The sequence below is a fragment of the Syzygium oleosum genome, unplaced genomic scaffold (assembly GCF_021117445.2).
Source record: "Syzygium oleosum isolate NSW1041296 unplaced genomic scaffold, Sole_v2.1 Sole_v2.18, whole genome shotgun sequence".
Classification (NCBI taxonomy): domain Eukaryota; kingdom Viridiplantae; phylum Streptophyta; class Magnoliopsida; order Myrtales; family Myrtaceae; genus Syzygium; species Syzygium oleosum.
The window spans coordinates 2190808-2262567 of record NW_026607502.1 but is presented as its reverse complement, the minus strand read 5'-3'; the positions used below and the strand labels follow the sequence as shown (position 1 = coordinate 2262567).

Below are 71760 nucleotides of genomic sequence, written 5' to 3'. Positions count from 1 at the left end.
GGGACGTCGCAATATTTCGACCGGAGCAAGGGATGTCGCGTGTTCGTTGGGGTTCGGGGCGTGACAAATGTGAATTGACTAATATGCAGAGTTGGCACTTGGTTTAAGGCGAGGTAAGTATATTTGTGTGGATTCGATTGTGTTGGCTGTTAGATCGGATGTTAGACTCGTCTGGTACGCATTGGCTTAGGTAGGGTTTAGGTTTTCTGCTTATTGAGATTTATTCTCATTGCTGTAGTGCAAACAATTTCAGATCCGCAACCATGATTGATTTGGAGACGCCACCAGAGTACCTCGGGGATCGGGGATGGGTCAAGTTAGCTTGTCTTTTGAGTGCCCCTTTTGTAAAGGAGTTAAGCTCACCAACCACCGCCCCCTTTTGATGAATATGGTTTGAAGTGAGTGGCCTGGTTTGATATTGTGTATTTATGAATGCTGTAAGTTATGCTATGTATTGGTAATGCATTTATTGGTTTGTGTACGTACTACTCCTTCTTCATCGTTTACTGTCTGGGTTGCTTAAGATTTCGCTTCCGCTTGCATATGACGTTGGGTGTTTAGTTTGGGTCAGCGACGAGTCCTGGGATGTCGCGTTCGACACGACCATCGTAGGGGTGTCGCGAGCTCGTTAGGGTCCGGGTCGTGACACCCCAGTTGATTTGGTATCAGAGCAAGGTCAGCTCGGTCCAAGTTGGTCAAAGCCTAGAGTGATAAGGAGCGATGACTTTGGGGTAGCCAGTTAAGGAGACTCGTGTGCCATGCGTACCCCAGACTGTATGATTGTGGTTGATGAGTGATCTTATGCATTAATGTGTGAAGTGCAGGTGCGTCAGGACTTGAGGTAAGTGCACGAACCACGTTGGCTGTGATTGAATGTTATATGTGATTGGCTGCCTGCTTAGTGAATTATTGTTGTGATTCAGTGCCTAAGGCTTTAGACTGGTATAGTTGGCCTAGGTCTCTAATTCCTGAGTGGAATTATAGCAGGTAGGCGAGTGTGAGAACCTAGTGAGAATGAGCAGTCGAGGTAGAGGTCGAGGTCGAGGTCGAGGTCGAGGTCGTGTGGCCCCGCAAGCTAGAGTTACAGACGATCCCCGGGTGGATGGAATTCTGAGGGTACTGTAAGAAGTTGGGATTTTAATGGGTAGACAGACCGAAGAGCGGAATGCTATTGTCGCTGCTGCTGCTGAGGCCGCCGTAGCCGCTGCTAATGTGGCCAATGGAAACAATGGAAACAATGGGAACAACGGGAATGGTGGGCATCCTGCTTAGGGCCAAGTAAATGCAAATAGGCCGATGTCTAAGTCGGTTGAACAGTTCTTGAAGCTGAAGTCTCCGAGGTTCGATGGTAGAGGTGATACTGAGGCTGCACCTCGGTGGGTGGAAGAGCTAGAAAAAACTTTCGAGGTGCTGGGATGCACTGAAGAGGAAAAAGTAACCCTGGCAATCTACTAGCTTCAGGAAAATGCAAGCGATTGGTGGAGAGCCACCAGAGGTCAAGTGTTCCCCGCTGGTACTGCCCCGACTTGGACTGTTTTTACCGAGACCTTCAATGGCAAGTATTTCTCGGAAAGTGCCCGAGAGCAGAAGTTGGCTGAATTCATGAGACTTTGCCAGGATCAAATGTCGGTGGATCAATATGAAGTCAAGTTTGCAAGGCTGTCCAAGTTTGCCCCAAGAATGGTAGAGGACCCAGTGGACAAAGCCAGGAGGTTCCGAGACGAGTTGAAGCCGGACCTTCGCAGTCAAATGATATCACTGAACCTGAGGGGTTATCATGAGATATATGACCGAGCTCAGGCAATTGAGCGTGATATGATGGATAGGGCTGCCGTCTCTGGATTGCGGCAGACCCCGGCTTGGGACAACCGTCGTTTTAGAAAGAGACCTATGACGGGAAATAATCGTTTTGTCCCTCCCATTCAGAGAAATATCGAAAAGCCGAATCACTTTCAGAACGCCCCGTGTCGGTTATGTGGAGAGAAACATGGGAATGGACCTTGCCCAAATAGGGGCGGGGCGTGTTTTATATGTGGCGGAATGGGCCATCAGTTCAGGAAATGCCCCAATAATAGACAGGCTGGGTCGCCTACGCTGCTGCCACCGTTGCCCCGGAATGGAAATCAGTTCGGAGCTATCCAGCCGGCCTAAGGACGAGTATATGCAATGGCGAGAAGAGAAGCTGAGGACGCCCTTGGCGTGGTCACAGGTATGGTCTCTCTCTGTGATCATGCTGCATATGCTTTATTTGATCTGGGGGCGTCGCATTCGTTTATATCTGAGCAGTTCGTTAAATTGACTGGAATTGAGCCGAAACCGCTTGAAGTTATGCTGTGTGTGACTACTTCGTTGAATGATAAAGTGCTGATTGCGTTTGGATGCCCTGATTGTAAGATAGTGATTGGTGATAGGGAAGAAAGGATAGATTTAACGGTTTTAGCTATGTATGACTTTGATGTGATTGTTGGTATGAACTGGTTAGTTAAATAGAAAGCTGTAATAGATTGTAGTAACAAGGTGATCCAATTTAACCCGGTTGGACATCCTAAATTCGAGTTTGTGAGAAACCGAGAGGGAACCTCGATCCCTTAGATCTCGTCACTTGAGGTGACTAAGCTGTTAGATGAAGGGTGCCAAGGATTTCTGGTAACTGTAGTTGATTCGACGGCTGGAGAGCCGAGGCTAGAAGACATAGCCATAGTGCGCAATTTCCCCGATGTCTTTCCTCAGGAATTGCCGGAATTGCCACCTGATAGATAAGTGGAGTTCGTGGTTGAGTTGGCCCCAGGAACAGAACCGATCTCGAAAGCGCCCTATAGGATGTCGTTGTCAGAATTAAAGGAATTAAAGGTCCAAATGCAGGAGTTGTTAGATAAAGGCTTTATCCGCCCGAGTGCGTCTCCATGGGGAGCGCCAATGTTATTCGTGAAAAAGAAAGATGGGTCTTTGAGGTTGTGCATTGACTACGGATAGTTGAATCGGGTGACTATTAAGAATAAGTACCCACTACCAAGGATAGACGACCTGTTTGATCAGTTGTAAGGAGCATCGATATTTTTTAAGATCGATTTGAGGATGGGTTACCACCAATTGAGGATTAAGAAGGAGGATATACCAAAAACCCCATTTAGGACGAGGTATGGGCATTACGAGTTTACGGTGATGCCATTTGGATTGACTAATGCCCTTGCAGCCTTTATGGATTTAATGAATAGGGTATTCAAAGAATTTCTGGATCAGTTTGTAATCGTGTTCATAGATGATATCTTGGTATACTCAAAGAGTTCAGCCGAGCACGAGTTACATTTGGAAAAGGTTCTACGGACTTTAAGGGAATATGCACTCTACGCTAAGTTTAGTAAGTGCGAATTCTGGCTTCATCGAGTGGCGTTCTTAGGACATGTGGTATCCGGAGAAGGAATTGCAGTGAATCCGACGAAGATCGAATCCGTCACGAATTGGCCGAGACTGACAACAGTAATTGAGGTTTGGAGCTTCTTTGGTCTAGAAGTTATCACAGATGCTTCGTGGAAAGGTTTTCGGCATTAGCGATGCCGTTGACGCGGTTACTAAAGAAGGAGACGAGGTTTGAATGGACGGATAAGTGTGAAAGGAGTTTCCAAGAGTTAAAGCAAAGATTGACGACCGCGCCAGTGTTGACAATTCCGTCAGGTCCAGGAGGATATGAGATCTACAATGACGCGTCGCTAAGGGGACTGGGATGCGTGCTAATGCAACATGGAAGAGTGGTGGCATACGCATCGCAACAATTGAGACCACATGTGCTGAACTACCCGATGCACGACTTGGAATTGGCTGCGATTATCTTCGCTCTTAAGATTTAAAGACACTACTTGTGTAGGGACAAATTTTAGATTTATAAGGACCATCAAAGTTTAAGGTACTTATTCTCCCAAAAGGAATTGAACATAAGACAGCGCCGTTGGATGGAACTCCTTAAGGACTATGACTGCGAGATTATGTATCATCCCGGAAAAGCTAATAAAGTAGCGGATGCACTAAGCCGGAAATCGAGCATCGCGCATATGATGGTCAAGGAATGGACTCTGTTGGAGGGAGTTCGGGATTCGGAGTTTAAGTTTGAAGTGAGTCATGTCTCAAGTCTACTTGCCGCACTGAGGATTAAACCGGAAATCAAGACTAAGATTAAGGCTTTACAATCGACGGACCCAGAGATTTAGAAGATTCTGAAAATGGATGTCGCAAAAAGAAAATCGAACTTTCAAGTACCCGAGGATGGGATTCTGAGGTTCCGTGGACGGTTGTGTGTGCCCGGTGATGCATAACTGAAGGAGGAGATTTTGTCAGAAGTTCACTGTAGCAATTACAGTATTCACCCGGGTAGCACGAAAATGTATCAGAACTTATGACAGCATTATTGGTGGAACGGCATGAAAGTGGATGTAGCCAAACACGTGACTAGGTGTTTAACATGCCAACAAGTGAAGGCGCAATATTGCAAACCCTGTGGAATGTTACAGCCATTGGAAATCCTTGAGTGGAAGTGGGAACACGTCACTATGAATTTTGTAATGGGATTACCGATGAGCCAGAGGGGTCATGATTCAATTTGGGTGGTAGTCGACCGATTGACAAAGTCAGCATATTTTCTGCCGGTGCGAAAGGACTTCGCCTTGGAAAGGTATGCTGAGATATATGTGCGATAAATAGTCCATCTTCACGGAGTGCTAGTGACGATTACTTCAGACCGTGACCCTAAGTTTACTGCCGCTTTTTGGAAAAGGCTTCATACGGCATTAGGAACGAAGTTACAGTTTAGCACGGCCTATCATCCCCAAATGGATGGCCAGTTTGAAAGGATGATTCAAACTTTGGAAGATATGCTGCGAGCATGTATATTGAATTTTAAGGGTAGTTGGGAGGAACAGTTGCACCTGGTCGAGTTTGCCTACAATAATAGTTATCAACAGAGTATCAAAATGACACCATTTGAAGCGTTGTATGGCAGAGCTTGCAGAACGCCGGTTTGTTGGGATGAAGTTGGTGAGAGGAGCATCACGGGTCCAGAGTTAGTTCAGCAGTCAGTCGAAACAGTTAATGTGATTCGGGATAGGCTTAAGACCGCTCAGAGCATCCAAAAGAATTATGCAGATCGGAGACGTAGGCCTTTGGAATTTCAAGTGGAGGACCACGTTTTCCTCAAGGTATCGCCGATGAGAGGATTGCCACTATTTGGCAAGAAAGGGAAGTTGAGCCTGAGGTACATGGGTCCATTCGAGGTCTTAGAGAGAATTGGTACCTTGGCCTATCATCTCGCACTATCGTTGAATTTGTCCCAAGTTCACAATGTGTTCCACGTGTATATGTTAAGGAAATACGAACTAGATCTGACCCACGTGCTTAATTATGAAGAAATAGATGTGGATGATAGAGTATCGTACGTGGAAAGGTCAGAAAGGATTGAGGACAGAATGGAACGAGTATTGCGGAACAAGACAATTCCAATGGTCAAGGTAATTTGGGAGCATCATAGAACCGAAGGTGCGACATGGGATAGCGAAGAGTTGATGCGACATCAATACCTCCATTTGTTCGAATAGTTGGGTTGGATCGTAAATTTCGAAGATAAAGTTTTTGTAAGGGAGGAAGAGTTGTGACATTTCAAATTTCGACCCATTTTTGGGATTTATAAAGCGTGTATTTCGTCAGTGTGCTTATAGTAAAATCTTGCCCGGAACTGATCACTCTTGGGTTATTTTTTAAAATTAGAGATTTCACTAGAATCGTACTCGATCGAATTTAACCGTTATTTAGAGCTCGAACTTTGGTGTCAAATTTCTTGGAGTTTCGTGATGAATTTAATTGGATGGTGTCAATATTATTGTGGCCATCGTCGATATTGCCCGGAATTGGTGAAAAGTGAAATTTGGATTGGGTGCGGATTTGGACTAGTAGATCTCCCTCATAGTATGTTTTAGTTAGTGTTTTTCTTGGCCCTTTTTCCTAATTTATAATTAGGGTTTTTTGTGGCCGTTGGATCAAGCTCGCGAGATCGATTGTGGACCATTGGATTGCACTCAAGTGTAATGTTTGACTGTTTCTCTCTCTCTCTCTCTCTCTCTCTCTCTCTCTCTCCTCTGCCGCGCCTCTGCCCCATGCACGTCTCCTCCCCCCCTCACGCTCACGTCCCATCCTCTCTATCTCTTCCTCTTTCCGCTCTCCTTCTTCTTCTTCTTCTTCTTCTTCCCCTTCTTCTTCTCGGCCGAGCTTCTGCTTTCTGCTTCTGGCTGCTCATTGCCCGACCGCCGCTCACCCAGCCACAGCTTGCCGTCGCCCCTGCTGCTCCGGCGACAACGCGGCTGCCTCTACTTCGCCCCCTGTTCTGGCCGAGCCTATCGTCGTCGCCAGCTCGCCGTCGCCATCCGATCGTTGCCCCAGCTCGCCGGCCGAGCTCGCTTGGTCACTGTCCCGGCCGTGCCTAGTGCTGCCCAATCGTCGCCCGCTCGCCTGCTCGCTCGCCCGGCCACGCACCAGCTACTCGCCGGCCGTGTCACCCGTCGCGCCCAGCCACTCGCTCGTGGCCTAGCTGCTCGCCCAGCTGCCCGGTCGCTCACCCAGTCGCTTACCCGCTCGCCCGGCTGTGGTCGAGGGCCGTGCCGAACGCTGTGCCGAGCGCAGTACCAAGGGCTTTGCCGGCCGCTATGCCCGTGTCGCGCCGAGCCCGACGCCGCTCTGACCAACCTTTTGCTGGCTTTTAATTGGTCCCCCTTGGCTTTGGACTTAGGTAAGTGACTCCCTAAACCTTATCTAGTACATTGGATATTAATAAACTTGTTTAGGGGTTATTAGGGTTGGTTTAGTGGTTAATGGATATGGCTAAATTGTGGTTTGAACATGGCTGATTTGTAGAATGATTTGTGGTGATTTGGAGGCCAATTAGTGGCTGTTCTTGGCTGATTGAATTGCTGGGATTATGGATTAATGTTGTGGAGCCTATGGTTGGAAAGTGCATGGAAATGTGATGTGTTGGTGATTGTGTGCGTGGCCGGTTCATTGTGGCACTTGGGAGTGAATTTGGGTGCTAAGTATGGTTGGTTTGCGTGAGTAGTGGGTTGAGTTGATTCAATGATCTTGAAGCTTGACTATGGCGTGAAAATTGATTGAATTAAGTGGCGTGTGTGTTTGCTTGACCAAGCCCAGATCGATGGGAGGGCTGCCAACCTGTAGGGTATTGACTCGGGTTATGAAAAAGGACCTGTGAGGTGTTGACCTGTGTCGTGAGAAAGGTCCTGAAGCGTGTTGACATGGGATAAAGCCCGGATTGATCGGAGGGCTGCCAGCCTGGAGCGTGTTGACGCGGGTGGCAAGAAAGGACTTGTGGGGTATTGACCCGGGCCGTGAGAAAGTTGGATGGATGCGCACGTGTAATGTACTTGATTGAATTGGGTGAACGTACGTGTGTATGGTGCTCGAGTGATTGTGATATGTACATGAGATGTTATTGCATTAATGTGAATTGACTAATATGCAGAGTTGGCACTTGGTTTAAGGCGAGGTAAGTATATTTGTGTGGATTCGATTGTGTTGGCTGTTAGATCGCATTTAGACTCGTCTAGGTACGCATTGGCCTAGGTTGGGTTTAGGTTGTCTGCTTATTGAGATTTATTTTCATTGCTGTAGTGCAAACAATTTCAGATCCGCAACCGTGATTGATTTGGAGATGCCGCCAGAGTACCTCGGGGATCGGGGATGGGTCAAGTTACCTCGTCTTTTGAGTGCCCCTTTTGTAGAGGAGTTAAGCTCACTAACCACCGCCCCCTTTTGATGAATGTGGTTTGAAGTGAGTGGCTTGGGTTGATATTGTGTATTTATGAATGCTGTAAGTTATGCCATGCATTGGTAATGCATTTATTGGTTTGTGTAAGTACTAACCCTTTTTCATCGTTTACTGTCTGGGTTGTTTAAGATTTCGCTTCCGCTTGCATATGACGTTGGGTGTTTCGTTTGGGTCAGCGACAAGTCCTGGGACGTCGCGTTCGATATGACCGTTGTAGGGGTGTCGCGAGCCTGTTAGGGTCCGGAGCGTGACACGGCAAAAGCCGACGGATGTTTGCAAAGAGTTGAGCCGGTCTGACCACATAGTCTTGACATATTGAAGTTGTATGGACCACCTCCTCCACAACAAGCCCTTAGTGCCCCTCCATAGAAGCCTGCGTGAATGCACACGGACGTTTATGGCATGAAGAGGTTAATCTCCTGGTCGTCAATAACGTTGAAGTACAGCTTCATTTATTTCATGTTAAGACATTTTATACAAATGATGTTACTACATGTGTGGTCATGTCAATGACATGAACCAAAATGTCCTAATGTTCTCTATGTGATTTGTTATATACAAAGAAATACTACGGCTGTTCTTTTCAGAAAGGGCATGCATGGGAGTTTCAAATCGATGTATTTTTTCTTTCAGTTTTTGGGTTTTAGTTTTTTTTTTTTTAGCACCGGGTTTTAGTTTAGAAGCCAAAAGACAGGGCACTTGTTAAAGAGCTCCCATGGCATTACATGTAACCGATAAGGAATGTTTTCAATAATACGAAAAAAGTAATGCTTTTTTTCTGGATTGAAAATATATACGATAAAGAAAATTACAATATGTATTTTTTTTCATTTGGTTTCCTATTTAGTGCCTTGAACACTCATTAACAACTTTAGCATAGAAATGAAGCCGGAAATCAAGTACGTAGGTAAGCTGTCACCCACTTATTAACATCAGTACGATAATAAGCTCCACTATTAAAAATTAAAATGTGTAACTACGTTTGGTTGCTTCCACAATTAAGTGGTTCAGTTGATGTTAATCACTCCCTGCCTTGCAAATCAGCTACAATGGAACTCTGGCACTTTACTAACCTACATTGCCAAATGCCCATATTTGAAGAGATGTACGGTATAGATCTAAATGAGAAAGATTAATCAAGGACATGAAATTTCTCAAGGCGACAAATTGAATGGAGCAATAAACTTAGAGTAATTATGGCACGAGTGTATCAATTCGAGATATTTTGTGACATAAAAATTAGTTTGGGATAAATATGGCACTCTTGTACTAGTTATGGAGTGTTTGTGACCCAAAACACAAAAATTAGTTGGCAATAGGCACGTGTATACCAATTGGGGATATTTTGTGATGTTTTTTTTTTTAACAGAATCATCTTCATAATTATGAATCTCGATTGTTATTTGAAGATAAGTCTATAATTACTATATGAATGGTGATGGGTTGTAGAAAATAAAGTCGTACATACACGATTCATTACAAGATTGTTAGATTTAAGTAAACAAAATATGCGTTGACAATGACACATGAGAGGAAAAAAGATAGTTATAAAGAAGGCTCACCATAGAGTTTTGGAGTGCGATAGATAGACATGGAGGCACCATAATAATCAGTGTACGCAATTCTTGCATGTGGGTATTGTTCTCTCAAATTTTGCAATTCTTGCTTGAGGTACTTATTGTGATACTTGAATAAAGCATTATAAGCCTTGAGACACCCGGTTCTTCGGTCATAAGCGGATATATTAGCGCTTTGAAACAAAGTCAGACACGCGGAGATGCAACCTGTCGGCAACTGTCCCGGCACCACCAGATCCACAGCCCCTTCTTCTATCAGCATCTGTTATGGTCATGATGATTCAAGGATAAAAAGAAAAATAAAAAGGAAACTTGATAATAGTGAGAAATGCAATAAAAAAAAAAAGCAATCTCGAGACAAATCATATGGATCATTTTGTAGGTATACGTAAATCACTTTTGGGATCTGGTTCATGTACCACATGATCATACTTCTCTAATAGTCACCATGACCGTAGGTCAATGTTTATTGGTCACCATTTTGGCTATGTCAATGTTTCTTTGGGCTCAATTCCAAAAAAAAGCACGAACTTTAGGTCTTGTCCCAAATCTGACCCGAACTTTATTTTGTCTAAAAAAAAATCACAAACTTTCAACCGTGTCCCAAATCTGGCCCCCGTTAACTCTCCATCCACTCTCACCGTTAGTCATCCGACGTGGCTTTCCCACATCAGCAATTAAGGCACAAATGCACCATTACAGCAATAAAAGCAGATGTCCACCTCGGCTGCGCTTTCTCTTCTTCATCTCCTTCGCACGATTTTCTCTTTAGGGTTTTCTTTCTTCTTTCTTCTTTCTTCATCCGATACACGAGCGAGAGGCTTTGATTCGTCCGAAGATCTCGCACGCTCTCCCTCGCGCGCTCATCCTCTCACACGAAGTCGCTCGCTCTCACGCTCGGCCGTTTAGAGACTTGTTTCCGTCTGGAATTTTGAAGATCTCGCACACGTTCGGTCAAGATCAAACGAGCAAAATCTCGCGCACTTGGTCGCTCAGAGACATCAACTTGTCTGAAGAGCGAGCAAGCGAGCGAAGCGCTCGCTCGCTCGCTCATCCTCTCACACGGAGTCGCTCGCTCTCATGCTCGGCAGTTTAGAGACTTGTTTCCATCTGGAATTTTGAAGATTTCGCGCACAATTGGTCAAGATCAAGTGTGCAAAATCTCGCGCGCTTGGTAGCTCAGATACATCAACTCGTCTGAAGAGCAAGCGAGCGAAGATCTCGTGCGCTCGCTCGCTCGCTCATCCTCTCACATGGAGACGCTCACTCTTGCATGTACTCGCGCTTGTTCGCTCGAAGGATGCTCGCTTAAGGGTCGAAGAGGACAGAGTGTTGAAGTCATTAAACATAAGGTATTCTTCTTCTTCTTTCTCCCATGCATTTGGACATATTAAATTACGATCACCATGTGCTTAATGGTTTGTCTAGTAGTGATTTATCTCATAAAAACGAAGTCGGTGCTACATCCGAGTGTTTAGAGGAAGTGTTAAATTTAAGTCTTCCCTCTAGTGAGGTGAGATGATTCTCATGGGAAAATTCAGTAGCTTTAGTTCTATAGATAGGGCCATTAGATCAATTAACAAGCTGTTTACAATGTCAGAAGTTGAGTTGAAAGACTGCGTTCAAGCGAGATATTGAAAGCGTGTGCATCTTGTAGCTACATTCATTTTTAAAGAGACTTTTGAGTATAGAAAATGAATTCTTCTTCTTTTTCCTCCTAATCTATTGGAAGGCATTGAACTGAAGGATTAGTTCAGAAGGTTATGTATTTCAAATGTGTTCTCTAGCTATGGGTTGTCACGTGTTTAGATATTAGGAGCCAGAACTTATTTTTTCTTTATAGTTTCTGATCAATAAGCTGTTGTTTTGTGAAACTCTTTTCCTAATGTGAAGTGTGTCATAACTGCTTATTATGACATACAATTACTAAAGCTATTGTTGTCTTACTAGACATTTAATTAGTGCGATGAGTTCAACATTAAACTCCAAATGTCCAATTTTTTATTCTATTTTGTTTATAGGATTGGGCCGATTGGGTTCCAGGTCACCATCGTTTTGCTAGTGGAAAATTAAAGTATTGTCGATTGAATAAGTAACAATGGTGAGTTCATTCAATTGTTGGCCTTTTATTTTTAAATATTGTTTTTAGTTTCCAGTGTATGACTTAGTGTGTTTTTTCACAGAATGAAAGTGATAGTGATGATGGTTCATTAGACTTCTGTGATGATGAAATAAATATATCAGATGATGAAGAGATTAGAACAAGGAAGATGAGGAAAGATTTTAGGGAAGCAATAATTGAGGAGGTAGATGATGGTGGAGACCTAGCTGATGGTTCCATCGATATAAGAATGGAGGAGGAGTTTGGTGTTATTCCACATGAAGGTGGGGATGATGATGAAGATGCAATATCGGATGATGAACCTCTAAGTGGTCCCGATATTGATAATTTTGAAGAAGTTAGTGGCACAACTAGACGAATTGTTAATAGGTATGATCCTGTGTGTGACCATAACGAGAATGTGTTTAGTCTAGGTATGAGATTTGAATCTCGTGAACAGTTCAAGATAGCTGTGCAAAAATATGCGGTAATTAATGGATTTAACATTTTTGGCAAATGAGTCAAAAGAAAAGAATGGAAGCAAAGTGTGTGAGTGGTGTGGTTGGAGGTTGTATGGCGGTTGGGTTCAAAATGAGAAAACTTTTGTAATAAAAAGAGTTGGAAATCCACATAACTGCAATAGAAGCCTTACAAATAGGCAAGCCACTTCTACATGGCTTGCTCGTGAGTACATGCCTAAGATTAGAGCCAGACTCACTTATTCGGTTACCGAAATGCAAACAGATGCAAGAGAAAGATTTGCCTTGACCCTTGATAAAAAAAAATGTTACCGAGCCATATGGAGAGCTCTTAGTTGTATAAGGGGGCCGATAGGGAAGCAATATGATATACTAAGATCTTATTTGGAGGAGCTCAAGAGAGTTAGTAAAAATGGAAGATTTGAGATGGAGGTTAACACAGAAACCAAAGTATTTGAGAGGTTTTATGTGGGCTTTGATGAGTTGAAAATGGGCTTTTTAGCAGGATGTAGGCATGTGATAGGCTTGGATGGGTGCTTCCTTAAGACTGGATTGAAAGGTATGTTGTTATGTGCCGTTGGACGAGATGGAAATAATCAAATGTTTCCAATAGCTTGGGCAGTTATGGAAGTTGAGTTTGAGGCATCGTGGACTTGGTTTCTCGCTCGGTTATTTATTGACTTGAACGTGGACACGGGCGAAGGCTGGACTTTTATCGATGATCAACAAAAGGTAATATGTCACATTTGTCTTCATTGGCTATTACACTATATTGGTACAATCATTGTTGTGACCTGTTTGTTTTTTATTGGTTTAGTTTGGTTGTAGGGACTAATGAATGCAGGTTCATGGCTATCTCCACAAGCAGAGCATCGAAATTGTGCAAGACATATATATGCTAATTGGAAAAAATTACACAAAGGGGATGCTTTGAAGAATCTCTTCTGGAGGGCTGTGAGGTGTACATTTGAAGCTGATTTTGACCTGGTAATGGCAAATTTGAAGATGGAGTGTCCTAAAGGTTATGAAGACTTCATGAGGCAGGGCCCTAAGCACTTCTGCAGAGCTTTATTAAGACAGGTACCAAGTGTGATGCGGTTGAAAATAATTTAAGTGAGACCTTTAATGGATACATTTGCATACCGAGAGCAAAACCCATTCTGGAGATGCTTGAAGAAATACGAGCTATGTTGATGGAGAGAATGACAGAGAGAAGCCAGTTAATGGTTGATCAAATGGATCCAATTTGTCCAAGGATTAGAATGAAGTTGGAGAAGACTAAACTTGAGTCCAGGTATTGTTTTGCTAGAGCGTCTTTGGGAAATAAATTTGAGGTTGAAGGGGATGGCAATAGATTTGTGGTTGACTTGGCTGGGAAGACTTGTGCTTGTAGGGAATGGGATATCTCTGGTATACCATGTAGACATGCCATATGTTGCATTGCTTTCATGAAATTAGACATCAATGATTATGTTGATGATTGCTTTAAGAAAGAAGCTTATGAAAAATGTTATCAATTTCCCTTCCCGGTCATGAATGGAGAAAAAATGTGGCTCAAAGTCAATGGTGAGCCAATCAAACCCCCACCTTACAGAAGGAAAAGGGGTAGAGAGAAGAAAAATAGAATCAAGGATAAGGATGAGCGAAGTAGAGACGGTAAGAAATTGACGAAAGTTGGAGTTCAAATGCGATGTTCAAATTGTCGATAAGATTTTTGTTGGGTTATCACAAATGATATCATTGGTATTTCTTGTGTTTTTTCACATGTAGGCAAGAAGAGGAAGACCAAAGAAAACTGATGGGGCTAGTGGTGCGCAAGCTAGTTCACAAGCTAATAGATCATCTAATGGGGACTCCACTATCATTAGGAAGGAGAGAGCACAGGCTAGTGCTTTATCAGGCATAATTTTATTTTCATACCACATGTATATTGTGATTAATGTTTGATACTCATTTTGTTTCTTTAGGCAAGACAAGGATATGGACTTTTCATATCTGAAGCTACTGGGAATTCCTATTTAAGGGTAATCTATGTCTAATGTTTTATATGTGTGTCAAAAAGAAAAGCTAAGTTCGTATGTTTATTTTTTTCATTGCAGATGCCGGGTAGTGATAGAGTTATTGACTTTGGAGGTCCATCCATTTCCAAGGGACAAACAAGAGCAAGGAATGTTGTTGAAGTTTCACTAGGCCAATCTTCTACTAATATCTCAGAACCTCCATGTACTCAAGAATCTAGAATTGGTGGTTAACCGTGAAATTATGGACCCGAAAATGCTTGTGCAGTGCCTTCTACTAGATGTTGAGTTGTAGACTGAAAAGTGCTAGTTTTTGTTGTTTGTAAGTAGATTTGGCTATGCATTATGTGTTTGGGGATTTGGCGATGTCATTTTGTATATGTGATGTTTTGGCTATGCACTATGTGTTCGGCTGGTTTCGAAAGCTTGCCAAGAAATGAGGCAGAACTTGGAACGTTTGGATTTTGCAAATTTAGATTTTGTAACATGTAGGTAGCGTATATAGAAAGAGTTTATTTTCAGGAACTTGTAGAAGGTTATAGCATGATATTTTGGGATATATATTTTGTTCACAGGTAGATTCCATAAAAGATGGTGGCATTAAAGAGGAACTTCCTTTCACAAAACAGCAGCATTTGCTTTCATCCAAATCTGCATAATCCTTATCACTTTAAAATAAAAATGAAATGGGATAGCATTCGCCTTCCTGATCGTGACCCCAGAAAGAGAGAGAGAGAGAGAGAGAGAGAGAGAGATGGGTCATATAAAGTCTTGAGGTGGTGGATGCAGTTTCAAATTAGTGAACCAAGCTTTGTAAGACCAATGCCTATTGCCTACAATTACTCCATCCTTGTATGCCGACAATGCCAGCTTCTTTCTTAGTCATTTGATATTTCTAAACAAAAGGTGTTGTGTAATGCTAAAACGATTGATTTTCCTATGAAATTTCTATGTCTTAGCAAGACTCCGCGATACAAGGTTTTGATGCAAATGTAAAACAAGATTGTTTCTTTAGATCGGTCCGTTTTCAGGTAATTGACAATATCAAGTATCTGAAATGGTTCTATCCATGCATTTGTAACTCTGGCCTGAATTTTGGTTGATAGGGTCCGTTCTTGTATGCCTGCAAGTCACATGTCTTAGCCATGTACTGCATAAACTGTTGCAGATGGAACCACATTTGAGGAAAAAAAAAACTCAAACTCTTGCCGCGACTCTATCGTCTTCAAGTTCAGAACTTGTTGAAACCCAATTAATTTTTTTTCTCCTTTTCCCCTTTCTTTCGGTGCAAAACACAAGCCCAGTTTGCGAGACATACCTATTCGCTTCTAACTTAATAACATAATCCAATGACCAAAATGTCAAAGCAACAAAGGCAATAAAGAACCATCCAGGAGATTCAGAGCCCTTTATGCAAGAACAAACTCAAACAGAGACAACGATGCAACTCCTGCAGAAATGCTGTGATCCATTTAACCGACTTCGTTCAAGCTGTGACATATCTCGGCTCACCCCTCCACATAAGCCCAATAAACGAATATTATTCGCCAATGTAAAATGAATCACCTAGCATATTCTCCAAACTGTCAGGAACATAACCTAAATTAGAGAATTTACAAACATCCTAACCTGATCGAGGTGGCAGCTTTGTTACATTAAATGGGTCACTATTTCAATTTAAACACTTCTAAATCCTCTACTCTACTCAGACAATTAGCTTGATGCCAGTAATATGAGGCCTTGATCTGATGTTAGCAACAGCTCTTCCAAATCAGCAACCCAATAACAACCATTATGTTCACTTTGGTGCATCATTAGCAACTGGAGATACTGGTTCTTCCCGACATAAACATTATCAGATGGAAACTCCAGCAGCTGAGTTTAATCTAACACATCCTCTCTTTCAAATGAATGCATTAAGTCTATCACAAATAGGCTTCACATCTCTGTTCAACTGCAAGATGCACACGCTTTCAATATCTCGCTCCAACTTAGCTTCTGACATTGTGAACAGCTTGCCAATTGTTAATTGATCTAATGGCCCTATCTACGGAACTGAAGCTGCTGAATTATCTTTCATCACTGGAGGGAAGACTTAAATTTAACACTTCCTCCAAACACTCGGATGGAGCATCGTTCTGCGAGATAAATCAACTGACTTCAAATTCCATGAGATAAATCACTTCTAGACAAATTATCGAGCATATGGTGATCGTAATTTAATAAGTCCAAATGCATAGGAGGAGGAGGAAGAATAATACCTTCTGTTCAATGCCTTAAACACTCTGTGTCACGCCCCGACCCTCGAGCGCACTAACATCCCACCAAGGTCGTTATAAATGCGACGTCCCAGGATGCATCGCCGACCCAATCGAATTACTAATGATTAAACGCATGCGAAAGCGAATTAAAAACTCCCAATCATAACAACAGGGATAGTCGAGGAAAACACACCTCAATTCAAACAACATCATCAAGAATACATCGGGTTAATATATTACAAGAACACCACGCGGACCTTCCCGATTACAAACCGAAGTACGGGTTAACCTAGCTCCTCTATCTACGAGGATAACCTCAAAAAGTGTTCTCCCTCAAAAAGCCGGTTCCCAAGGAACGGTACGTGTACTCATATCGGATGACCCGAAAAGTGGTTAACAACAACGAATGAGATAAATCTCGCGAGTTCACGACCTAAGCCTCGACTAGGAGGTCAACTCATCTCGGATGTACCTAACACATGCAATACATCGATGGCGGAGACAACTCAATATAGAACATACAGGTACTTCACAACACAATCACAAGCAACCTTACCTTGCCACAGGCACATGCACACGCCCGTACATTATGATTCACCGTATGCCATAATAATGCAATAAGCATATAATACAATCGAATACGCATCAATTTTCTCAAGTACAATGCATTCACACGTGTCCCGATTATAAAGTGAAACCGCTCGGCCCGTCCCATACCGTGCCTAGCAATTTCATCTCATAATCAAGCGCAATGCCACCATAATCTTTCACGCGTATTCCACCATTACTACAGCCACACCAGGGGCTACGGCACAACCCGTGATATTCGCCTCAGGTTGGCAGTCTTCCGGTATATCCGGGCATCGTCCCGCCCCATCGGGCACGGCATCGTCTCACCCAACCACAATGACGGCATATCCCATAAATGGGTTCATTCCGAATCCGATTCGCGAATGACTACGTCTCCCCCGCTACCCATGACGGCCCAATTACCAAATTGGGGACACCCGTTAGGGCCACGGCCAAACCCTAGGTTGGCGGTCATCCGGTATACGGTTTTCCGATATAACCGGGCACGAAAGGAACCTTTAGGTGATCATGCACACATAGCAACACTCAGGTTCCATCATTATAATTTTCAATAGCCAATGCAAACATAATCCGTGCTAATACGTTGAAATATCCAACTTCTCCACATAAAAAAATGTACTAAAATATTCACACGTGATTATGCACATATCAATAAATTTCCAAACTTGGCATGCTTCTATATTCAAGTATACACAACATAATTCTCACATAAAACTTAACAAATAAACCCGACACCTCAGGGTTTATTAATTAAATACCCGACATGCTATACTCAAAATTAACCAAACAATTCAATTTGGCATACAAACCAATATATAAGGCAAATTCTAACTTAGGCATCACAATTTAAGCCTAAAATAAACACAATTTAATTTCGGAATTTCCACAAAAATATTAATAAAATAATAATATTTTTAATTCCGAAAATTAATAAAATATTATTATTTAATTTCCGAAAATTAATAAAATAATAATATAATTAATCCAATAGATTATCACTAATCCCTAATCAATTAGTACTAAGCACAATTAACTTAAACTAATCCGCTCTAATGAAGTTTAACCTACTAAGCAAGGGATTAGGGCGATAACTCACCCGTTTAAAATTCCGGAGACACCGGTGCGTCGGCGGCGAGGGGCTACGCTTGCACGGTCCGGAATCGACACGGAAAGACGACGACGACCCGGTCTCGGCCGGGCAGAGGCCACGTAACCAGGTTTGGCTTCGGTGAGGCGATTTGGCGACGAAAACGGCACGGACGGGTTGCGCACGGCGGCGGGAGTCACGGCGTGGCTGTTGGTTGCTCCACGGCGGCAACACGGCGGCAACACAACAGCAAGGGGGCAGTTCGTTTGCTCACCGAAGGAACAACAACAAAAAGAGAAAGGGGAAGTTGCCGTGGAAGAGGAAAAAGGAGAGAGAGAGAGGAATGGACGCGGGAGGGAGAAGAGAGGAACAAGAGAGATATTTCTCTTCTTTAATGCATGCCCTATAAGTCTTCATCATCATTCCCCCACATAAATGCCAAACCCCCAAAGTCTTCTTCATCATTTCTTTGGTTTCTTTGTCATAAATGCAAGAAGGGTATTTTGGTAATTTCACAAGGTATAAAAATACTTATACGCGTATACGAGCTAGAATTTCGTACGGGCTCGTATAACCGAATTTGGGCTCAAACGGATTATGAATGGGCTTGAAAATGCTAATGGGCTCAAACTTGGGCTTGAATTGCAATTGGGCCCGAAATTGGATTCAATGGGCTAAATTGGGCCACTTGGGTTTGCCTTGGGCCCATGTGGCCAATCACATTGGGCTTGAGGCCCAATGTGCCTTCGTCCGGCCCACTCCTCGTGGGCTCAAATTCTCGGCCCGTTAAATCCTTTTCCGAGAATGTCGAGCAAACCGATAAACGAGCAAATCAATGAGGCGGTGTCCAATAATTTAGTTTTGAAATCCTCGAAGATTCGACATCCAAATTCGGATTCTAATTCGTGGTAAAAATCAATCAATTGCGACTTTAGTATATCTCAAACTAACGGGCGGCTTTTAGAGTTACGCGATTCGACCCGTGGTTGATTCGGTATCAAACCACGTTTAAGTTTTCTCGAATCATGGATGATCTCGATTGTCATGTAATTGCGAGGGATCAATCGTCGAGTTCCAAAGTACGCGATCATCGGTCCAATGGGTTTAGGATCGTTCGCAATACATACAACGGTCAAACGGAATCACCCGCGATCCGATCATATACTATTGGCGAATCATTCTATAACCATCCCTTGATCGGTCTATAATGGCTCAAAATTGTCCCTCGTCAATCCTTATGGTCGAATTGTCAATCCCCGATCGAAGTTTTCGGTCGTGCGTATTTAATTCCTTAATGACCTTTCCCAATCGGTTAGTCTCTCATGAGTGATCAATTCGGAGCGAGAATTACTAATAGTGCATCGATTAAAATCATCATTTCATTACATTCCGAATATGGTCGAATTTGAGGATGTCACAACTCTTCCTTCTTAAAGAAATTTCGTCCTCGAAATTTACAAATAACCATACTATTAAAAAAGATGGGGGTGTTGATGCCTCATTACTTCTTCGCTTTCCCAAGTTGCTCCTTCCGTTCCGTGGTGTTGCCAAATCACCTTGACCAATGAAATCGTCTTGTTCCGTAGCACGTGTTCCTTTCTATCCTCAATCCGTACCGGTCTTTCCACATACGACACTTTATCGTCCACGTCTATGTCTTTGTAATTCAGCACGTGGGTCGGATCAGGTTCATACTTTCTCAACATCGATACGTGAAAGACGTCATGTACTTGAGACAGTTTCGGCGGTAAAGCTAGACGATAAGCTAAGATTCCAATCCTCTCCAAAATCTCAAACGGTCCAACATATCTTGGGCTTAGCTTTCCTTTCTTGCCGAATCGTGAAGTTCCTCGCATAGGTGACACTTTGAGGAAGACGTGATCACCTACTTGGAATTCCAAAGGTTTTCGTCGTTTGTCCGCGTAGCTTTTCGACGACTCGAGTTGTCTTAAGCCTTTCTCCATGACCTTAACTGCCTCAACCGATTGTTTGTACCAACTCGGACCCGTTATTCTCCTTTCTCCAACCTCATCCCAACATATCGGAGTTCCGCAGCTCTACCATACAACGCTTCAAATGGTGCCATTCTAATACTGTTGATAGCTATTGTTGTAAGCGAACTCAACGAGATGCGCTTGTTCCTCCCAACCGCCCTTGAAATCCAAAACACAAGCTCGCAAAGATATCCTCGAGAGTTTGAATCGTTCTCTCGGATTGACCATCCGTCTGCGGATGATAAGCTGTACTATACTGCAGCTTCGTTCCCATGGCAACTTGAAGACTTTTCCAAAATGTAGCGGTGAACTTGGGATCTCGATCCGAAGTAATCGTCACCGGTACTCCATGAAGGCGAACAATATGGCGTACATACAATTCCGCATATCTGTCCATGGTAAAGTCCTTTCGTACAGCAATGAAATGAGCAGACTTAGTCAGTCTATCCACTACGACCCAAATAGAGTCATTACCTCTCTGACTCCTTGGTAAACCCATCACGAAATCCATTGTGATGTGTTCCCATTTCCATTCTGGGATCTCAAGTGGTCGTAGCAGTCCACCTGGTTTGCAATGCTGCGCTTTCACTTGTTGGCACGTCAAGCACCTGGCTACGTGCTTGGCTACATCCACTTTCATGCCACTCCACCAATAGTGTTGACGTAGATTTTGATACATCTTGGTACTACCTGGATGAATGCTGTACTTGTTGCGATGTGCTTCTGATAGGATCTCATCTTTGAGTTCCATATTGTCGGGTACACACAGTCGTCCGCGAAACCTTAAAGTTCCATCCTCAGTCACCTGAAAATCAGGTTTTCTTTTATCTGCATCCCCTTGCAGAATCTTCTGAATTTCAGGATCCATTAACTGCAGCGCTTTAATCTTAGCCTGAACCTCTGGCTCGATTCTTAAGGTAGCCAACAGACTTGAAAGGTGACCAACTTCAAACTTGAACTCTGAATCTCGTACTCTCTCAAGTAGAGTCCATTCCTTAATCATCGTGTCGCTGGCGTACTTTCGACTAAGCGCATCCGCTACTTTGTTAGCCTTTCCCGGATGATACAGGATGTCGCAATCATAATCCTTGAGAAGTTCCATCCATCGGCGCTTGTCTCATATTCAATTCCTTTTGAGAAAATAAGTACTTCAAACTCGATGATCCGTGTAAATCAAACTTTTCACCGTATAAATAATGTCTCCAAATCTTTAGGGCAAAAATGATCGCCGCTAGCTCCAAGTCATGAGTCGGGTAGTTTAACTCATGTGGCCTTAACTCGGGACGCGTATGCAATTACTTTTCCATGTTGCATTAAAACGCATCCTAATCCTTTAAGTGACGCATCACTATAAATCTCATACCCTCCAGGACCGAATGGTATCGTCGACCGGAGCGGTAGTTAACTTGTGCTTGAGTTCTTGAAAACTCCTCTCACACTTATCCGTCCATTCGAACTTTGCTTCCTTCTTCGTAGATGTGTCATAGGAGTAGCGATCGCAGAGAACCTTTCTACGAATCGTCCGTAGTAGCCGGCCAAACCTAGAAAACTCCTAATCTCCGTTACCGTTGTCTGTCTCGGCCGCTTCATAACCGCCTCAATCTTTGTTGGATCCACAGAGATTCCTTCACCGAGATCACATGACCAAGAAAAGCTACTCGATCGAGCCGAACTCACACTTACTAAACTTGGCGTAAAGTGCGTGTTCTCTTAAGGTTAGTAAAATCATCCTTAAGTGTTGCTCGTGCTCCTCAGGGCTCTTCGAATACACCATGTCGTCAATGAATACTATGACAAATTGATCCAAATATGCTTTGAACACCCCTGTTCATTAAGTCCATAAAAGCAAAGGGGCATTAGTCAATCCAAACGGCATCACCGTAAACTCGTAATGACCGTACCGAGTCCGAAATGCTGTCTTCGGTATATCCTCCTTCTTAATTCTCAATTGATGATAGCCTGTCCTCAAGTCTATCTTGGAAAATACCGACGCCCCTTGCGGCGATCGAATAGGTCATCTATCCTTGGCAACGGATATTTGTTCTTGATGGTCACTCGATTCAACCGTCGATAGTCGATACACAAACGTAACGAACCATCTTTCTTCCTCACGAATAATACAGTGTGCTCCCCAAGGTGATGCACTAGGCGAATGAATCCTTTATCTAGCAACTCTTGCATCCGTACCTTCAATTCCTTCCGCCCGATAATGCCATTCTGTAAGGCGCTCTAGAAATTGGCTCGTCCCAGGAGCCAACTCGATTATAAATTCTATCTCTCTTTCAGTGGTAATCCCAGTAATTCATTCGAAAGACATCCGGAAAATCACGCACAACATGCTATGTCCTCCATTTTTGGTTCCTCAACCAATGAATTAACTACGGTCGCTAGATAACCTTGGCATCCATCATCCAATAGCCTAGTTACCTCAATCGACGAAATCAAAGGGATCGAGGTTCCTCCTCCGCTTCCCACAAACTCGTAATCGGTACGATTCAATGGATTTAACTCGAATTACCTTACGGTAACAATCCATTATAGCTCGTTGCTTAGTGAGCCAATTCATTCCGATTATGACATCAAAGTCATACATCGCTATGACCGGTAAATCTATCAATTCCTCTCTACCACAAATAACTATTTTACAGTCTAGACATCCTACTGTAACTAACATTTCCTCTTTTAGTGGAGTGGTAACATGAAGAACTACATCCAAAGGTTTCGGTTTAAGCCCCACTAATCTGACAAATTGTTCAGAGATGAATGAATGCGAAGCTCCCGGGTCAAATAGTGCATATGCAGCATAATCTTGAAGAGAGACCGTACCTGTGACCACACCAGGCGAATCTTCCGCCTCCTTTCTGGCCATAGCATATACTCTTCCTTGCGCCTGTGGCCGATTTAGGTGATTTTGCGAAGCATTGCTAGCTTGTTGCCCCACTTGGGTTTGTTGAGATGGCATCCTCCGACGGGGACAGCTTCTCGAATAATGGCCTTGTTGGCCGCAGCTTAAAGCACGTCACATCTTTGTCTTGTTTGGGCAAGGGCCGTTCCCATGCCTTTTCCCACAAAATCGACACGCGGCATTGGAGTTGTATGCCGGTTTCCCAACGCCACTCTTCTTGTTGGGTGGAATAGGATACCTTCCTCCAATCATCGGTCCCTTCCCGAATCGACGATTATCCCGATTAGGTACAAACCGCGATCCGATGCGGGCCGTACGTTCGCCATGTTCCTCTCAATCACCGAGCCCGTTCATACAGTTCATCATAATTCTTCAGGTTCAAGGGTACTAGTTAATCCTTGATTTCCGGTTTCAGACCATCTCGGAATCTCCTTGCTTTATCGATCGGTTCTTCGACTAATCTCGGGCATACTTTGACACTCGGCGAACCTCGCCTCGTACCGATCAACCGACGAGATGATTCGATGAAGTTGTTGGAACTCGCCCATCTTCCGCTCTCTTGCGCACCGAGAAGTATTTCCCGTTAAACGCTTCCACGAAGGCATTCCACCCTGGAACCGTACCTTCAGAAAGACTCTTCTTTGAGTGGCTTCCCACCAAGTGCTAGCGTTACCACTGCATGGTAAACCGCTAACGTCACCTTTTCTTCTTCGAACACCGAAGTAAGGCGAAACCTTTTCCAATTCTCTAACCCGAGAGTTGCCGCTTCCGGATCACCTACGCCGTGAGAACTTCGCGCTTTAGCTTCGTAAATTGTTCGACCAGCTTATGCATTGGTCGATCCCCAATCCCGATCCCGGCTAACGGGACATCATCAAAGGGTGCGGCGGCAGAACAGCAGGAGCTGCAGCTTGGTCCCGAGCTCGCGCCCTACCAAAGTCTCTAGGGCTTGCATAATCCTATCTAACCTCGGGATCCTCTTGAGCCCTTCCTCCAAGCACCAATTTGATTTAAAGTGCCCTTCTCCTAGGAATCCTTTGCTCAGATTGCTCATCTCGCAGATTCTCACGTAAACCTACTTTCCAATTCCAACAAGGAATTAGAAGTCATGAACAACCCGCTTCTAACAATAAAATCAAGTAATCAAGCACAGGCACAAGACGTTTTCCTAGCTAACTATCCCAAAACTCATCGCACCTTATCACTCTGGTATCGACCAAACTTGGATCGAGCTAACCATGCTCGATACCACTTAAACAGGGATGTCACGCCCGACCTCGAGCGCACTAACATCCCACCAAGGTCGTTATAAATGCGACGTCCCGATGCATCGCCGACCCAATCGAATTACTAATGATTAAACGCATGCGAAAGCGAATTAAAAACTCCCAATCATAACAACAGGGATAGTCAGAAAACACACCTCAATTCAAACAACATCATCAGCAATACATCGGGTTAATATATTACAAGAACACCACGCGGACCATCCCGATTACAACCAACAGTGCAGGGTTAACCTAGCTCCTCTATCTACGAGGATAACCTCAAAAAGTGTTCTCCCTCAAAAAGCCGCTTCCCAAGGAACGGCACGTGTACTCATATCGGATGACCCGAAAAGTGGTTAACAACAACGAATGAGATAAATCTCAGCGAGTTCACGACCTAAGCCTCGACTAGGAGGTCAACTCATCTCGGATGTACCTAACACATGCAATACATCGATGGCGAGACAACTCAATATAGAACATACAGGTACTTCACAACACAATCACAAGCAACCTTACCTTGCCACAGGCACATGCACACGCCCGTACATTATGATTCACCGTATGCCATAATAATGCAATAAGCATATAATACAATCGAAATACGCATCAATTTTCTCAAGTACAATGCATTCACACGTGTCCCGATTATAAAGTGAAACCGCTTCGGCCCGTCCCATACCGTGCCTAGCAATTTCATCTCATAATCAAGCGCAATGCCACCATAATCTTTCACGCGTATTCCAATTACTACGCCCACACGGGGCTACGGCACAACCCGTGATATTCGCCTCGGGTTGGCGCCTTCCGGTATATCCGGCATCGTCCCGCCCATCGGGCACGGCATCGTCTCACCCAACCACAATGACGGCATATCCCATAAATGGGTTCATTCCGAATCCGATTCGCGAATGACTACGTCTCCCCTGCTACCAGCGACGGCTTCCAATTACCAAATTGGGGACACCCGTTAGGGCCACGGCCAAACCCTAGGTTGGCGGTCATCCGGTATACGGTTTTCCGATATAACCAGGCACGAAAGGAACCTTTAGGTGATCATGCACACATAGCAACACTCAGGTTCCATCATTATAATTTTCAATAGCCAATGCAAACATAATCCGTGCTAATACGTTGAAATATCCAACTTCTCCACATAAAAAAATGTACTAAAATATTCACACGTGATTATGCACATATCAATAAATTTCCAAACTTGGCATGCTTCTATATTCAAGTATACACAACATAATTCTCACATAAAACTTAACAAATAAACCCGACACCTCAGGGTTTATTAATTAAATACCCGACATGCTATACTCAAAATTAACCAAACAATTCAATTTGGCATACAAACCAATATATAAGGCAAATTCTAACTTAGGCATCACAATTTAAGCCTAAAATAAACACAATTTAATTTCGGAATTTCCACAAAAATATTAATAAAATAATAATATTTTTAATTCCGAAAATTAATAAAATATTATTATTTAATTTCCGAAAATTAATAAAATAATAATATAATTAATCCAATAGATTATCACTAATCCCTAATCAATTAGTACTAAGCACAATTAACTTAAACTAATCCGCTCTAATGAAGTTTAACCTACTAAGCAAGGGATTAGGGCGATAACTCACCCGTTTAAAATTCCGGAGACACCGGTGCGTCGGCGGCGGCGAGGCTACGCTTTGCACGGTCCGGAATCGACACGGAAAGACGACGCGACCGGTCTCGGCTGGACAGCAGCCACGAACCGGTTTGGCTTCGGTGAGGCGATTTGGCGACGGAAAACGGCACGGACGGGTTGCGCACGGCGGCGGGGAGTCACGGCGTGGCTGTTGGTTGCTCCACGGCAAGAAACACAGAAGAACACAACAGCAAGGGGGCTGTTCTGTTTGCTCAGCCAAGGAACAACAACAAAAAGAGAAAAGGGAAGTTGCCGTGGAAGAGGAAAAAGGAGAGAGAGAGAGGAATGGACGCGGGAGGGAGAAGAGAGGGAACAAGAGAGATATTTCTCTTCTTTAATGCATGCCCTATAAGTCTTCATCATCATTCCCCCCACATAAATGCCAAACCCCCAAAGTCTTCTTCATCATTTCTTTGGTTTCTTTGTCATAAATGCAAGAAGGGTATTTTGGTAATTTCACAAGGTATAAAAATACTTATACGCGTATACGAGCTAGAATTTCGTACGGGCTCGTATAACCGAATTTGGGCTCAAACGGATTATGAATGGGCTTGAAAATGCTAATGGGCTCAAACTTGGGCTTGAATTGCAATTGGGCCTGAAATTGGATTCAATGGGCTAAATTGGGCCACTTGGGTTTGCCTTGGGCCCATGTGGCCGAATCACATTGGGCTTGAGGCCCAATGTGCCTTCGTCTGGCCCACTCCCTCGTGGGCTCAAATTCTCGGCCCGTTAAATCCTTTTCCGAGAATGTCGAGCAAACCGATAAACGAGCAAATCAATGAGGCGGTGTCCAATAATTTAGTTTTGAAATCCTCGAAGATTCGACATCCAAATTCGGATTCTAATTCGTGGTAAAAATCAATCAATTGCGACTTTAGTATATCTCAAACTAACGGGCGGCTTTTAGGAGTTACGCGACGACCCGTGGTTGATTCGGTATCAAACCACGTTTAAGTTTTCTCGAATCATGGATGATCTCGATTGTCATGTAATTGCGAGGGATCAATCGTCGGTTCAAAGTACGCGATCATCGGTCAATGGGTTTAGGATCGTTCGCAATACATACAACGGTCAAACGGAATCACCCGCGATCCGATTGTATGCTATTGGCGAATCATTCTATAACCATCCCTTGATCGGTCTATAATGGCTCAAAATTGTCCCTCGTCAATCCTTATGGTCGAATTGTCAATCCCTGATCGAGTTTTCAGGTCGTGCGTATTTAATTCCTTAACAGCCTTTCCCAATCGGTTAGTCTCTCATGAGTGATCAATTCAGAGTGAGAATTACTAATAGTGCATCGATTAAAATCATCATTTCATTACATTCCGAATATGGTCGAATTTGAGGATGTCACACTCTGTCCGCTTCGACCTTAAACGAGCATCCTTCGAGCGACTGAGAGTGAGTATGTCCGAGAGTGAGCGTCTCCATGTGAGAGGATAAGCGAGCGAGTGCTCACTCTTCAAACGAATTGATGTCTGAATTGATCATCACTCGAGCGCGCGCGAGATTTTGTTTGCTTGCTCTTCAGACGAATTGATGTCTTTGAGCGACCGCTCGCTTGCTCTTCAGACGAATTCACATATCTGAGCGACCAAACGGCCGAGCGTGAGAGTGAGCGACTTCGTGTGAGAGGATGAGCGCGCGAGATCTTCGCACGAATCGAAGCCTCTCGCTCGTGTATTGGATGAAGAAAGAAGAAAGAAGAAAGAAAACCCTAAAGAGAAAATCGTGCGAAGGAGATGAAGAAGAGAAAGCGCAGCCCATGTGCATATATGCTTTTATTGCTGCCATGGTGTATTTGTGCCTTAATTGCTGACGTGGATATTATTGCTGACATGGAAAAGCCACGTCGGATGACTAACGGTGAGAGTGGATGGAGAGTTAACGGGGGCCAGATTTGGGACACGGTTGAAAGTTGGTGATTTTTTTTTAGACAAAATAAAGTTCGGGCCAGATTTGGGACAAAACCTAAAGTTTGTGCTTTTTTTTGGAATTGGGCTTGTTTCTTTGTGACATCTTAGCTTCCTCTTGATCATTACTTTCAGGGTTTACATTTTGTACAGCTATTGAAAGAAGAAGTTTTTCCAAATAGCAGAGTGATAAAGGCATTTTCTTTTAATTTCTTATTTAACTTGCTCACAAAGTGACTCTTGATTTAATTGCAAGAATTGAATGTTAAGCTCATGACTACAAAAAGCGTTTAACCAATATGTGCTCATAGACAAAATGTAATGATTCAAAGCAGTCCTCAGATCTATCACGTGAACTTAGTGTTAAGCTCAGGCCAATGAAAACATTCTCCTTAGATCTTTATGTCAAAATGCGTGCCTGATATGGTGATGACAAAAGAAGCCCAAATAAGTGTCATTCCTCTATTGATAAACATAATTCTGATTGCTTTCGTATGGAATATATGTGAAAAATCGAAGTTTGTGCGACATACACTGATGGCTCGAGTGATTGCTCCAACAATTTGTGGTACCAAAGGACGTAGCTGTTCAATGGTTCGACCAAAGAGAAAGGGAAGGTTGTAGTCATTTTCACCTATCTCCCCCACCAGAAACAGAGACTTCTTAAAGTACTCATCGCATTCTGCACCCAAAAAACTAAAAACTTATAGCACAGCTCAAGGAGACAAGATAAAGTAAATTTTTATGTGATTTGATAAATTATAGCACATGTTTCATCAAAGTTATGCCAAGCATCAAGCAGCAGAAAGGGGTGACAGCCATTGCTAGCCCCTCATTTGGTCTGTCATTGATTTACATTTGGGGAAAATTACAAAAATAAGTTCTAAATCTATTGTATTTGTGTCAATTCAGTCTTAAACCTTTCAATTTGAGCCAATTTAGCCTAAACCTTTTGATGATTTGCAAATGTTGTTCTTCTGGCTAATTTTGGCCGGAAAATTGCTGACGTGGATGCCAGCCGTACTATTAAGGGTGAACAAAAGAACCAAATCGAACCGGCTAGTTTTGAGAAATTCCCGGTTTCTAAAATTTAGAACTGGTGAATATCGATCTGGTTCTAAGTGTGGACCCACCCACTTGGACTACCTGCCGGACCAATTTTTTTTTAATTCTTATTTTTCCAAATTTCCAAAACGCTAATTCCCATTCTCTCATTCTTCTCTACGTGGCAAAAATGTCATTCACATGGAAATTTTTTATAATTTTTAATAATTTTCTAAAATTTTTCTTTTTTTCTTTGTTTCTTTTTTTCCCATTTTCGTTTTTATTTTCTCTAATTTCCCTTCACCGGTCCACGGCCTCGATAATGGTGGCTAGCAATAAGCAAGGGCTGGGATGCCCTCGCCGACCCTCGCCAGATCTAGGTGAGGGGCCATGAGCCCTCGCCTAGTGGCCGACGAGGGTCTGTGAACCCTCACTCAGTGGTTGGCGAGGTTTGCGACACCCACACCTATGGTCAATAAGGGTCGTAGGCCTCATTTAAAACATCAAAAGAAAGAAAAGAAAAATGAAAAAAGAAAAAAAATCAGAAATAATATTTAAAAGATGCAAAAATTGTCCATGTCAACCCGGACGTGTCATATAAGACGACTAGTGTCCATATCAGCAATTCCTAACCAAAATTAGCTGGATAGACTATATTAACAAATTGTCAAAAAGATTAAGACTAAATTGGGTAAATTAACCAACCGAAAAAATTTTGGCTAAATTAAAAGGTTTAGGACTGAATTGGTACAAGTGCAATAGGTTTATAACCTTTTGGTAAATATCCCATTTACATCTCTATAAGTGTAAAATTTGAACTCTATAGATAGGTTTATTTATAGACAAGTGTGTACACACTTTTCATAGCTATCTCCTAACTATGTGTAGAATTGCTGAAGTCGACCGCCACTCGACATTGACCAGACCAAAAATGATGATGTGGAGTAAAATATTAAAAAACATGAAAAAAAATTAAGATCGATCTTAAAAATCAAGGAATCAGTAATGCCTCTACCCTTTTCCTTCAACAATAAAAGGTTGAGATTTACCATGTTTGGTGGTGCAGAGAGACGACTTCAAATTCTTGAACCGGCCAAGCTGAGCATTCAACGAGCCATTGGTCCACAACACAATATTCTGAGCAGAGAAGAAAGACGAGTTGATCGCTGTGGCACCAGCAACTGCGAAGTTCACTCCCTTACGGATACGGACAGGTGGACCTTTGGCTACTGCCAGATATGGTGGAAGATATGGCAGTCCAAATGCTTCAGCTGCATTCTCATATTTTGCGTTCATCGTGAGATTGAAATTACTTTATTAGTATTAGTAGCATTAAAATGTAGAGAAGATATTAGGAAGAAAGTATACAATACCTATGAAATCGATAATGAGACGTCCGTCTGAGCATCGACCGGTCGCATGGTGGAAGAATGTCTCACCGTAAGGGAGATTTTTTATGACCGGAAATGCGAGTGCCCCGGAAAGGAGTAAGTTTCCAGTGTCACTATGAGAGTCGCCGAAGTTGAAGATTGCATCATAGTGACCACGGCTCGACAAAACGGACTTTGAAGAGAGGCAGCAGAACAAGAAGAAGACTAGCATGTTCATGTCTTTGATGTCAGGCAATACTAGAAATTTTCAATGGGGGAAAGTCTGCGTAGGGTTGAACTTGAGCCTTTAGGTTATCTCATAGAGCAACCTCACTTTCCCAATACAGTTTTAGCGAGAAATGGCACCCTTTTATCAAATGGGTAAAGCCCTAAAATGGAATCCTATCACATGTTAGTACAGCTACTCTGCTTATTTCAGTAGCCAATCATAAGGACTATTTGCAACTTCGATGCGTTGAATCGCAAGTGTAATAATTTTCAGAAGTAGTAAAGTTGTTTTTTTTTTTTGGTGTAAATGTAAGTAGTATGTATAAGATGACATACAGAAGCTTAGGGGCATTCCCCAGCATTACAAATAGAACTAAGATTACAAAAAAATGGAGTGGGGGAGTCTCCATATAGTAGCCAAAGTTTCATTTGTTCGGGACGGTCTAAAAGATTTATAGTGCGAAGCTTGCCCTCTAACAAGTTTGCGAACTTTAGCCAAAATGATAAAGGCGTCATTTGACTTTTGTTGGAAGAGTCTACGATTACACTCCATCCAAATGCAGTATATGATCGCTAGGAAAGATACCTTCAGAAGTCTCGTCGCCAAGTCCTTACCTTTTGTAGCATTGATCATCCATTTAAGTTCATCATTCCATCCTTCTACAGAGCATCAAATTCCGTATTGTGCAAGAATAGTGCGCCAAATGCTTCCGGTCCAAGTGCACTGGAAGAATAGATGGTCTCTGCTTTCCAGACCAGACATACAAAAATTGCAATGAATATCTACTTCAGGCTTTCAACGTGATATGATTTCTGCTGTTTGTAGTCTATCTCTACAAACTAGCCAGCCGATGAAGTTATGCTTGCTAATACCTCCTTTCCAGATCAATTGGGACCATTCCACAGCCGGTCTCACATTTCTGGTTTCATCGTATACCTCTTGGCAACAATATCTTGGTCTAGATATGATTGAAGCTAAAGCCGGTCTTAGTTGAAGAATACAACACCAACTCCATGCCATAGAGCCCTTTATTTCAAGCTGCATAATCGAATTGCCTCTACACTTGGTACTATGGACCCATTTACTCCACAAGGAAGATGACGAACAATTTATGAGGTTCCAAAGCATACGGCCAAGCAAAACTTTGTTCCATAATTTTAGATGAGGCAACCCTAGACCTCCTTCCTTTTTTGGCGAACAAACAACTTCCCAAGAAACTTTGTGTGATCCGTGGCCTTCTGTATTTCCAACCCACAAAAAATGTCTAATCTTCTTTTCAATTTCATATATAGTTTGCTTTGGAAGTAAAAACATTTGCATCCAAAAGGTACAGATGGAAATAAGTACCGATTTCGTCAACTCGGAGACGACCAAATGTAGCTAATATGTTGCATGCCCCACCTTCTATTTTTTGAAGATTTTATCGTCGACTCTTACAATCAGTGTGTGTGAGTCTTCTTGTAATAAGCGGAACACCAAGGTATCTAATAGGGAGGTTACCTGTGGGGAAAGGTGTGTGATCCAATATAATTCCCTTTTCTTCCTCGGACAACCCAGAGAAAAAGATTTGGCATTTATCTGGATTGAAGTGCAGTCCTGAGAGAGCTGTAAATTCATCAAGTACATCAACAAGGCAAATGACTGAATTTACATCCCCGTGAGAAAAAAGAAACAGATCATCTACGAAGCATAAGTGAGTGATTTTTTCCGTTTTGCAGCGCCAATGATATTTGAAGGAGGATGCTGCAACTTTCTCAATTATGATCCTGTTGAGGATTTCCATAACCAAGACAAACAGATAAGAAGAGAGTGGGTCACCTTGTCTTAGTCCATTGGTACCAGCAAAGTAGCCAACTTGTTCGCCGTTGAGGTTTATCGAAAACCTCGGTGTAGTTATGCATTGAGCTATCGGATCAAACAAATGCTGAGGTATATTGATAGCCCTAAGAACACCAAGAACTGCTTCCCATTTTACCATATCAAAAGCTTTCATAAGGTCAATTTTTATTGCCACGCGTTTACCTTTATCGCCCTTATGGTAGTTATGAAGAAGGTCCTGGCAAAGCAGAATATTCTCTGATATCTGTCTACCCGAGATAAAAGCGGTTTGGTTGAGGCCAACAACCGAAGGGAGGAAATAGCTGAGTCTTTCCGCAAGTAGTTTCGATATGATCTTATATAGAACATTGCAGCATGAGATGGGCCTGAAATCCGTGAGGCAGGATGGATTTTGTACCTTCGGCACAAGGGATAACAGAGTAGAATTGATAGCTTTCAGCAGTCTTCTAGAGGAGAAGAAGTCCATGCTAGCATCCTCTATATCACGCCCTATGATGGGCCAGGCTTTTTTAAAGAATAAACTGTTGTATCCATCTGGACCCGGGGCTTTGAAATTATTTAGGCCTTTGAACACTTTAATGATCGCGGTACGTTGGAAGTCTGGTAAAATGATGGTGGTATTGACATCTTCAGGGAATATGGAAGCAAACCGTTCGTAAAGGAAATGAGTGTGCCTGGAGCTACCAAGTACGCGATGATAATAAGATACAATTGCATCCCTAAGAACTCCCTCATCTGTTATAACAGTGCCATCATCGAGTGAGAGCTGGTTAATTCTGTTCTGAGCACTTCTACGCATCATGGAGGCAAAGAAGATCCTGCTGTTGTTGTCCCCCTCCTTCAACCATAGATTTCTAGATTTTTGCTTTAGGAGGACTTCTTCATGTTTGCTATGGGTCAGTAGTTGCTCCAATTGTGCCTTTTCTTCATCCCGGGTGTTTATGTTGTACGGGTCCAATGCAAGATCTCGTTGTATTCGCTGTAGGTTCGCTCTAGCATCTTTGACCTTACGGCATAGGTCACCAAATTGAGATTTATTCAAGTGATTGAGTTTTTGTTTCAATGCTTTGAGCTTGTTCACCAGAATAAACATTTTGGATCGTCTAAAATCCAGTTGCCAGCCAGCGTAGACAATCGGTAGAAAATCAGGACTTTTAGTCCAGAAATTGAAGAATTTAAAAGAGGGCTTCCTTCTCCTATCAGTGGTGTTAAGACGCACTAGGCATGGAGAGTGATCTGAAACACCCGGCAGTAAAAATTCTACCGAATAATGAGAGTACTTGTTCTGCCAATTTGCATTAATGAAGACCCTGTCAATCTTGCTTGCTCTAAGATCATCATTGGACCTTTTATTTGTCCATGTGAAAAATGGGCCTGTGGAATTAGGCTCAATCAGCGCCAGCTCCTCAATCATTGTGTTTAGCTCATCCATTCCAGAAGTCCATCGGGTATTAGATCCGATGCGTTCAATTGTATCTCTCGTTTCATTGAAATCACCTATAAGTAACCAAGGCATATTTCCTGTATTACCAGTGGAGAATGTATTAACATTATGCCATAGGGATCTCCTTTCAGTTTCAGAATTGCCTCCATAAACTGCAGATAGGAGAAATGAGTCATCTCCTGGTTTTTCAACAAGGCAGTGAATGACTTGAGCCGAACCTTCCATCATAGTCAAGTTTAAAATAGATGGTTTCCATAATACCCATATTTACCCAGACTGCTGTTCTAGTTGTTATGGATAAATTTCCAGCCTCGAAACTTACTATTGATGACAAATTCCGCATTTCCCTCTTTTATTTTATGCTCAATCAAAATAAGAATAGAAGGGTCTTGAGATAAAGCAAACCTTAACAGTAGCCCCAAACAAAAGGTAGTAAAGTTGTTACCTGGGGGGAGATAGTTACATCGCCCTTCCTATCACAAGCACCCATTGATAAGCAATTACTTAGCGCCAAAGGATACAAAGATATTCACAAATATGTAAGTATAGAACATTTGATTATGATTATGGAATATCTTCCATTACTCGCCTCAAGCTGGCATGTGAAGGTTTTTGACTCCCCAGTTGACCGGAGAGAGAGAAAACTAATAGTTATGGCAAACGGTTGTACAATGCCAGCTTGTAATTCTTCCCAAAAAATACGATAATCTATTTCGATGTGCTTAGTGCGATTGTAAAAAACTGGATTAGTGGCAATATTTCGAGCAGCTTCGTTGTCACAGCAGAGCAGGGTAGTAGATAGTGGTGAATATGCAGAGATGGCAGAAAGCATAACCAAATGATTTCATGGGCTGCAGTGGTCAATCCAAGATATTTGGCTTATGTTGAAGAGAGAGATAAAAAACCGCGGTCTGCTTTTTGCTCTTCCATGAAACTGTTTTTGAGCCGAGAAAAATGCCGTACCCAGGAGTCGAAAGGGATGTCTCAAAATATTAATCGTGAAGGTGATATCCAATCATGTTCCTTGAGTTCCTACCGAACGATGATAAATAGATGGATCTTCCAATACTTTAATGAATCTGTCAAATTGAGATTATGCTTCATAGGAGTATCAACAATGCGTGCACCAATAAGTCCAGGATCTTTCTAAAGGTCAAACATATTTTCGCTGTGTAAGGTGAATGCTGCAGGAGGACCGAGCCATTTGATGCCTGGAACATATTTTAGAGAACCCTAACCGTTACGACAAGTATTGTCTCATCTGCATATTCAACCGTGGCTCATTTCCTCTCATAATCGTATCATCAACATAAACGCATTCTGCACATCCAGTTGAGATAATTCTTCCTGTTGGGCCACAGCAACAGCTAAAAAACACGGACGATTACCGATTTTGCGATGAGGAAAATTATTGCAGTAACAACCTTTTCAACTTGTGTATATCCTTTAGCAACCAATCGGGCTTTATATCGCTCAATTGTACCATGTGATATCCTCTTAATTTTTTTGTACCCATTTACAATCGATGGATTTCTTGTCAAGAGTTATTGTCACAAGCGACTATGTTTTATTGTCCTTTTCAATGCACGCAAATTCTGTTTCCATAGCTTCTCGCCACTCAGGAAACAGTACAGCTCGGCTGAAATTTACTAGGCTCAACAGTAGAAGAGAAGGCACAAAGAAAGGAACAATAGGAAGATGAGAAATTATGCACTGTTCTAAAGGAAAAGAGATACCGCTGGATTGCGAAAGGTGATTAAAATCGGTTTTGAGAGCAAACATAATCTTGGTACCGTGTACGAGGGTGCGTACCTCTTTCAAAATGACACAATGTGTGATTTGGTGGAACGTTAACTGGAGCATCGGTGGCCAAGCTCGAGTCTATGACTGGTGAAGAATCATGCACATCTGGTGTTGGTACAGAAAGGTAGGTTGATTTGGCACAATAACGTCTGGGATAGGAATAGGCAAAACAGGAGAAACTATCATGTTGCACTGGAAAAACACTTTCTCGAAGAGTGACGCTACAGCTAACATAAATTGTTTGAGTTTCAAGATTAAAAAACTTGTAACCCTTGTGACGAAAAGGATAGCCAATGAATATTCTCGGTGAAGTGCACTTACCAAAGTTGTGCTCGACATCGACAGTGCGCCCAAAACACAAACATTACAAAATAAGCAGATGGTTATAAAAGGGCGTCATGTCAAACAAAGTTTCATAAGGTATTTTACCATTGAGAATTTTGGTTGGTGTGCGCTTAATGAGATAGTTGGTCCGACAGTGCTCGCAAGCGTCTAAACTTTTCCCACTAGAACCGTTAAACTAAATAGTGTGACAACCACTAAGTTGTATAGTTATTGGATCTACTGAATTGTCAATTTAATGTTCCTAACATATCGTTTTGTCAAGAAAAAAATGCTTTTGAGTCCGACTTGATGTGTCTACAAATACGTTACCGCCGTTGCAATTCACGAGTAGTCAGATTGGATTCAATGCTCTTTTGTAAGCTATTGGTGTAGGCTAGTTATGCATACAAGCAAGTCCTTGCATGGGCATGCTAAACGTAAAAACCTTTAGATCTGGCCCTAGGAAGAACTCCTCCACGTAATTGAAGAGATAATGGAATGAAGTTGATATTCCTGAGAAATCTTGATTGATCAATAATGAATTGTCAAGATGTCCTAGAGTCCACGAATCTACCAACAAGCAAGTCAACTGCGTTTGGAACGTGCACCGCATATGTTACGTAAATACAACTGCAACTTCCAACATTTTCAGCTTATTTTTCTGACCGCTGACTATACTTTCCTGCCTATGTTTTACGTCAATGAATTTGTCAGATATCTAGGGTTTAACCAAAAAGAACAAAAACAAATTGTGTCGGAGGTCGTGCAAACCAATGATTTGGCATGTGGGATGGATCCGAATCTAGTGGACGGTCACACGGACAAAGATGAGTTCTGCCCCAAAAAAATGGGGCTTAAGAAAGTTCAATTGCTCGTACATATGGCGTATACTTTGCTTGTAGGTTCCAGCCTACGTCTCTACAAGGAGTTGACTTGAAATTGAATAATCGGTCCTTCATAATCCTTACAAGACGTAGTAATAACGTTGAACATCTATTTGTTATTATGGTTATTAAAATCGAGGTTATTTCATGACAGATTGCAGATTTGAGAGCGCAACCATGGCATGAAATATGATCACAAAACCAGATTATAGGTTTACAGTGTTTGTTTTTTAGATAGGTTTACAGTGTTAATAAAGTGGTTTTTTATGTTATAAACTTCCTAGTTAGATTTCGAATGAAAGGGAGCGCCCAAATAAAGGTCATTTTACATTTGGGCGATCTCGAAACCATCTGGTTGATTATGAATCATTGTTTTTTTTAGTCTCCGTTTGTTTCGCGAAAAGTTTTCTGTCGAGAAATACTTTTATCATTTTCCGAGATTTAGATTGCACAAGAAAATGAGTCAATGGAAAACATACATTTAAATTTAGAAAAACGATTCTCTTTAAAAAATCAAAAATCACTTTCCAAAATATGACATTGACGATTTGATCAGGGACATCAGCACTTGGGCATCGGAACCTCCAAGCCCATGCCCGGATCCTCAGTGGTGGGTCCACAAGGGAGGGGCTCAGATCCCTAGAGGTCGGGCCCAAAGTCCTAGTGCACATGTCAGGGTCCCTGGCGGCCGTGCCCAGATACTTGGCTCTTGCGCCCAAGTCACCAATCCTCGGAACTAATGCTTTTTGTCTTAATTGACACATGAGATAAGGCTCACTTTTCAGTAACACCAAAAATAGACAACACAATTCATGGGAAGGGGCACAAGACAGCAGCAACTGTGTAAGCATTTCTTGCCACACCCACTTCTCGTAACATGTTCTCGTCAAGATAACCACCACCAGGCACCAAGACAGATTACAAATACCATCAAAACGCAATCAAGCAGAGATATCCAAAACATGCCACTAAATACTAGTCCACATTCTACACTCACTTATTTAGCATCAGAACCAATAACTAGAACTCGAGCTTAGAGTCTCTAGATTGATGAGATTTGGAGATGGGACTTCAAGGGCATTTAGGCTTGCCCTTGGAGCTGCGCTTGTCGCGGTAGCCGGGGCACTCGTGCTTGTTGTTGTAAGTCCCAGACGGGACACACCCGCACCGCTCACAGCAGATGTTGCAGTACTTCATGCACCAGTCCATCAATCCCGCCTTCGCACGCCTCCACTTGCACTTGTTCCCACATAACGCTACAACAATTCATTGTATACCTCTTGTCGCAAGTATAGATTCGTGTGCCAAAAGATATAACATGAGTGTTCATACAATGTAAATGTGGAAGGGCTATATCTTTTGCAACAATCCTAGGAACGTTTGACTTTGTTGAAGCATGCATCACTTTAACATCTCACCATATATGGCTCGGTACAAAAATATTGTGACATGTCGAAAAATGAGTCTACGACGAATATGGCATATCGTCGTAATCAAGAATTTTGTATATAAAAAGGCCCCAGCCAGCCTACACTTGGCCCAAGCCCGGTCTAGCCCAGAACTCGAAGTTTAATTTCTTTTGTAGTGGCTGAGATTAAATAGCTAAGTTAGGCCTGACAACGAGCCACTGGTCAATGGATTTCATGTTTAATTCCTTATACAGCGCTTTTCACTAATTCATGAATTTCCACATCCACATGTATTCGATTTGAGCTCTTCCTGTATTATGATGAAAGATGTAATAAATTCAAGTTGTGTTGTTATATAGTGGTCTGAATTCACAAGGTAATCGACTATGCATGAGATGATTGTAGAAGCAATGTTAGGGATATAACAATCGACTTACAAAAACAAATAGAAAATAAAGTAATAAAATATGAGTGTATGAGATTTTGTGGGATTATTGCTAACTGTTTTAAAAGTTTAAGCTGATAAATGAAGTTGTGGTTTAATATACAAATATTCTAACACCTCCCACACAAGTAGGCTAGAAATATGTAATTGGGGAGGCAAATAAAAGGCCTGGAATGATTTGAACTCAGTACATCCTGCTCAGATATCATGTGAAATTTTGTGAATCCACTGTCAACTGTTCTAAAAATATATAATGTTAGATGAAATCGTGTTTAATATTTAGATTGATACTTAAACAGGTGTGTCGTATTGAAGAAACTCTCGCGAGTTTATATAAATCAGAATTCTTTTCACTTATTTATAAATTAAATATATCGTAATGAGTCGATTTAGTAAAATATTACATCTGTCTATTTTTTGCATACACGTAGCAGAGTGCATCTTTGCTAGTCTACAAAAAGTAGACTCTTTAACTACTCATTTTTAATATAAGTTTGAATTGGAATGTTTAACTTAAGTAAAAAGATAGCATCTTTGAAAGTTTCACATATTCCTTCCAAATGATTGTTTGCATAAGTTATAAAAGCGAACGAACGAAAATGTTTTTTTATCTTCAACAGAAATATTCAAGCATAAATTGCTAGTTTTAATGAAAGCAATTTCCCTCAACTAATTGTTAAGAGATACGAAACAAGTGAAAAATTTGTTAATCATTTGTTTTTAGTGTGATGAACGAACTCAAAAGAATTTTATTTTTCTACAGTAGTGTGTTTATAACCCTCAAAACCCGAAACTATTTTCTTCCCTTTCGGGGAATTTTATGATTAGTCCTACGGGTTTGAAGGGATATTATGTTGATTCGACATTTGATGAGTTCGGGCCACAATAAATGAATAATGGACCTTTACTCCATGACTACATAAGCTTGGAAATTCTCCTATATATCTAATATTAAAATATAACCTAGTTAATAAGGTACTATAAACTAATATGACCCCGCAACTTCGGTCGGTGATCACCTCTATTTTATTCAAGTGGAGCCAAACCATTAATAAATTCACTGAGACTAAATGACGACATATATAATTTCATATTCGTGTGCATTAGTTTTAAAAAAATGGAGGAAATTCACAAGATTCAATCGCCTTTTTGACCTCCTATCGACTGAAGGCCTCGTCAGTTTTTGACCGAGTTTTTTCCTTTTTGTCTTTTTCAATCTTTCAAATTAATTGATTTCTCTTTTCTTGAACTCGTCAATACCATTCTCTGGAGAAATTTGAAATGGGTACAATTCTACCATCAATTCTGGACTCAACGCATGTTGAATTGAATATCAGAATCGAATGAGCTTTTGTCCATATTTTTTGGCATGTAATTTTCCTATGTTGGAACATTTTAGGTCTTCATCAAACTCGATTTAGAGATGGGAAAAAACCGATTTCATCCTCTTAATTACTTTGAATTTGGGAAATTTTTCATTCCTTTTAACGATGTCTTGTTACCCTTCTGGTTCAAAGTACAGGCATTTTCTCATTCACTTTATTTGGTCAAAATATATTTGCCTCGATGCTGGGACTGAGATCTACAATATGTGAATATATAGTATTAATGGAAGCTTTGTAATTAATTTAGACGCTTGTTAAGACGTTGTTAACAACAAAGGTATAATTTGAAGCGGAGATTAAAAGAAAAAGAAAGTATCTTTAAGACCTTGTTTACAACAAAAGAATATTTCTAAACAAAGATAAAAAGAAAAAGGAAAACTATTAATAAACTATTGAAATTTCATTTTGACCGCTGTTAGTGAAGATGATGGCTTTCCATGGCGTAGGAAGAAACTGCCCAATTATAAACATGACACATATGGGATAAACTATTAATAAATTATCAATGCATTTGAAGTTGGCGTGTTGCTTATGTCAAGGACAAAATTTGCAATGCAAATTAACTCCAATCGCCTAGTGTGACGACTTGTCTGACGAGCACATGAGGTGATCACCGAAGTGTTAAGGATTCCTACAAGATGCGGCTTTGTTATGAAAGTGAATAAACGAGAAATACTTTATCATCAACAAAAATATTCAAGCATAAATTGCTATTGATACTAAATGCATTTTATCTTGACTAATTACTACAGATCAAAACAATTGAAAACTGTTTTCTTAATCATTTATATTTCGGGAGACAAACGGACCCAAAACGTTTAATTTTTACTAAATTAGTGTGCTTTCAACCCTTAAATCTGATTGCAATTACATATGAATCAACTACATATGAACTAACTAATTTAATTTATTAAACTAAAGAGATTATGTCTGTAGAAGGTTTTAGGGTTTCTTGCTCTCTAAATACATTGGAAACTGTTGCAGAACAATACCAAGAGATGCACAAATCAAAGCACAAATAGCAAGGATGAAAGCAAAATCAAACCACACGAGACACAAGATATACATGGAAACCCAAAACTGGAAAAACCATGGGGAGAGAGAGGGGTTTCACTATCTTCAATAACGAGTACAATCGAAAAGCTCAAAAAATCACTTGGTGAGCCACAAAATTTAATGATCAAACAAGAAAATAGAAAGAACAAAGAAGTGAGAGAATGTGAAGGCTATGATTAAAGATATATTGCACAAGACATATCTTTCATAGTCCCCCTTCAAAACTCAACAGAAATGCTTCTCTAAGATGATGAGATTATATTCTTGAGCGACTCTTTGATATCGGGGAAAAGGGTCTTTATGTAATCGACATACGAAATACTCTCTTTGTGATCGGAGCTTTGGGTATTAGAGAATTTCGAATTTTGTCTTGAAATTCCTATATATCGCTATGGTAAAATAATTCTTCCTGCGTCTGTGGATTTAAAACAAAAATTGCCAAATCGTATAAGTCAATATGATTTTGTTCTTCGCTTGTGGTTGTGTGCTTTCGCACTTTATCCTCACAATGAGAGATCAGAGATGTAGCGGATGATGCACAACCATTTAGTAATGATACAATAGCGACCAACTTAAAGCTTTTCTCATATCTCTAATATCTTATCTTAAAGTTGTTCTCCCTTTCATTGGAAAAACCTTAAAGGAAATCACAAATTCTTGGCCGATCATCAAAGCAGGATAAGCAACATAATTTCATGGACTTGCATTTTTAGATTGAGTAATGATTAAAAGTAGCGTATGGAGGGTGAAAAAAAAATTAAGAGGAAGACTAAGACGCCAATCATTATCAAGCTGTAGTTGTAAATGAGTCCCATGGCTAATGTGCAACGACCATATTGGGAAGACAAAGATATTTCTTTTTGGCTTGTTATCGAAATCATTGTAGAGTATCCCTCGAATATAAACTTGTTAAGCATAAATCAAAATTTCAATTTTTGAAGCATTTGCGATATATAACACAAAAGAAATGCATTTTTATGGATTAATTAATATCTCGAGGACACTCGTTAACAAGACCTTTATTATGTTTCTAGCAAAAAATTCCTTATTACGATCATGTTAATGTAGTAATTTACATGTGCATTCTTAGGGGAAACATTAACTCCATATATAGTATACAGGGTCACTGAAAATTGGAATTCAATTCATCGAAATAATAAAAGTTTGATTTATCCAAGGATGAAAGAAGTTTTGTATTTTTTAATGATTGTGATTGACTACATATGTATAAACAACTGTGCTTTCTTCCATTTACAATGGCCAATTTCATATATATTGTTATATAAAACAAAGAGGACATCCTACTTTAGAAAAATCATTATTTTCTTTTCTTTTGCAAACTATCATCAATTGCTTAATTGATAGATATAGAGGAATGGGTAAATTCACTATTTCATTTTATCTCTCACGTATCTTAATTTTTCAAGTTTTCAATTTATATCTTATAAATTATCGTGCCAAAAGTAATTATATCTTGAAATCTTTTTTCTCTTTTCATATATATATGGAAATTTTTTTCATATTATAATAATAATTTATTTTCATTAATTTAAGATTCTAATATTTTGAAATAAGGCGATATAGTGAAATTTTTATAATGGTCAATTTTTTGTGTCTCCGTACCGCATTGCATCTTAGATAGTCTATACAAAATAAACTCTTTAACTAATTTTGGTAATAAATTTGAATTGGAATGTTTGAATTAGGTGAAAGGATAGCATCCTTGAAAGTTACACCCCCAAAATAGAGTAATTTTATATCCTAACTAACTTATTTCCTTCTACAATTAGAATAATATGGAGCTAATGTCAATTCTTATGTGTAGATACACATTGTTTGTCCCCGCAAATGAACCCTAGAACCCTGAAATGAAACTATTTTATTCTCTTTTGCATAATTTTAGGATAAGCCCTCCTAGTTCGAATGGACATTCCGTTGATTCGATATTAATGAGTTTCGGCAACTTTACAATATAATGAATAATGTACAGTTTTTATCGCTGTAGACTACCTAGTTAATAAGGCACAGTAAATTAATACCATGACACCTCAACTTCCAACATTGATCATTTCTAATTTTATCTGGGGACCCAACTATTACAATAGTTCGATGTTCGTGCACGTTTGCTTTAGATGAATGCAGGAAATCCTCAAGTTTCAATCGCCTTTGACCTCGTCAGCTTTTTGCTTCTCCAAGAGGTTATGGAATGTATTGTTGACCAGAGACTGATCCAGAAGTGGCAAAGCTAGAAAGACTTGGTTTTTCTTTACCCTATTTTGTTTTCCAATTTTGTGGCCACCCTTCCCGTGAACTCGTCAATGCCATTCCCTTGAGGGAGGTTCGAAGTAGGTTAAATTTGTACTTTTATTATCAAAGAAAAGGCATTACAAGCATCATAACATAAAAAAAAAAACGTTCACTTAAGTATCAAAACTCTTAAAGAATGATCACTTGAGTGTTGTAATTTACAAAAGAACACTTATCACAAGTGCTGTGAATTTGGATACCATGTCGGAATTTTCCAACAACCTGATTGGCCTTTAGGGCAACTTGAAGTGACCAAACTTCAATGGTGAAGATAGTGACCAAACTTTGAAGAGAGGAATGGGAATCTAATAGTGAAGAGAGTCTGATCCAGAAGTTACAAAGCTAAAAGGCTCTATTTTGACTGAGTTTTTTTTCCTTAGTTCTTACCTGACTTTTTTTTCCCAATTTTGTGGCTACCCTTTTCGTGAACAAGTCAATGCCATTTTCCTGGGGAGATTTGAAGTAGGTTAAAAATTTCTCCTTTTATCTTTAGGGAAAGACACCACAAGTACCACAACTTTTAAAATACATTCACTTTGATGCCATAACTTTTTAAACGATCATTTGAGTGCTATAACTTTTAAAAGAATATTCACCACAGGTGCCGTGAATTTTGACACCATGTCGGAATTTTCGGATACTGATGTAATTGATTGAAAAGTTATCACACCGAAGTGACCATTGTACGAAAGTTATGACACTTGTGATTTCTATTTTCCTTTTATTTTTTGTAGCTTCTACAATTCTACAATCCACTTTGGACTCAACATATTTTGGACTGAGCGACAAAATCGAACAAGCTTTTATCTTCATCTTTTTTCCGCATGAGTTTTTTTAGTTTCTACATTGGAAATTCAGCGTCTTCATCAAAGTCGTTTCAGAGATAAGAAAAACCAATCTCGTCCTCTTAATTATTTGGATTTTGAGAAGTTCTCATTCCTCAACCGAAGTCTTGTCAATGTTCTGGTTCAAAACATAGAAATTTTCTGATTCGACTGGATATGGGGACTAGCCGCTTCATAACTCATAAATTAGTCATATGTGCCCAATTATTCACTTTATTTGGGGAGGATATATTCTCTTGATGCAGGGATTGTTACCTACAATTTGTCAATACATAGAAAAAATTCACCTTTAAGTGTGATCACTTAATTTAATATTGAAACCCTATTGTTATGCATGTTTTATGAGAACACTATTAGAGTGAGCGATCTTTTGAAACCTACCTAATTGCATATCAAAAACAAAACCATGAGCGTCAGTCCGAGGTGAGCCAAATTAGATAAAACCATGAGTAGTAGGCCATGGTGTCATCATATGGTAATCACAGTAGAACACCCTCTAGTAGGTGTGTGGTTCAAGTACGGTCTCCACGAAAATCAATGGGACTATAACAACCTAATTTGACGAGGGAACGAAGTCGTCATGAAGGCAAGCTGACCAGGAGGCTCCTCCAGGGCTTCATGGATGGTGAAGGAGACAAGCATCAACTGATCTGAACACCACAAGGGAGAGTGTTTTTGTGTAAGATATATAAATTGAGAATGTCTCGTAAAAGATGCCATTCGGTAACAACTTGCTTTTATATCGAAACTTCAATTTTAAGTGCGCTTAGGTGAAAGCACTACTAGGATGGTGATCTCTTGAGAAAATGCCTACTTGTATTCCAAAAGACAAAAGTATCATGCTTAGTATGAGACGAATTAAAGCAAATAATAATTCAATAAGTGTCTTGCCGAATGACTAAACCATAACTCAAGCGTGTTACCACCTTTTCGGAATATAAGTTCGTTTCGATCAAAGTGGACAAAATAATCAATAATATGTTAGAATCCTGCATTGAATGATTAAAATCAAATTTTAAAATACCTGATTTGTTCTCTGATGAATATTTGGCATTGGATAACACCGATGAAAAGGTGTCTTCCGATTAATTTCTCTTTTGAACTTCTGTAATATTGGGAATTCAGCTCGATCATGTAATTTTTTCTTTGGCCGACGACATACTTCATCTCTATTGCTCAAAAGTCAAAATACAATCACTTAAAGGGGTCCACTCGAGACACATCCTTCTCTAACAAGATACTCAAAGACAGATTATTCAAACAAGTTAAAGTCTATCACAACGTAAGACTAGTAATATTTCTCCAAATGGAATTGGAGATAACCAAATTCTTTGTCAAGCTCAACATTTGGAATGTTTTTTTTTTTTTTTTTGCTGAAAATTACAGAAAGATTCATGGATAAATTATTGATCCAATTTGGCACGCAAGCAAGGCCACTTGACACGGTCTCGAGTACATACGTTCATAACTAGTTCCGCATACGCCAACCTACTTCTATGACGCACCAACGACCGTTATCGCAGTAATTTTTACTAGATCTATCGAACTTCGACTTTCAAGAGCAACATCGCCTGTGATTGGTTTGGCCAAATAATGCTTGACCAATTCAAATTGAAAACGAATGCTAATCACAGTGAACTCTCTCAATGACTAACCACGCACGCTCATCCTTCATTGGCATTATTCGCACATGGCATTTGCTCGTACACCAACCACCAACCCTCTATATAAACTCTACCCGATTCCTCACGAACGCACCCACAAAGCATAGTGCACAAAGCAAGCATAGTCCTCATGGAAAGCCCAGTGAGGTTTTTGAGTTGTAGAGGCGTGGCATTTGAGATCAAGCCTCATGCAGATCCATTTGCCATTACCACACCTCAGAGAGCTCCCGAGATGACCAACTACGGAAGCAAAAGATCTTGGCTTCCATGGCCTCGTGGAAGCTCGTCTAGGGTTGCTCCGTCGTCGCTGATTCAGCGATCGACGAGCAAAGTGAGTAGCCACTTTTGTGACCTTGACCTCGATGACGACGATGACGATGAACCCAATGAAGTTGTTTTGGAGATGCTCGAGGAAGGCACTTTCATCGAGCCTGAAAAACACTCCGAGAGAAAACAAGCTGAAGTGGCCTCAAAAATCGACCCGCCTCCTTCGAAGCCCGCCCGAGGCCAAGAGTTGTCAAGGCTGTCGGTCATCCTCCTTGACCAAGGGCTGTTCACGGTGTACAAGCGGCTGTTCGTCGTTTCCTTGACACTAAATGTTGTCGCCCTCGTCCTCGCGGCGACTGGACACTTCCCTTATGCAAGGAACCGCGCCGCCCTCTTCTCCATAGCCAACATCTTCGCGCTCACCCTGTGCCGGAGTGAGGCCTTCTTGCGCATTGCCTTCTGGCTCGCCGTGGAGCTACTTGGCCACTCATGGATCCCGCTCTTCGCCAAGACGGCCACGACCTCCCTCCTGCAGAGCCTCGGCGGGATCCACAGCGGGTGCGGTGTCTCGTCCCTTGCATGGCTGGTCTACGCCCTAGTCCTAACCCTAAAAGACCGGGACAGCACGTCGCCCGAGATCGTCGGGGTCGCATTGGTGATCCTCGTGCTCATCGCCCTCTCTTCGCTGGCAGCGTTCCCGCTCGTCCGCCACCTGCACCACAACGTGTTCGAGCGGACACACCGCTTCGCAGGGTGGTCAGCCCTCGGCCTTCTCTGGGGGTTCGTTGTCCTCACCGTCGCGTACGACCCAAGGACGAAGAGTTACAAGAGTGACGAGCTGGGATTGAGGTTAGTGAGGCAACAAGAGTCTTGGTTCACGGTGGGGATTACGGTTCTAATAATAATACCGTGGGTGACGGTGAGGAGAGTGCTGGTGAAGGTGTCTTCTCCTTCGGGGCATGCCTCCATAATCAAGTTCCACGGGGGAGTCAAAGCAGGTATATAATTATTTGAAAATTTTTTTAAACTTCAAGATCTCAATCGTAAAATTTCTTTTGGTAAGTCAATCACACATATTTTTCTATGGTAACTCGAATCTATCTATAGTTTTCTTAGATTGAGAATTTATATATGGATTTCTTTTTAACCAAAATTTTATATTTGGAGTTTGAATGTGCCAAACATATAAGCGTACTTTTCCAACCACAGGCATCTTGGGCCGGATCAGCCCATCCCCGCTATCCGAGTGGCATGCCTTCGGCATCATCTCCGACGGCAAGGATGAGCACATGATGCTTGCCGGAGCTGTCGGCGACTTCACAAAGTCCCTCGTCGCCAACCCTCCAACCCACCTCTGGGTCCGCCAGGTCCACTTCGCAGGCTTACCCTACCTTGTCAACATGTACGACCGGGTCCTGCTGGTTGCCACCGGCTCCGGCATTTGCGTCTTCCTATCATTTCTCCTCCAACCATGCAAAGCAAGTGTATGCGTGTTATGGGTGGCCAAGAACATGGAGCAAAACTTCGGCAAGGAGATCAAGGAGATGGTTAGCTGCCACCCGAGAGACAAGGTGATCGTGCACGACACGGCGGTGCACGGGCGGCCAAACGTGGCGGAGATGAGCGTGGACATGGCGAAGAAGTGGGGTGCTGAGGTGGTGATCGTCACGAGCAACCCCGAGGGAAGTAGAGACGTGGTGAATGCGTGCAAGAACAAAGGGATCGCCGCTTTTGGTCCCATTTGGGATTCTTGAGTAGATCAATCATGCATATAATACGCCTAATATGCGTCCTTCACATATTATCTATGTTTGGATTGCATTATAAACTAATGGTGGAATTGAAAAGAAGCACACACCTTTGTTTGGTGGTATGTTTCTCCTTGATAGATATAAGGTTCTATAAATTAAGACTTGCTATGTATGTTCAAGAACTTACGTGAAATGCAAGTGATAATTGGATATCACATTTGCTTGGACATGGTCATGAAAATAGTTACCTTTATTGTTAGAGATATTATTAAATGTTAACCTCTTAATACTAGTGGTTTGATGATTTACTTGTTTGGATTGTCTCTCTAATGTAGTGTTCTCAATTATCACAACGAGACATAACACGAATAATAGACACATTCATCTGCTACTTAACCATTAAGCCAATTCTGTGGAGCTGAACTGTTTAACTATGCACAGTCGTGATACTTAACCATTAATTATGCTGGTAGATTCATTGACTTTGCTGCGGAAGCAAGCGATCGGACTGTAAATTGATAGAACAAGAAAACAAATCGAACACCAGATTTACGTAGTTCGGCTGTAATAACTTATGTCCACGGTAAGAGCAGCAACGAATTCCACTATAGATCACCGAGATTACAACCACACTCGAGTTACTCAAATACTTTCAGTGTTTTCTAAGCCCCAATTACACCAAATAACTCACGTAGTGTTTCGACTCATAATTCCTCGCGAAGTAATCTCTCAATCCCACGAAGAAATTATACATAAATTCGTATCACAAGAATTTCTCGGCTTCAACACATTAACTTCATGGATGTAATTTGTTGGAAATATAACGCGGAAACGACAGGATCTTGCAAATTAAGTCAATGCGAAAATACCAGAGAAATAAACGAGGAACGATAAAGGACACCAGAGATTTACGTGGTTCGGTCCGAATATCGGTACCTACATCCACGGGGAGAGCCAGCAACAAATAATCCACTATAATCGGAGAATCAGAGTTACAATTCGCTCAAAACGCTCGAGTGTTTCCCACACCTAGATTTAAGCCCAAACCCAAAGTGTTTACGAATAAACAACTTAATTGGATAAAATAAACTCACTGCACAAATCTCCGCGTGTTGAAGCCCAAAGCAAAACGCTCTCGTACGATCGAAACCAAGAACGACTGTACGTTCTTTTCTCTTGTTCTCGTGCGGCGCTTCTTCTCTGAGAACTTCGTGGGCGTTCGCGGCTAGTGCGGCTCTGTGCGTGTGCGGCTTGAAACCCTCGCAGAAGATAACATGCCTTTTATATGTGTGCCCCTTCTTTCTCTTTTATTTTATTATTTAATTCCAAGAGTCAACAAAGAATAACTTTGACCAGGGCCCACCAGTTTTCCTTCTCTGTTGAAGACGTCCTTCACTTTACGTGCCATCAGAAGGAATTCTTTTATAGGCAATTTTGAATATTTTCTCCAAAAGAAAATACATATATCTTCACGATAAATATGAAATTTATTCAAGCGAGTCACGTTCCGTAAACGATTCAAACTCGAGACATAAATTCAACAATTCTCCACCTTGGCTCGACGTTTGTAGCCAAGTTATAGTACTCATCATCCATGCTAGCTCTCCCAACGCCCCGACGGGCGCTCACTCTCCACAGACGCCAATTGTGCTCAAGCAGAGCTTGAGCTTCGCCAAAGGAACAGGCTTAGTCATCATGTCCGCTGGATTCTCTGCTGTCGCAATCTTGTTAACAACAAGCACGCCCTTCGCTAAGACATCTCGGATGAAGTGGTACCTAATGTCGATATGCTTCGTTCGCTCGTGATAAACCGGATTATATGCCAGATATATCGCACCTTGGTTATCACAGTATAAATCAACACTATTCTGATCTAACCCAAAGTCCGAGAGTAAACCTTTTAGCCATATCGCCTCTTTCGCTATAAAGGTCAGTGCCATGTACTCTGCCTCAGTCGAAGACAAGGCAACGTGATCCTGTAAGGATGCCTTCCAACTAATTGCACCACCTGCTAGCGTAAATACGTACCCTGCTAAAGACCTTCGTTCATCCAAGTCACCTGCGTGATCCGAATCCACATAACCAGTGGCCTCACTGCCATTATTGTCCCTTTGGTACACAATTCCAACGTCTGCTGTCCCCTTCAAATATCTGAGGATCCACTTCACAGCTTCCCAATGAGCTTTACCAGGACGCTTCATATAACGACTAACAACGCTCACTGCTTGTGAAATATCAGGCCTAGTGCATACCATAGCATACATAATACTACCCACTGCACTAGAATAAGGAACACGGGACATATGCTCCTCCTCCTTCTCAGTCTGCCGTGATAACTTATCTGAAAGTTTAAAGTGCATCGCCAAAGGTGTACTTACAGATTTCGCTGACTGTATTAAATCGTGCAACAATCTTCTCAATATATTTCTTCTGAGAAAGACGTAAAATTCCTACAGTCCTGTCACGCAAAATCTCCATACCCAATATTTTCTTTGCAGCACCTAAATCTTTCATCTCAAATTCAGCACTCAATTGCCTCTTCAGCATAACAATATCAGACATGCTCTTAGCTGCTATCAACATATCATCAACATATAGTAACAGATATATCAAAGACCCATCCTCCAATCTCTTATAGTAAACACAGCTATTCATATGACTTTTAGAATAGTTTTGACTAGCCATAAAAGAATCGAAACGCTTATACCACTTTGTTTAGGAGACGTTTGTACCCATATAAAGATTTCTTCAATAAACATACATGATCTTCCTTACCCTGAATAGCAAATCCCTCTGGCTGCCTCATGTAAATCCGCTCCTCCAACTCACCATGAAGAAACGCTGTTTTCACATCTAGCTGCTCCAGCTCGAGATCTTGTGCAGCAACTAAGGCAAGTAAAACACGAATAGAAGTATGTCTTACCACAGGAGAGAACACCTCGTTGTAGTCAATGCCCTCCCGCTGTGTATACCCCTTCGCCACAAGTCTCGCCTTATATCTCGCTGCCTCGACACCGGGAATGCCCTCCTTCCGTTTAAAGACCCACTTGCTACCGACAATCTTCTGGCTCTTAGGTACTTTGACCAACTCCCATGTCTGATTCTGATAAAGTGATTCCATCTCTTCACTCATAGCCCCTAGCCACTGCGATGACTCAGAACTAGCCATCGCCTCAGAGTAAGACGAAGGCTCATCTGTCTCCACCTCGTCACCTACAGTCAATGCATAAGCAATATCTGTATAACCATAACGTACCGGTGGTTTAATTTGCCTTCTCTGTCTACCCGCGGCTATAGTGTCTTTGTGGCTCATTGGTTGTTCATTATCACCGACTTCGGGAACGTAGCCTCATCTGCAATCTCACCTTCGTTACCTTCGAGGTCTCCGGAGTCTCCACCGAATCTCCACCTCACTACCGACACCACGATCCGTCGCTCTGCTGGTTGTGTCTCAAGACCCCTCCTTTGAAGCACTGCAGTCTCGTCGAAGATTACGTCTTTACTGATTAGAAAATCGGGTGATCTGGGATTAGTGCACCACAACCGGTAGCCTTTCACCCCATGTGCATAACCCAGAAATATGCACTTCTTCGCCCTCGGCTCAAGCTTACCATCACTTGCATGAGCATACGCAGGACATCCGAATACTCGTAATCCGTAGTAATCAACGGGTTTCCCGACCATACTTCCTCGGAGTCTTCCACTCTATAGCGAGATGATGGAGATCGATTAACCAAGTAACATGCCATGTTCACCGCTTCGGCCCAAAATTCCTTGCCTATTTCTCGCATGCGAAAGCATGCTCAGAGCTCGCTCCAAAGAAAGTTCTCGTTCTTCCGTTCGCAACGCCATTCTGTGTGGTGTCCGGGCACTGTGCGGTGTCTCACAATCCCTTCTTTCTCGCGAACTCGGTAAAATCTTTACCACGAACTCCATGCCGTTATCGGTTCTCAGGCACTTGATCTGTTTATCTGACTGCTTCTCAATCAATGCCTTAAACTTCTTGAACCGATCAAACACATCAGATTTGTGCTTCAGAAAGTAAACCCATACCTTTCTAGAGTAGTCGTCGATAAATGTCAACATATATCGGGCACCTCCTTTTGAAGGAACCGGAGACGGGCCCCGCACGCTCCGAATGAATGTACTCAACCGGTCGCTTGGTCGAATGAACAATTGTTGTAAACTTAATCCGACGCCGCTTCCCAAAGATGCAATGCTCACATAAGTCCAGCTTCCCCGTCTTCTCGACCCTTCAACAACCCCCTATCACTCAGCATCGTCATACCTGCCTCACTCATGTGCCCCAAACGCATATGCCATAACTGAGTCAAGTCAGAATCTGACTCACCTGATGAAACTGCAGCAGCTCCGGTCACGGTCTCTCCTAGTAGATGATAGAGAGAACTCACTTTCTTCCCCTTCATCACTGTCATGGCACCTCGAGAGACCTTCAGCACTCCACCTTCAGCGGTGTACTTACACCCGATATCATCGAGTGTCCCCAAAGAAATAAGGTTCTTCTTGAGCTCTGGTACATGCCTCACGTCTGTCAGTGTGCGCACCACCCCATCGTGCATCTGAATCCGAACTGTTCCTATCCCCACAACATTGCAGGTTGCATTATTCCCCATCAGAACTCTACCACCATCTGCAGTCTGGTAAGTAGTAAACCAGTTCCTATGAGGCGTCATATGATAAGAACACCCCGAATCTAGCACCCATTCGTCTCCTAACGAACCAGTAGTCACACACAAGACGGCCTCTGCATCACTAGTGCTCTCCTCAGCAACGTTTTCCACACTGCTTGTGGCATTCTGCTTGTCACCTCTATTTCTCCGCTTCGGACAATCTCTCATGATGTGCCCCTCCTCGTGACACTCAAAGCACTTCACGCGTCCCTTAGACTTTCGATTGCGTGACTTTGACCTGCTTTTACCTCTGCTGCTACTAGACCCTCGATGTTGTTCTCTACCTCGAATCACTAGTCCTCGCGCTACATCCTGCGCTAGACTGTCATCTCGCAACTTCCTCTGCCACTCTTTAGAAAACAATGCGGACTTTACCTCTTCCGAGGTAATAGTAGTACGCCCCTGTAGTAGTGAATCAGTAAAGTGCTCCCATGATTCAGGTAAAGAAGCCAATAACATCATGCCCTGTTCCTCATCATCAAGTATCTTACCGACGTTCTTCAAATCCATCATGAGTTTATTAAATTCATCTAGGTGGGATCTGATCGACGTACCTTCAGTATATCGAAATTGAAACATCCTCTTCAACATGTACAAGCGATTGTTCAAACCCTTCGTTACATAGAGTGCCTGTAATTTTGCCCACAATGCTGCGGCATCCTTCTCCTCAACCACCTCTATTAACACTTCATCCGATAAATTCAGCAGGATTATACTCTTTGCTCTCTCCATTAGGTCTGCTTTATCAGCTGCTTTCATTATAATGGGTAATCCATCTTCGCCATCTAATGCTTTGGCCAAACCTTGGGTTGTCAATAGCGCACGCATCTTGACGCTCCATAACCCAAAATTGTTCCTCCCGTTAAATTTCTCAATCTCAACTTTCGCTCCAGACATAATTGCAATAGCAGAATTTCCATATAATAATCAGACAAGCAGAAGCCCCAAATCACAATCCAGAAAATCCAACCCTCAAGCTCTGATACCAATTGTTGGAAATATAACGCGGAAACGACAGGATCTTGCAAATTAAGTCAATGCGAAAATACCAGAGAAATAAACGAGGAACGATAAAGGACACCAGAGATTTACGTGGTTCGGTCCGAATATCGGTACCTATATCCACGAGGAGAGCCAGTAACAAATAATCCACTATAATCAGAGAATCAGAGTTACAATTCGCTCAAAACGCTCGAGTGTTTCCCACACCTAGATTTAAGCCCAAACCCAAAGTGTTTACGAATAAACAACTTAATTGGATAAAATAAACTCACTGCACAAATCTCCGCGTGTTGAAGCCCAAAGCAAAACGCTCTCGTACGATCGAAACCAAGAACGACTGTACGTTCTTTTCTCTTGTTCTCGTGCGGCGCTTCTTCTCTGAGAACTTCGTGGGCGTTCGCGGCTAGTGCGGCTCTGTGCGTGTGCGGCTTGAAACCCTCGCAGAAGATAATATGCCTTTTATATGTGTACCCCTTCTTTCTCTTTTATTTTATTATTTAATTCCAAGAGTCAACAAAGAATAACTTTGACCAGGGCCCACCAGTTTTCCTTCTCTGTTGAAGACGTCCTTCACTTTACGTGCCATCAGAAGGAATTCTTTTATAGGCAATTTTGAATATTTTCTCCAAAAGAAAATATATATATCTTCACGATAAATATGAAATTTATTCAAGCGAGTCACGTTCCGTAAACGATTCAAACTCGAGACATAAATTCAACATAATTCATGAAGAAAGACCCACGCCAAGCACTCGTTAGAAACGGCGCTTCAAGACTCTTCACGTCAACCGCGGCGCTTCCTTCACTTTCTGCAAGTATTTATCAACAACGGCACACCCATGCGGGCTCGCCAGAGAAAGTCCAAGAATATATAAAGATAGAAATCACAAATAACCCAAACCGACTTATGCAGGGAACCGTACCTTAGATTTATTTCTTCTTATTCTTTCTCTGACATGTTGACCGAATCAAAGTCCAAAATCAAAGCTCATGTTGGACTTTCCTGTTTGACAACAAATACTCCAATTCGTATGCGGAAATTGTTGTGTGCTTCAACGAACTTGTATTCAAATACAAAGGTCCAAGATTAATTATCCATTATTGAACGTCACTTTATTTGTTGCTATTATAATTGCCTAATCGTCCACAATCGTAGATACTTAATGCCTAATTGTGTTGGCCTAATCTTAATATTATCCTAATAATCGTTGTACAAGTTCATGATAGATGAAGATGTATATGAGCAAATTTTAGTATACCAAGTTTAAAGAAACGGCTGACAGATTTAATGAGAAAATTAGACACAATTACCTTTCATCATGTCCAATACGGCAAAATATGAGAAAACATCAAATATAGTAAATTTGATCAAGACAAATAGGGTGTAAGTTAGCATCAAGCTTCGTTAATCCGGAAATGTGCAAGTAACCCTTTGTTAGACGCAATTGTCCGAATGCATTTTTATCATCATTTGACTTGGAAAAACTCACTATTTTTATACTACTACCTATCCAAACTATGATAGACATCGGGAAGTTTATAAATTATGTTATGTCTTTTGTATATTTGTTGCTGAAAATTTGGGGAAGTTAAATTGGAATAAAATCTAGGTTGACTTCGTCTTGTAGAAACTTCTATCGGGCAGATGCCGTCTTCCTTTGGTTACTGGGGAAAAGAAATCAGATTTCTAAGTTTCCAGATGGATTAGAATATAATGGATTTAACATCCTACTATCTGGGGGAAAATTAAGGCTATCCAGACAAATCTTTGGAGTAAATCCGACCGCCAACTGCTCATTATCATCATAGAAAGAGAAATTAGGAATCAAATTGATGTTTAATCTACAACCCTTTTTCAATTGTTTGACTCCTAAGTTTGGTACTAGCAAGGCCAAGCGGATATCTAATCGGTATCACATCGTCATCGAGTGCAGTGTACCGGGTCTAACATCTTGGAGGGACCATATACGACATGCTCTGAATAGATTATATAGTAATCCTCTTTCCCTGAAAATATCCCGCGAAAAATACGCCAACCCATTATCTTTATTTAGATATGTCATGACGCCCTACTAAATTTCTAATTTCCGTAGGTTCACAAACGATTCAATTATACCATCATACTAAATTGCAGCACTCCAATCCTCAATCCAAACCCTAAGGCTTGAAAAGACAAGACGGAAAGGCAAAGTATAAGGCTCCACAAAACAGAACATTCAGTTCAGCATCCTCGTTTGTAAGAAAAGGGTAATAATTAAATTAAGATAGGAGTGGCGGAGATATGAAGCCGCCGTAGATCAAATTTTTGGCTATGTGATGATAGGCAGACTCGGTCAAGTGAATCCCATCCCAATTGACAGAAGCCGACGGGTATCTGCAAGCCGTCGAGCCGGTGTGGCCACACCTTGCTGAGTTATTGAAGTTGTATGGACCGCCTCCTCCGCAGCAAGCCCTCAGTGTCCCTCCATAAAAGCCTGCGTGAGTGCACTCATAATTGTATGAACAGGTTCATCTCCTGGTCTTCGATAATTATGAAGGGCATCTTCATTTATATCATGACAAGACTTATGGACAAATTGTGCAACTATGTATCTGTTCATGTCAACGACATCAACCAAAAGGTCGTAATGTTATGCATGTCATTTGGTGTATTTCATGAAATTAAAAGAACTACTAGGGTTTTTCTTTCCGGAAAGAGTACGGGGGTTTTAAATCGATATTGTATTTTTTTTAGATTTTGGCTTTTAGTTTAGGACCCAAAAGACACGTTACTCATTAACGAGCTCACATGTACTTAAATACAGCTGATAAAGAATGTTATGATAATACTTTTTTACGCATAATGCGAGAAAACAATGCATTTTTTTATTTTTAAAAATTAGTTCAGGCTGGTTCGAGCAATTCCGGGCCTAAACATCAAACCCAAAGGCCTGAACCAAACCAAATAAAAAAAATAGGACAAGCCCGAAAAATCGGGCCAATCTGGTTCGGGTTTTCGTACTCCTGATTTTTTTTCATTCGCCCCTAGGTTGCAAGATGCTAATATTTAATATAGGAGACAGTTCGTATCTATATGAGACAGTCCGGTGGATATTGGGTCAATTCACTTGTACCCGCACTCCATCACTAAAATCATGCTTTAAGATTCGGCTTCATTATACAGGTCCATCATTTTTGTCATTCCAACATTAATTGTGATTTGTGATTAAGCACAATCTTAACTCTAGGGGTAAAGGGAGAACATTGTGGGGTAAAAGAGAAAAAAAAAATTGGCTTTCATTAGATGTACAGACCACGCAAGTTCTTTCTCTTTTATACAAAATCATCTAGAATTATTGAACTCGATTGTTATTCAAAAATAGTTGTATGTCTGCTTTAAAGAATGGTGATGAATGTGATATGTGGAAAGTAAAAGTCGTAAATTCACGGTTTATTACAAAATTACTAGGTCCAGCAAAAAATATGCGACGACCAAACCTGAAAGGGAAAAAGATAGATGAAAAGAAGGCTCACCGTAGTGTTTGGGAGTGTGATACATAGGCTTGGCGGCACCGTAATAATCAGCGTACATGATTCTTGCATGAGGGTACTGTTCTCTCAAATTTTGCAATTCTTGCTTGAGGTAGTTATTGTGATACTTGGCGAAAGCATTATAAGCCCTAAGACACCCGGTTCTCGAGTCGTAGGCCGATCCGCTAGGGCTGCGAAACAAAGTTAGATACACCGCGGAGCAACCTACCGGCAAGTTTCCCGGCACCACCAGATCCACAGCCCCTTCTTCTATCAACATCTGTTACGGTTATGATGGTTCAACGGAAAAAGAAAATAAAAAGGGAAATAAGGAGTTGCTTTTTGTAGAACTATTGAAATAAGAAGTTTTTTCATAAACAGTGCGATGAAACAGACATTTCCTTTTCATTTTCAAATTCAATGTGCTCATATTTAAAGTGACCTTCAAATTTAATACGAGAATTGAACGCTAAGCTCATGCCTAAGAAAAATGCTTTGACGACATGTGCTCAAAGATTGAAACACGATGATTCAGATCGATCCTTACTTCTTTTATGACAATTTAACATTAAGCTCCTACCGATGATAAACTTCTCCATAGGTCCTTGCATAAAAATGTCTGCCTATCCTTTATTGATAGGAAATTAGGTTGGATCTAGTTTCATTAGGCGAGTTCTGGTGTAACATTTGGGCGTCGCCCCTTTCAATACCCCAAAAAAAAATGTCTGTTTATTATGGCCATCAATGAACATGATTCAGATCGCTTTTATGCGGGACAAATGTGTAGAATCGGAGTAAGTTTGCGGGACATACACTGACAGCACGAGCGATTGCTCCAACCACTAGCGGCACCAAAGCACGGAGCTGTTTAATGCTTCCACCGACGAAGGAGGGATAGTTGTAGTCATTCCCACCTATCTCCCCCACCAGGAACAGAGACTTCTTGAAGTACTCCCCACAATCTGCAACTCGAAAATAGCTTTATCCATCAATGATTATTATCAAAGTCAATATGTATCATCTTTTCATGTGAAACCATGTAAAAGCTGGAGGGTGAAACCTAATTCATGGGGGAAGATATGAAAAGAGAATGCCATTAGAATAAAAAATGGGACGTATTTGATAAAAGCTACACTATGGTGCGTTTGTTTCACGGAAAATGAATGATTTGGAAAATAGTTTCTAGAAAATGGTCGCTTGAATCACCTAAAAAAATGAATGAACGAAAACCATTTTTATCGTTAACGAAAATATTTAGATATAAATTGTTATCAATAATGAAAATACTTTTATTAACTAATTATTTGAAGAAATACAAAAGATTATTGTTAGGAAAATATTTTTCAAATCATTCATTTTTCCCTAAGTAATTTTCCCTAAGCAAACGGAGCCTAAGTATGAGCAGCAGGAGGGGTGATGGCCATTGCCAGCCATCTCTATCACTAATGCACAAAATGAACCCCACCAGCAGTAATTTCATAAACGACTGTGTAAGCATTTCACTATTCATAGCTATTTCCTTGACATGTGTCGCAATATACATAGATGCACACATCAATGTATTTTCTTTTGGATAAAGGCACCACTGGTCCCGAATTTTTACAGCATATTCAATCAGGCCCCTTAGCATTTTTTTTATACGATTAGGTCCCTCCATAGTAGTCTTTTTGTTCCTGTTGGTCCTTGATATCGAAATATGTGTAGAAGTGCTGAAGTGGACCGCCGCTCAGCATTGATTGGACGGAAGGTGATGATGTGGCATAAAATAAAAAAACATGAAGAAATTTAAGATCGATCTGCCCTTTTCGTTTCTTTTTTTTACAATGAAATGTAGAATCTCACCTTTTTTGGTGGTGCAGATAGAGGACTTCAAATTCTGGAACCAGCGAAGCTGAACACTCAACGAGTCATTGGTCCACAACAATGGCCCGACCTTCTGAGCATAGAAGAAAGAGGCGTCGAGTGCTGTGGCACCAGCAACTGCGAAGTTCACTCCGGTACGGACACGTGGACCTTTGGCTACTTCCAGGTACGGTGGGAGATGAGGCAATCCGAATGCTTCCGCTGCATTCTCATATTTTCACATTCATCATGAGATAGAAAACCTGGAGTTGGATGGTGTTCGTTCATCGCATTTTAAGTAGGAATTATAGTAGATGTATAAAGCTGTCTGAAACAGCGATTACATATGCGAAATGATTTCTGAACATGATGCTGCAACTATTTTCATAGGACATAGCATTGTAGTAGTGTGCTGTTGAATTATCAGTTCAATCGTTTTACCGAAAACCTTGAGCCATTAACAAATCGATCAAAATGCATTTATAGCATAGGACATAATATGAGTGATCGAAAAATGTAGAGAAGAAAGCATGGAGTACCTATGAAATCGACAATGAGGCGTCCGTCCGAGCATCGACCGGTCGCGTGGCGGAAGAAAGTCTGGCCGTAAGGGAGCTTCCCGATGACCGGAAATGCGAGTGCCCCGGAACGGAGGAAGTTTCCGGTGTCACTCAGAGAGTCGCCGAAATTGAAGATTGCCTCGTAGCGTCGAGGGCTCGACAAAACGGGATCCGAAGCGAGGCAGCCGAGCACAAAGAAGACCAACAGTATCTCCATGGTTTTCATGTCGAGCAGCACTAGACAATTTCGATGAAGGAAGAGTCTGCATAGGGTTGAGCTTGAGCTTGAGCTTATATGTTATGCCAGAGAGCGACCTCAACTTCCCAATTTATGCCATTGGAGTTGGGGCAGGTGAAGCTTTAATTGATCACTTACGGTTCAACGAGAAATGTCCCCTTTCATTAAATGGTGCGGCGAGACATCTAGGGTCTCTTATTACATCGGTGAGGTGGAGAAATTAGCAGATATTCATTTATTATATAGTCGTGCATTGTTATCGAGGACATCGAGCGCAACGTTCTAGCCGAGGCCTTGGAGGAACGCTGCTTGTCTTCGCCCCCCACCCACCAACCCCATCCCCTTGTTCAATTCCGTTGGGTCTCTTTTGCTTGTGGATAGGATTGCATTTCCGTTCTTGTGGTGCTAAGGGGCTGTAGTGTTGGTTCGGTTCGTGATGAGGAGAATGCACGGTCTTCAGTTCCGAGTTCCGCAATTTGCCACTTGTTTTGGTTGCTACGATTTCGAGTTGCCAACTCTCTGAGCTGACTGGTGTTAGCCAGTGCGAAAGCTCGATCTTTGTCATGTTTACGATTGGATAGCGAGAGTGCACATGAAGTGTTGGACGAAAAGGCAAACGCAAATAACAAAACACAGCTTGGAAATTTTTTACATTTTTTGCTTTATTTTCTAATTTTTATTGTGTTAATTTACTTTTTTAATTTTACACCCAACTAACATATACACAAGTGGGTTAAATGGGTGGGTAAGGGTTTTCCTAGATTGAGTTGAATATTAATGTGTTTTAGTAATATAGGTCAGGTCGGATATGGATCATGAAATTTACATTCATGAAAATGGGTCAAAATGGATTAAATGGATCAATATTGATTGGATCAATTTCGACCGGATCCACCCATCTGGCGCCCCTACTTAAATGTTACTTAAAGGAGTTCTAGGTTCTCAGTTACAAATACCTTGAGATCTTTCATTGTAAAACCTAGTTGATTTATTGAATTGAAATTTCTCAATGAGAATTGTCCCTTGTTATCTTCTATCTTTTAAATCTCTATCCCTTTTGGTGGATTCCTAGGTATCATGAGTGATTGAGAGATTCCTATATCCTTAGAGTGGCCTGCTAAGGTGAGATAATTTGACTAAGGAAAACCCAAATTATCCAACTCTGCCTTCCTATTCTCCAATCAAGTATCTCTTGTCTCGGCCAGCTCTCTCAAAAGCCACATATGGAGGAGGAGGAAAAAAAAAGAAACTTAAAAAGTAATTGCATCTTGTGGCTTGGATTGGAGAGGTCGTACTTATGTGCCTCATCGTGAATTATGAATGCTTCAGTTCCACTACATGCATGATCCGCACAATTCGTGTGAATTATGTTCAATACATGTGAATCCTCATGTATCATGCGAATTACATGTGAGACTTGCTAAATATAGAAATCTAAGTACATAGATGTAATAGATATTAACCACGCTGAATGTGAAAAGTCCAATGCTTATCAACGCAACATGTAGCTGAGCTGTTTGAAGTTGATCAGGGCATGAGAGGTGGAGATGCATGGGGACCACAGAGCACACCCTGTGCTATGTACCGGTAAGCAGCCTCGGTGAAGTGAATTCCGTCCCAATTCACGAAAGCCGAAGGGTTTTCGCATGCGGTCGAGCCAGGGTCACCACACCAAGCTGATAAGTCGTAGTTGTACGGTCCGCCACCTCCACAACAAGCTATCCGTGGTCCTCCGTAAAAACCTACATAAAAAGCAATCTAAATAATCATCCTGAAGATAAGCGCCATCTATTGATATTGTTATTGTCGAAAAGGTGACAAAAAATGACTAACTATCTCCGTCAATTTTCTTCTATTACCATGTAAAAACATTGAGAGAGAGAGAGAGAGAGAGAGAGAGAGAGAGAGAGAGAGAGAGACCATAGAGTTTTGGTGCAAGGTACAAAGGTATAGCTGCTCCGTAGTAATCGGCATAGATAATCCTTGCATTGGGATACTTTTCCCGCAGCACTTGAAGCTCTCGCTTGAGGTGCTCATTGTGGTACTCGCTGAAGGAATTGTAAGCTTTGAGACACCCATTTGTTGGATCATAGTCCGACTGATTAGTGCTCTCAACCAAAGCCAAATATACCACAGAGCAACCCAAGGGGAAATTCCCAGGCACCACGAGCTCTGTCGCACCTTCTTCAATAAGCATCTATATAATAGCAAATTCCAAACATAGAAAAGGGTATGAAAATCAACAAGAGTTGCTTAGTAAAATGGAGGAAAAGAATTTAACACACGCTGGTGGCATTGACAATGGCTCCAACAACAAGTGGTACTATCGGTCGAATCTGATCGATGGTTGCACCAGCTAAGAACTGAAAGTTGTAGTCGTTTCCACCAATCTCCCCAACAAGAAATAGAGTCTTCCTGAAGTACTCTTCACAATCTGAAGACAGAAAAGAAATTCGATGAAAAAGAAAGATAAACCTTCTTCTGCATAATATAATAGTTGCCTTTGTAATTAGCTCATAATACAAGGGTTCACCGTGTTTTGTGTGGCAAAGAGACGACTTGAACTTCTTGAACCAACCAAGCTGAACGTTTAGCGAGCTGTTGGTCCATAGTGTCCATCCAATGTTTTGAGCATAGAAAAATTCAGGGTCAAGTGCAGTAGCGCCAGCCACTGCAAAATTGACTCCATTGTTACGGACATGAGAGCCATTTGCCACTCCTAGATATGGCGGTAGATATGATGGTAGGTCGAATGCCTCTGCTGCACTATCCAATTCACATTTTTTTAGTAAATCATTGCTTGCATGAAGTGAATTGAAATCCGCTTGGTTCTAGGCAATATCTTCTTGTTGACATAGCTAATCAACTTAGTGAACTTCAGACATTATTAAGGTTCTTTTCAATTTATTTGTGAATTTTAAAGCAAACTTAATTGTCAAACATGCGAGTCTACTTGTCAAACGATGAGTGTGCCTCTTACTTAGGCATAGTGTAAGCTCTTCACTCAAATAATCTGTACGAGTAATTTGGTGAAAAAACAGAGGCAACACAAGATGTAATCTCATCTCCCACTTGGCCCCAGCCGAAAGCTGAGAAAGGTATGTGATATGGTCTTTTCAGTGGAAAAAATCGATAGAAGAAATCGAAAGTCAAATACCTATGAAATCAACTATTAGACGTCCGTCGGAGAAACGACCAGTCGGATGCTTAAAGAAGGTCTCACCATAAGGGAGCTTCCCCACAGCTGGATATGCAGGCGCACCCATGAGAAGGTAGTTCCCGGTGTCACTTATCGAGTTACCAAAGTTGATAATCGACTCATAGCGACGAGGGATTATTAGTGATACCGTCTGCGATGTGAAGCACCAAAAAAGCAAGAGGGACATTACTTTAATCATCATGGCAAATTTTCAGGTATGTGGAGGAATGATGAAGTGCAATATGAATGTTCAAATGTTGAAGAAGATCTTGCTCTGGCTCTAGCTTTAATATGATGCTACTTGCAACCTCAAGGGTTCAACAAATTGTGTTAGAAAAGAAGGAGAGATTGAGTGGTTCAATGGAGGACAGTTTAAAGATAATATTGCTTGCTCTAGTTAGCTTGTATGTCGTAAGATGGGGGTGGATATCAGGACAACTGGAGGGTGGGCAATGTTAACAATAACGTGCACGTATTGGGTGTTATTTAAAATTACACTGGAGAGTCAAGGTGGTGTGTACAGTTAATATTGTCTTTTTGTGGTAAGTTAACCTTGTACTCTTTCACCTAATGCAATAAGGGATGATTACTCCCAAAACAAGCTAAAAACCAACGGTTGATACTGTCAACTAGTGTGCCAGAAGTACATAGCCACCTAATTTCCTAATAACTTACGTTTTTTGTTTTTTCCTTGTAAGGGGCTTACCTTTTTTAATCATGCCTGATTTTTCTAGTCTCGAAAGGCACACATGATCACCATTATGTTTCTCTATTTTTTTTATTTTTCTTTTCCTGGGAATAGGTTTATAACATAAATCCGTTTGGTAACGCAATTTCATTTTTCTATTACTAGAACAAATTTTTAGTTTAGAAATAAGTTTAGAACAGAAATGACAAATAAAAATTTTATACTTTTATGTTTCTGAAACAAAAGGAGAAATAAAACTCTTCTCATTGTTTGCCCTAGCCTTATGCGCCCGCCGCACGCCCCCCCGCCCCCTCACTCCGGTGGCCCTTGCCTGTTGCCGCCACCCCCCGTCAACAAATGGAAAAGAGCGTAAGAGGGAGAAATTTTGTATCGTTATTAAACGAATTTCTATTACGGAAAGAGAAATTTTATATTGTCATCAAACGCGTATCTCTATTCAGAAACTCGTTCAGGGAATAGAAATTGGGCCTAATTCAAAAAGAAAAACCAACTTTACCTTGAGTGACAATTCTGGCCCAAACTTTTTTTAATTTCATAATCACAAACTTTCACTTAAATCCCAAATCTAGCCTTCGAAAATTTCACATTACGAGAGTCAGATTTGGGACTCGAATAAAAGCTGGTGCTTTTTATTAAGACAAAAAAAGTTTAGACTAAAATTATCACTAAAGGTAAAGTTGGTACTTTTTTTTTTAAATTAGCCCTAGAAATTTAAAAATCTATTTTTGATCAGAAATCTATTCAAGTGTCTATGACGTGGCTACGTTCACATCTTGTATTTCGTGTGTATGGTCTGAGTTACACGCACGAAAGAGTGTTGATCAATATGCCATATTAACAATGTTGGTCAATCTCTCTAATAATTTAACTTTTTGAGAGAGACTGAGATGATGACACACTACTTGTAAATGATTCTTAACCATTTGTTTATTCTTGGACATTGTATGTGTCATTCTCTCGTAGACCCCATAAATTGAAACAAATATCTCAGCTCCCCCCAACATTAAACTTATTACATGTAAAAATGTGATTGGTTGTGCCTATGAGTGATTGGTAGTAATTTGTTCAAGGGAAGTTGTTGGTCCCATGTATTAATTTTTCAGTCAGACACTCACCATGCCATCCGCAACCAACCATACTCATTAGCCCAACCTGTTCCGCTGCTTTAAGCACGAAAGTGACAGCTTGTACAATAGCCTAGTTTAGTATATCTCTCAACTGTAATAAAAAATATATATATACACTTATCTCTTTCATCTTCTAGCCCATTGTTTTTCTTCGGGAAAATTATCAAAAAAGCCCTAAATTTATTACATTTGTGCCAATTCAATCATAAATATTTCAATTTAGCCAATTTAATCTTAAATCTATTGCACTTATACCAATTTAGTCCTAAACCTTTCAATTGTGCCAATGACTTCTAAAACTTTTGCCAATTTGCCAATTTAGTCATAAACCTTTTGATGATTTACCTATGTAGTCATTCCGGCTAATTTTAGCGAGAATCACTAACATGGACGATTTTGCTAAATTTTCTGAATTTTTTTATTAAATTTTTCTTCTTTTCTTAACCCTAGGCCGGCGAGGTCGCCAGCTAATCTTCGTCGACCACAAGGAAGGGCTGGTGACTTTTGCCTAATGCTCTCGCCTAGTTCTAGGTGAGGGCTATGACATCCTCACCGGCCAATAGGTGAGGGTCACAGCCCTTGCCAAGACAAGGGAGGGTTGTGGAGCTCACTGGCCAATGGGCGAGGATTGCAGTCCTCGCTCCTGGCCGACAAGGGCACAGAGGCCCACGCCTAGATAAGGTGAGGGTCATTGGCCCAAGGTTAGAAAAAGAGAAGGAAAGAAAAAAGAAATGAAGAGAAAAGAAAAGAAATAAGAAATAAAAAATTTAGAAACATTTAAAAAATTGTCGACGTTAGCGCTAATCGTACCAATAGAACGGATGGCGTTGACTAGACCGTCACGTTAGCGATTTGCAGCCAAAATTGGCCGGAAGAACTAAATTGACAAATCGTTAAAAGATTTAGGACTAAATTGTTAATTGTTAAATGGTTTATGATTAAATTGTCACAATTGAAAGGTTTAGGACTGAATTGGCAAATTGTCAAAAGGTTTAGGACTATATTGGCCAAATTAAAAGGTTTATGATTAAATTAGTACGAATGTAATAAGTTTATGACCTTTTGGTAATTTTCTGTTTGCCTTCTTAGGGCTTCTTTTGAAATTTACCAGCAAAAGTGTACAAACATGGCATGTATGCAAAAAAATTTGGGAAAATTATCCAATCAGTTTTAAATTTATTGTACGGATACCAATTCAGTCCTAAAAATTTTAATGTTGCCAAATTAATTTACCTTTGTACAAAATTATGATGTAATCCATTCGGCCAATTTTTTGTTGGAAATTGTTGATATAGCGGTCCAGTCATTTTTAGCCATCTTACGTGGCACACCGCTAAAATAATAATCTAATCACGTGGCACACTTTCTCTCTAAAACTTTTTTATTTTTTGTTGCACAGAACTTTCACCATAAATATATCGCCCACCTTTACCAAACGTCCCATTCCTTCCCTCCAATTGCATCTCTCCTCTCTCTGCCTCTCTTCCTCTGAGCATATCGCCGCCTTTGTTGCTCATCACTTCTCTCTCTCTCTCTCTCTCTCTCTCTCTCTCTCTCTCTCTCTCTCTCTCTCTCTCTCTCTCTCTCTCTCTCTCTCTCTCTCTCTCCGTGTGTGTAATGAAAAGTCGCACGGTTCGCGTTGTGATTGGCCGCCCTGCCTTAGGCAGCCTCCAATCCGGGTCAAGGCAGGAGCCTTTGATATGAGTTTGAGATCTCAATCACAAGGGCAAGCTGGTAGAGAGAGAGAGAGAAAGTGAGAAAGAGGTGATGTGGATGTTCTGATGGAGGTTGGCGGCGACCATGGGGTGTGAGGACGGCGGAGCAGGTCTATAGTCAGTGGATTTAAGGAGAATTGGATTAGAATGAGAGAGACGAAAAATGGGAAGAAAAGCTTTTGATTCCATCCTTATTCACCACGCATCACATGAATGATTATCCAAAAGAAACAAGAAGAAGAAGAAGCTAAAGAGTGGAAATCTAGAAACAAGAACAAAAAGGTAAAACGATAAAATGTAAATCCGCCAAACACCTCCGACTCTCTATGACTCTATGACCACGAGCACAAGTTCATCTTTGGGAATAGGATTGAAGCTAATGCATCGGTCAGGGTGGACTTTGGGACAATGAGACGTGGAGAAGCGAAGGGACCGTAGAGTAAGCCCTCGGCTATGTGCCGATATGCGGCCTTAGTCAAGTGAATTCCGTCCCAATTCACGACAGTCGATGGATCTGTACACAGAGCCGAGCCGTTGGAACCACACATGGCCGCGAGGTTGAAATTGTATGGTCCACCACCTCTGCAACAAGCTTCTTGTGTTCCTCCATAGAATCCTACAAACAATAAGACATCGATCTCCATAATCATCCTTATAACTCCACAAAGTACCACAAACTTTCAAATAATTTCGATGCTACTCAGTGAATTATGAAACTAGGATGAAGGAAAACTCACCATACTGTTTTGGCTGCACAAAGAAACGCATGGCGGCTCCATAGTAATCGGCATACATAATTCTAGCATGGCCATATTTCGGGAAAATTATCCAAAAAGTCCTAAACCTATTGCACTTTTTGCCAATTCAATCCTAAATCTTTTAAATTTGACAATTCAATCATATACCTTTTTACTTCTTGCTAATTGAGTTCATCCAGCCAATTTTGGCCGGCCGGTGTTGACGTGGCCGCTGGCCATCTGGCAATTTTTTAATATTTTTTTTCGAATGAATCTTTTTTTCTTCTTTTTCTTTTTTTTTTTCTGCCCTTCTTCCCTTTGGCCTGTCCGACGACCGGCCAGAGGCGCGGGTCAGCGAGGTCAACCTCACCAGCCTCTGGTGAAACTGGCATGCTGCTTCCAGGCCTACCTCGCCTTGGTTGGGCGAGGTGAAACCCAATGATAGCAAGGTCAGCCTTGCCATGGCTGGTCGAGGCTCGACCTCACCTAGCTAAGACGAGGCCGGCCAGCACCGTCACAGGTTGGCCTCGCCTTGCCTAGGTGAGGTCGGCCTGGCAGCGGTGACCGAGGCTCGCCCTCGCAAGTGGCTAGAGGGGGCGAGCTTTGCCAGAGGCCAGCAAGGTCGACCTCACTAGCCCACACCTCTAGCTGGTCATTAGACCGGTCAGAGGGAAGAGAGGTAGAAAAAAAAAAAAGAAAAAAAAAAGATTAAAAAATTCGAAAAAAAATTTAAAAATTGCCATGTCAGGCACCAAAATTGGCCGGATGGACTCAATTGGCAAGAAGTGAAAATGTTTAAGACTGAATTGGCAAGAAGTGAAAGGTTTATGACTGAATTGGCAAACTTAAAAGGTTTAAGACTGAATTGGCAAACTTAAAAGGTTTAGGACTGAATTAGCAAGAAGTGAAAGGTTTATGACTGAATTGGCAAACTTTTTAGACAATTTTCCCGCCATATTTCTATCTCAGAATCTACAGTTCTCGCTTGAGATAACTGTTGTGGTACCTGGCGAACTCATTATAAGCTTTGAGACAGCCGGTTCTTGGATCATAGTCCGATTCATTAGAGCTCCGAAAGAAGCCAAGTACACCGTCCAGCAACCGATCGGTAAATTCCCCGGCACTACTAACTTGACAGCCCCTTCTTCGATGAGCACCTAAAGCAATCACAAGCCATGAAAATAATTCATTTGAGTACCAAAACAGTTGAGCACATGGAAGATTTTATTGAAATGAATGATAAATAAATCTTATTGTGCTTGTGTCAATCGGCAAAAAAAAAATGAAAGTAGAAAAAAATAAATATGAAAATGAAAATGAAGAAGGCATACACTGTTGGCATTAGTGATGGCTCCAACAACAAATGGCACCATAGAACGGAGCTGCTCAACGCTTGCACCTACGGTGAAAGGAAAGTTTTAGTCATTTCCACCAATCTCCCCCACAAGAAACAAAGACTTCTTGAAATATGTATCACAATCTGCTCAACAGAAAGAATCAAAACAAAAATCAAATGAATAGAAGATGAGTCGGTAACCATATAAAGATCGTAATGACCAGATATATTTATGTACTATAGTCACCCTATGAAGAGATTTTTTTTTTTTTTGATAATCCAGGATCCCGGGCGAAGAGCCACATCTATAAGAAGGTTTGTAAAACACCTTGTAGGGGCCATTAACCAATTAAATTCATGCCTTTGACCTGAACAAATGGTCCTGACCAGAGTAGGTTGAACGCAGTTAATAAGACTTGAATATATGACCTTCAGTTCTTAATTCCTGACCAACTGTGCCAACCTTAGAGTTATTCTATGAGAGATTTAGGAGCTTCATATTGGCCAAATCACCTCGATGAATAATCATATCTTGTGTAGATAAGATCGATAGTACAAAATGGAAGTGCACAAAAGTCATTACTATTAAATATCAATCTGCAATCGGAGCATACAAAAAAAGGGTTTATGTTTTACCTTGTTGGGTAGTACAAAGAGATGATTTGAGTTTCTTGAACCTGTCGATCTAAACGCTTAAAGAATGGTGCGTCCATAACAACGATCCAAGTTCTCGAGCAGAGAAGAATGTCAGTTCAAGCGCTGTGGCACCAGCAACTGCAAAATTAACTCCACTGTGAGCATGATGTGAGCCCTTGCCTAGCTCAAGATATGGCTTCAGATGGGGTAACCCCAATGCTTCCGCTTCATTTTCATATACTTATTGCATGTACACCAATTAAACATCTCAAATTAATATCCAGATGACAATAAAGATATCTAAAGATTTTTATTAGGCAAAAGGACACCAGAAGTGCCATAAGTTGTGTACGGAGGACGCTTTGGTGCCATAACTTTTTTTCGGATCACTTTGGTGCCAAGTCGAAGGAAAAGAGATCACTTAAGTGTCAATTTGGCTGGAAATCCGACGTGGCATTTTTTTTTATTAATTTCTGACACCGACGTGGCTCGCCGGAGGATGAGTCAGCGTGTACAGTCAGCATTTTTTATTTTAAATAATTTTTTTCCTTTTTTTTCTTCTTCTTTCCTTTTTCCTTTCTTTTCTTTTTTCTTTCCTCCCCTCGCCCGCCCGCCACCGGCGAAGCCCGGGAAGGGCCGAGCGAGGGCGGCCTTGCCCATGGGGCGAGGCGGCCTCGCCCGGATCAGGGCGAGGCGACCCTCGGCCCAGTGACAGGGCGAGGCCGCCCCTCGCCGGCCCATGGGCGAGCGACCCTCGCCGGCGGCGGGTGAGGCCGCCCCTCGCCGGCCATGGGCGAGGGTCGCCTCGCCGGTCGTCGGTGAGGGTCGCCTTGCCCAGTCTAGTGAGGCCGCCCTCGCCCATGGCCGGCGAGGGGCGACCTCGCCAAATCGGGCGAGGCGACCCTCGCCGCGCGCGGCGAGGCCGCCCGCGCCTCATCCATGGCCGGCGAGAAGCGGCCTCGCTGTCGCCGCGAGGCGGCCTCGCCTATCGCCGGCGAGGGTCGCCTCGCCCGGATCTAGCGAGGCCGCCCTCGCCGGCCATGGGCAAGGCCGCCCTCGCCCAACCCTTCCTGGGCTTCGCCGGCGGCCGGGCCGGCCACCGGCAACCGGCCGGCGATGGGAGAAAAGAAAAAAAAGAAAAGAAAGGAAAAAAGAAAGAAGAGGAAAAAAAAAGAAAAAAGGAAAAAATTTATTTAAAACAAAAAATGCTGACTGTACACGCTGACTCATCCTCCGGCGAGCCACGTCAGCGTCAGAAATTAATAAAAAATGCCACGTCGGATGTCCGGCCAAATTGGCACTTAAGTGATCTCTTTTTCTCCGACTTGACATCAAAGTGATCCGAAAAAAAGTTATGGCACCAAAGTGTCCTCCGTACACAACTTATGACACTACTGGTGTCCTTTTGCCATTTTTATTACGTCCATTGTAAACGAAAATTTCTTGTTCTTGTCCCTAACAGAAGGATGCACTTACAAAAGTTAGACGAGTTGGGAGAACTACACACCAATGAAATCGATCATGAGACGTCCATTTGAAAAATGACCAGTCGGATGCCCGAAGAAGGTTCCTCCATAAGGAAGCTTCGCCACGGCCAGAATCGCGACCGCCCCTATACAAAGGAAGTTCCCCGTCTCGCTTAGAGAGTCGCTGAAGTTGAAAATTGACTCGTACCTATGCGGGATTGTCGCGTTGGCCTTCAAAGCAAGGCAATAGTGGAGAAGGATCGGGATTATTATAGTATACTTCATGGCAAATTTTCAGTATTTTCGAGAGATGAAGTCTTAGAGATGCTAAGAGAGTTGGACAACAAATTTTTATGTGCTCTCTTGCTAATATTAATTTGTGAAAAGTTAGGCTTTCAAGGTGAGGTTGAATTGCTTATATACAGGAGTGTTAGATGGAAGCTCAACATGTAATACCGGGGCATGAGATTGTCGTCTTTTTGCTGTCGAGTCTTCCTTGTCATTCCTATGTGAGGCGACTCATGTTGTTGATGCTTGACTATCATACAATAATGACTTGTTGACCCAAAACGACCACCCGTTCAAAACGTGTCGAATGATTAGGAGCCTTATCTGTATTTTTCCGGATCACTACCAAACCCTATGCGACAATATCGAGTTAACTTGTAAGTATAATTATGGCCCACGTGATATTGTTAATGGATTAATAATTTTTTAAATGCTAAAATCATATTGGCCATAAAAAATTGTAACTTTTATGAAGACAGAATATGAAAATTTACAATTTCTATGAAGATAGAATATTATATGTGCTTTGATGGAAGGGATTGATTAAAAGCACTTATTGATAGTCTATATAAAGAGCATGGTCCTCTCTCCACCCACGGATAATGAAAGTTGTATTTTATCCTCTATCAAATGAAATACTTTAAGTAAAAGTGGATTAAGGGAGAGATATCGGATTTTTTCGTTTCTCCTAATTCTGCAACAATTTTTCTCGAAGTTATTGCTATGGATAAATGTATGTGTCTTTGTCTCTTCGTCAGATAACGCGATATGATGCGAAATAACAAGTTAGGTGATATAGAGTAATTGGACACTCTAAGCATCATCCGGCTTGAAATGAATATAATGTGCACGAGCTAATGACCATTATTGTTAGCTGCCAAAATAATCGATAATATTGACATACACTATGAAAATGTCACAT

The 71760-nt window shown here is 41.5% G+C and overlaps 3 protein-coding genes, 1 long non-coding RNA gene and 1 pseudogene across 7 annotated transcripts; 2 read left to right on the top strand and 3 right to left on the bottom strand.

Moving 5' to 3' along the window:
* The first annotated feature begins 13707 nt into the window (after positions 1 to 13707).
* LOC130140423 (uncharacterized) lies at positions 13708 to 14459 on the top strand. The gene is made up of 2 exons (XR_008818433.1): positions 13708 to 14000; positions 14076 to 14459. It is a non-coding gene; the product is annotated as an uncharacterized LOC130140423 (long non-coding RNA).
* A 31124-nt stretch (positions 14460 to 45583) lies between these two features.
* On the top strand, positions 45584 to 47877 carry LOC115662215 (adenylate-forming reductase 03009-like). The gene is made up of 3 exons (XM_056319773.1): positions 45584 to 46714; positions 46799 to 47029; positions 47241 to 47877. The coding sequence occupies exons 1-3, from the start codon at positions 45895 to 45897 to the stop codon at positions 47783 to 47785; spliced, it is 1596 nt and encodes a 531-aa protein (XP_056175748.1). The 5' UTR covers positions 45584 to 45894; the 3' UTR covers positions 47786 to 47877.
* A 7620-nt stretch (positions 47878 to 55497) lies between these two features.
* LOC115664658 (GDSL esterase/lipase At5g45910-like) lies at positions 55498 to 59702 on the bottom strand. The gene is made up of 5 exons (XM_030586557.2): positions 59367 to 59702; positions 58828 to 59049; positions 57799 to 57947; positions 56989 to 57265; positions 55498 to 55949 (listed from the first exon to the last, which is right to left on the bottom strand). The coding sequence occupies exons 1-5, from the start codon at positions 59611 to 59613 to the stop codon at positions 55735 to 55737; spliced, it is 1110 nt and encodes a 369-aa protein (XP_030442417.2). The 5' UTR covers positions 59614 to 59702; the 3' UTR covers positions 55498 to 55734.
* A 1215-nt stretch (positions 59703 to 60917) lies between these two features.
* Positions 60918 to 63222, bottom strand: LOC115661880 (GDSL esterase/lipase At5g45910-like). 4 transcript variants are annotated; one of them, XM_056319724.1, is made up of 5 exons: positions 62783 to 63222; positions 62159 to 62296; positions 61911 to 62059; positions 61546 to 61822; positions 60918 to 61367 (listed from the first exon to the last, which is right to left on the bottom strand). In XM_056319724.1, the coding sequence occupies exons 1-5, from the start codon at positions 63024 to 63026 to the stop codon at positions 61153 to 61155; spliced, it is 1023 nt and encodes a 340-aa protein (XP_056175699.1). In that variant the 5' UTR covers positions 63027 to 63222; the 3' UTR covers positions 60918 to 61152. The 4 variants fall into 4 exon arrangements, with proteins under 4 accessions (XP_056175699.1, XP_056175700.1, XP_056175698.1 ...); XM_056319725.1 differs by having other exon boundaries at positions 62849 to 63222; XM_056319723.1 differs by having other exon boundaries at positions 62159 to 62386; positions 62849 to 63221.
* Positions 63223 to 66707: 3485 nt separating this feature from the next.
* LOC115661645 (GDSL esterase/lipase At5g45910-like) lies at positions 66708 to 70896 on the bottom strand (annotated as a pseudogene).
* Between the last annotated feature and the right edge of the window lie 864 nt (positions 70897 to 71760).

What these genes read in the sequence shown, in the direction of transcription:
- LOC115662215 (XM_056319773.1), top strand. Translation starts at nt 45,895, where the DNA reads ATGGAAAGCCCAGTGAGGTTTTTGAGTTGTAGAGGCGTGGCATTTGAG. An exon ending in CGTGCTCATCGCCCTCTCTT is followed by an intron (nt 46,715 to 46,798) that starts CGCTGGCAGCGT and finishes GGTCAGCCCTCG; the next exon opens with GCCTTCTCTGGGGGTTCGTT. An exon ending in CCACGGGGGAGTCAAAGCAG is followed by an intron (nt 47,030 to 47,240) that starts GTATATAATTAT and finishes TTCCAACCACAG; the next exon opens with GCATCTTGGGCCGGATCAGC.
- LOC115664658 (XM_030586557.2), bottom strand. Translation starts at nt 59,613, where the DNA reads ATGAAAACCATGGAGATACTGTTGGTCTTCTTTGTGCTCGGCTGCCTC. An exon ending in CCTCATTGTCGATTTCATAG is followed by an intron (nt 59,050 to 59,366) that starts GTACTCCATGCT and finishes ATGAGAATGCAG; the next exon opens with CGGAAGCATTCGGATTGCCT. An exon ending in CAATCGCTCGTGCTGTCAGT is followed by an intron (nt 57,266 to 57,798) that starts GTATGTCCCGCA and finishes TAACCGTAACAG; the next exon opens with ATGTTGATAGAAGAAGGGGC.
- LOC115661880 (XM_056319722.1), bottom strand. Translation starts at nt 63,026, where the DNA reads ATGATGATTAAAGTAATGTCCCTCTTGCTTTTTTGGTGCTTCACATCG. An exon ending in TCTAATAGTTGATTTCATAG is followed by an intron (nt 62,387 to 62,782) that starts GTATTTGACTTT and finishes TGGATAGTGCAG; the next exon opens with CAGAGGCATTCGACCTACCA. An exon ending in CCATTGTCAATGCCACCAGC is followed by an intron (nt 61,823 to 61,910) that starts GTGTGTTAAATT and finishes GCTATTATATAG; the next exon opens with ATGCTTATTGAAGAAGGTGC.